The sequence below is a fragment of the Pituophis catenifer genome, unplaced genomic scaffold (genome assembly GCF_029215685.1).
Source record: "Pituophis catenifer annectens isolate HBS135680 unplaced genomic scaffold, rPitCat1.0.hap2 SCAF_1, whole genome shotgun sequence".
Lineage (NCBI taxonomy): Eukaryota > Metazoa > Chordata > Lepidosauria > Squamata > Colubridae > Pituophis > Pituophis catenifer.
In genome coordinates, this window is record NW_027256881.1 from 229,843,554 (window position 1) to 229,915,642 (window position 72,089).

Sequence of the window (72,089 nt, forward strand, 5' to 3'; positions counted from 1 at the left end):
AAGGGCTACCCCACTATTTAGAAATTCTAAATTTACCAGACTTGAACATTTTGACTCTACAAAAAACCACCTTACTCGGAACAGCTTACATCCTCCAACGATACCTTAATAGTTCCTAGGTCCTTGGTTAGGACTCGAGCTGCTGAGCTATTAACCAGCCTCAAAGGTTGTGAATCTCACTAAAGATTAACCAACAACAACAACAACAACAACAATAAGAACAATAACAACAACAACTTTATTGTCATTGTACGTGTATACACAGTATATCCATACAACAAAATTCACTTAATACCCAAAGACCAGGTCCAACACACAGAACAATCCCCAAACACACTCCCACCCACCACAATTTCCCCATCCCTAAACCACCCAAACATCCACACAACAGACCAAGTAATACTGTCCAACAGCTCACTGAGGGTGGCCCTTTAGTTCATTGTTGAGTGCAATTATAGCTCTGGGATAAAAACTATTCAGAAAACGTCAACCAGCTTGACTTAATGGTATATGTGTGCCAGGATTAGGATTGATTTGAGAAACCTTTCCACAATTCCTAAAGAAGGTTGGGTACATGAAGAAAGAGCTAGATTTACTCTGGCTCAATCATTTTTATTATAATAAAACATTTCTATAGACCATCTTGAGGGTTCAGTTAGTATTGAAAGGCTTTAAACAAAATCATAATCTCATTAGACTTTCCTTATTTTAAAGCAAAGCTAAACAAGGCTACTGCTATAATATTAGGATCTTGTTGCAGATCTTGTGATGATAAAGCTCTGCCTCTAGATAACTCAATGCCAAATGTTCTATGGTTGAACTACTACTGTTTTTTAGTCACAACCCATGTTAGATAAATTGCATATCCTGTCCTAATTGGAACATTTCCTAGTTTTATTGCTCTGAATGCCCCCTTAAATAGGTAACAACTAGTAGCCTTCCCATAATTTCCCCAGCACAATGGTCATGTTGTTTGGACAACTGTTTCACAATTTCTTTCATCTTTGTCTTTATCAATGCTTTTTATCTTCTGCTTATTCGCTTTGGTAGCCTGATTTTAAAAGCACTTATCTATACATGGATCTTCACAAAAGAAAACCATGTTCAATTTCATTATTATAATTTACCCTACCTCCCTACCTCCCCCAATTCCATTCAATTTCTGAAAGGCTGATTTTATCTGTATAGAACAATTTTTCCCAATCTGCTTCTTCTTTGCTTTAAAAATGGATAAAGCAGATACAATGCTCTTAGTTTTAAAATAACTATCCTAGTAATTGGAAGGAGAAGGATATATAAGACGTAAAATATGATACATGTCAAATCTTGATTAAAATAAAGCAACATATCACAGCTTAATGGGTTAATGTTAATATTTGATAATATAAATGTATAGAGTATACATTGCTCACAATTTTTTTCTTTCTCTCTTCATTTGCTTAATTATACAGGTAGTCCTCAGTTTAGGACTGCAATCGAGCCTAAAATTTCTGTTGTTAAGCAAGACAGTTGTTAAGTGAATTTCACCCATTTTACAACCTTTCTTGCCAGTTGTTAAATGAATCACTACATTTCTTAAATTAGTAACATGGTTGTTAAGTGAATCTGACATCCCTGTTGACTTTGCTTGTCAGAAAGTCACAAACGGAGATCACATGACCCTGGGATTCTGTGACCATTATAAATATGAGCTAAGAGTCCAAATTTTGATCATGTGACCATGGGGATGCTGTAACAGTGTGAAAAACAGTCATAAGCCATTGTAGCTGAATTATCATTAAATGAACTATTGTTCATTTAGTGGTCTCTAAAAATAAGAAAAACCACTTAGAATTACTTTAGTAATTGAAGCAACACGTTTAGTGGTTAAGATACCAAGCAAGTCCCTCCTTAACCATGAAAGCTGGGTGACCTTGGGCCAGTCACTCAACCTATCTCGCAGGGTGGAGGTTGTGGGGAAATAAGAGGAGAAAGTTGTGTTGGATATGTTCATTACCTTAAGTAAAAATATTAAAAGCAGGATACGAAAAATAAACAATATCTTTGTTTTTCAATGTGTATTTTATATCTTTATTGATACTAACTACATACTGCAGAACTGCTCCCCGAATAGCTAGCAAGATTTTTCTAGGACTGACAATGTGTATGTCTATCAGTGGTGGGATTCAAATTTTTTTTACTACCAGTTCTGTGGGCGTGGCTTGGTGGGTGTGGCATGGCTTGGTGGGTGTGGCTAGGTGAGCGTGGCAGGGGAAGGATACTGCAAAATCCCCATTTCCTCCCGATCAGCTGGGACTCAGGAGGCAGAGAATAGATGGGGGCGGGGCCAGTCAGAGGTGATATTTACTGGTTCTCCAAACTACTCTAAATTTCTGCAACCGATTCTCCAGAACTGGTCAGAACCTGCTGAATACCACCTCTGATGTCTGTGTTGTGACCTAGACTTCCTGAGTCATTAAAACACATGAGTAGTCCCAAAAACCTTTTTTATTACAACAGCTTTGAATTATGTTCATTCACAGCTGAGTCCCAATTCTCCCTTCGGGAGAAGTCCTTTGGGATAATCACCAACCTTTATCTTCTTTGACACTCTGCCAAAGACCTACTTGGCAAAGCCACACGGATTCCAGAATCGGAGATGCTGACTTGGAACAGAATTAACAACGTTGCTTTCCTGCAAAGTGCCCACATGCCTTTGCTCCTCTTTTAAGCCTTATGGGAGGGGCCAATCATCTCCAGGCCTTACTCCCGAGTTGTCCCTTTTGTTTTAACTGTTCATACCTTCTGGCAGCTCTGTGCATACGTACACTAGGAACAGGCTCCTCCTGTTCCTCTGCCTCTCTGCTATCCGACTTTGGAGGCTCTAGAGTCCGCACATTCACTCCCAAATGGCCCTGGCCCCATCTCTGCCTCCAATGCAGAGCCCTCGTCCGGGCCTTCCCCAGACTCCAAGACTGGCCCATGTTCCTCCACAGCCTCCTCACTGTCCGACTCCACTGCCAGCTCCGCAGGCTGCTGGCGGACCACAACACTATGCATGAAATAGCATATGACATATGCTATATGGTGCTAATGGTAGTCATATTTTTATTTAGCATTTGCTTATAAGTAAGAACAGTCCAAGAAAATAAAAACATGTAATATAAACCAATATCACAATAAGGCAATATAATAATTAATGTAAGGCATTTCATTTATGCAGAAAGTATAATTTTGTAGGAAGTTTCACAAAAAGAAATGTTTTAAAGGGCTTTTTAAATTTTGGGATATCGTACTTCAGGCATAACTCAAGGGGATATCAGTGGTAGAGAGGAAAACTGAATGGGAAAAGCCCTAACATTGAAAAAAAAAAAAAACCCTAATTAACCCTGATGACATGATTCAGCCAAGTATACTGGAACTTGGACTGTAATTAAATTATTCAAATAATTAGCTGTTCCTGTACACATAGCCAAGAATTTAATCTGATAACATTCTCAAACACCCAACCAATTAGGTGTTTGTTAACAATTAAGAAAAGACAGTGGTATCAAAGCTGTATAGTAACATCCCCTAATTTCAAACTTGTTCCTTCCAGGAAGTACGGTAATTGAAACTGATTAATATTTGCATATTCATTCTTAACTTTGTTCTCACAATGATTTCTTCCAGAACTTTATACTGATGGGGTTTTCCTGACCAAAATGACTGCATTTTGGCTTGCATTTAGACCTATTATGTCAATTACTGAATCCAAAGGTTCTATATAGCAGGAGTGGGGCAGTTCACAAAAAATAGAACATTTTGACAACTATCTGACTATCCCCAGAACAAAAATATCCGTTTCTGACTTTAACTTTTCCTTTTACAGAAAATAAACAGCAAAATAGGTGTGTTAAATCTTCATAAAGCTGAAAGTAATTATTTTGCCTTTTAATTCTAATTTCCAACTCCCAAAAGGGCCTTGCCCACATCATGATAACATTTGTACTAGCTGCATACACTTTGACCTTTGAAGACCAGAAGCAATTTTGGCAAGCTTCTCAGTTGCATAATACTCTACCAGCCCTTCCTGTACAGTACAGTGTCTCTAAACAGCTCCTCCCCCATCCCAAAACAGCTGAATTGCCATAGCCATCTTCCAAAGAGGGAACTTTATCAGACTCAATAGAACTTACTTTAAAAATGTAAATGCATTAAATTGCATCGCAATGCAATAGCAAGCCTGCTTTTGCTAGATTTGAAGAAACATAATACTCCTCAACAGATGGACTTTGCCTGTATGGCTGCCTTCATAGAAGCTTCCCCAGACAAATCAAATGCACAGTTAATTATTTTGTGTTATTCTTTTCTCTCTCTACCTCCCTACCAAGCATAGGATATAGACCCATTCTCCCTCCAACCTCTTCTCTTCACTTCATCACCCCCTTGAATATTTCTCCAGGTTTTCCTGTTTGTCAGATTTCTGGAATCAGGTTTACAAAATGTTTCCTTTCATAAGTTCCCTCTCAGATGAGTCCCGGTGGATCAGTTCTCTGAAATGTTCCGTTAACTTCCTGTCATGAAGTTCAACAAGTGATTTTGTAGATGAGAGTTTGATTCCCTTGGCTCAAACTGCCAAACCATTTTGAGTAGGAAAAACAAAATAAAAAAACCTAAACCAGGAAATAACTTTTCTAATTGCAGCACCATTTCCTTAAGGCGGCTGACCCTGGCACTGGACTCATAGCATTTTCTGGTTGTTACTTTGTTTTATTTTATTTTTTTCATTATCAATGAATAAATATAGAATTTCCTGCATTAGTGGAATTTTTATTTCAACTAAAATGAAGAGAGGATCTCCTTGTTCTATTGGACATTACTTACTTTATTTCTGGACGTGAATAAAATCAGTAGTTTTTGTAGAATAATTTCCTTTATCTTTGGTACTTGTAGAAGCAGCAGCTGAAAATCCTTCACTACTAAGATTTTAAACATTAAAAAAATAAATTTAGTAGAAAAATTGTAACATTAACCATGTTAGTTTGGAAGAATCTTGTAGTAGCTTAAGGACCGCATGGATAACAGATCCACATCCAAAACAATCCTATCTCTTTTAGAATGGGATGGGATGGGGTGGGGTGGGGTGGGGTAGAATGGAATGGAATAGGATAGGATAGAATAGAATAGAATAGAATAGAATAGAATAGAATAGAATAGAATAGAATAGAATAGAATAGAATAGAATGCAATGCAATGCAATGCAATGCAATGCAATGCAATGCAATACTTTATTGGCCAAGTATGACTGGACACATGACAAATTTATGTCCGGTGCATAAACTCTCAGGGTACACACAAACAACAAAGTAATATTATCGTAAGATACTAATAGGAGAAGATAGTAGAAGGTCTCTCTCGTTCACCAATTTTACCACTGTGCAAGTAAAATGATCAGCTCTCAAATCCTATTCTATAAATCTGATGCAATCCATAAAATCACAAATTGCACCTTTGCAAGGCTTCACAGCAAAATGTTACTGTGGTTGGAGCAACACTCATTGCTTGAAACAAGGATTTCTTGTTTGAAGGAATGCTCAGAAAGAGAAAGCCAGATCTTAGGCAAGCCCCACAAATATGGCATCCTTTGATTATGAGTGGTCCTATTGATTCTGCCAAAATATCTAAACCCAATCTGGAAGTACCCTTAGTCAACACAGTCAGTAAGGAGGGATGCTGGGCATTAGAGGACAGGTTTTCCATTCTAATTTATAATCCATTTGAATGATATTAGATAAGTCTAGATTGAAAGTTTTTCCTACTCTATAATGAAGCTATGTTGTGCACATGCTCAGTTTAACTCTGAAGTTTGTATGTTGCCCATGCAATCATCTTTGCTAAAGTGTTTCATGTTGCACAGGAAACAAGTGGATTCTACTATACATTTGGTATCTATTTGTTTGGTGAAATTGCATATTTTTAAGGATGATATTATTTCAATTTTTAAAAATGCCCGTTGTTCTAAAAAGAAATTACCAGGCTGCATTAGAGAAAATTAGATTAGAATAAATTTACAGCATAGTAAGAGACCAGTATTTTGTATCCAGAAAATCTGCTTATATTCTTCTCATATTCCATTGGAAGTTTCCAGCAATAAGTAAAAGAAAAAAAAAAATCTCAGTGTGACAATATGAAAAGCTCTTCTCAGACAGATTGAAGTAGACCAGCATTTCTTAATGTGGGATTTGAGGACTCTTGGGGGTCCCCAAGACCCTCTCAACAGTCCATGAAATCAAAATTATTTGCCAGGTATTAAATATATTTGCCAGAATTTAAAATAATTTCACTCTTTATTTATTTAAAAATAAAACACATTTATTTGTTAATAGTTAACAGGCTCAATACTGTTACTTTTATATGATTCAGCAATATTCTATGAATGGGTCAGTTTTAATTTTAATACAGTAAATATTAATAAAAATAACCCATACAAATAAAACCTCTTTTGGGGTCATATTGGAATATTGAGGTATATAATGCCAGTTGTCTGGTTTATTATATACTAGATTCATATGTTCAGTCATAGAAGGCTTGATTTTTGACCTCCATAAAATGATTTCTGGGAAGCTGGAAAACTAAAATATTGTGATAAACTAAAATATTGTGATGGTCCAACCTATGTAGGCACTTGGTTTGTGGGGTGCCACAAGGGTCGGTCCTCTCGCCTCTCCTGTTCAACATTTATGTGAAGCCGCTGGGCGAGATCATCCGTGGTTTTGGGGTGCAGTGCCATCTGTACGCTGATGACACCCAGCTGTACATCTCCACCCCAGACCACCCCAACGATGCCCTTGAAGTGATGTCCCGGTGCCTGGAGGCGGTGCGGGTCTGGATGGGGCGGAACAGGCTCCGACTCAATCCCTCCAAGACTGAGTGGCTGTGGCTGCCGGCGTCCCGATATAGTCAGCTGGTGCCATCGCTGACTATTGGGGGCGAGACATTGGCCCCCACGGAGAGGGTGCGTAACTTGGGTGTCCTCCTGGACGCACGGCTGTCCTTAGAAGAGCATTTGACGGCCGTGGCCAGGGGGGCTTTCTATCAGGTTCGCCTGATACGCCAGTTGCGCCCCTTTCTGGATCGGGACTCCCTATGCACGGTCACTCATGCCCTCGTTACTTCCCGCCTTGACTACTGTAATGCTCTCTACATGGGGCTCCCCTTGAGGAGCACTCGGAGGCTCCAACTGGTGCAGAATGCAGCCGCGCGGGTACTTATGGGGGCGGCATGGCGCTCCCACGTGACACCTCTCCTGCGCGAGCTGCATTGGCTTCCAGTGGTCTTCCGAGTGCGCTTCAAGGTGTTGGTTCTCATCTTCAAAGCGCTCCATGGCTTAGGACCCAGTTATTTACGAGACCACCTTCTGCCTCCGATAACCTCCCACCGGCCAACACGCTCCCACAGAGAGGGTCTCCTCAGGGTGCCGTCTGTCAGGCAATGTCGGCTGGCGACCCCCCGGGGAAGAGCCTTCTCTGTGGGGGCACCCGCCCTCTGGAATGAGCTGCCCCCAGGGATACGACTAATCCCGGATCTCCGGACCTTCCGCCGGGCCCTGAAGACTTTTCTGTTTCAGCAAGCCGGGCTGGGTTAAAATTTTTTTAATTGGTGAATTTTATGGGTAACGGGGTTTTAAAATTGGAGAAGCCTAAGATAATTTAATTCTGTTTTAATGCATTTTAATATTTGTATTGTGTGTTTTTAATCTTGGCTGTTCACCGCCCCGAGTCCTTCGGGAGAGGGGGCGGTATAAAAATTTAATAAATAAATAAATAAATAAAATAAATAGCATATGGCAAGACAGAGGAAATTTGGACTCTCTAAGTCCATTATCATGAATGCTACAAGAACCAACTTCACTGGAATAAGAATAAATTGGAATAAGAACCAACTTCACTGGAATGAGCAAAATCGCAGGAGCCTAAATTATGAACCAAGAGCTGCATTCTTGTGGCTGACAGAAAGAATGATTCCTAATGAATCTGGGAGGTTCATTTCTACTGTTTTAAGTGCAAAGAATGCTGTAAGCTTTTCCCCATAGTGTGAAGTAAACTTACTGTCCTCCAAGGGAATGTATGAAATGGCAGAATGAAAGCTATTGAATGTTACGTGTGGGTAACATGGCCTCACAGCTGGGAATTGTTTCCACGGTCTTAGGCAAGGAATGCAGATCGTACTGTCAAACTATTCTATAGCATATATTCCTCTTTCTTGGAAAAAAAATATTCATGGTGTCCCAGTAACAACTGTGCAACACAGCTGAGGGTACATAATTTGGACTGGAGAGAGTGCATCAAATGATCTTATTATGGAGAAGTTCCCCTCTTGGTAGCTTCTATATAATTCTATAAAAACAACTAGGTTGAACAAAAAGTGACCAACTTGTTTCAAGCAAGTCACCCCTTCATTTTGTTTTCCAATTGTAAGTCACTCTTCTATTTTGCTCAGTCAGCTTTAACATCTCTTTTCTTGGCTCATTTATCTTCTCATTACAAATATGCATGAAAAGAAAAGGATGAAAAGGCCATAATTTTTTTAAAAAATTAATTGTATGCCTTACTTAACAAAACCTAGCTTTTCAGTGAAGTTATTAATAGTCAGAGGAGCTTAAAAAGAGTGGACAATTAAGCATATAATTGTATGCAATTTTTTATGTAGCTTCCAAACAAAACTCTTGGTGGTAGAAGGTATATTCCAGAATAAAAAGAAAAGCAAGATTGTCACAAAGTTTTATCATTGACAGAGAATGAACATCCTTTAAACTGTGTAATATTATTCTCAATATCTTTTAAGTGTAAAATTCAAGAGATTAGCTACTGAGCAATTAACTGTTTTAGGGTTATAATGGCTCAGAGAAACATTTACATCCAGAGTGACGTACTTACTTACAGCAAACTCTGTAAACTGCCAATTAAAAGCCTGTTTTCAATTACAGCAACTAATACTGAAATACTGTGACACAACAATTGGGAAATTCCAAAAATAGAGGTCAATTAAAATAAAAGATTAACAGGGCAAATGGAATGCTTGGGAAAATGGATGCTTCTCTGCATTTTCCAGAAGGTGGTTAATAGAGAAATGAGATAGGACTCCCTTGAGGGGAGTTTCCAAGCCACCTCACAACTATCAAAAAGCCCCTCTTTCAAACTCCAGTTGGACACATTTCTAGAACTTACAGGGGAAAGCTTCCCATGCATGGGAGTGGCCCTATAATGGAAAGAGGAAGATGTGGGGAAATTTTATAAATATTAAGACTAATCTACATTATACAATTAAAGTGAGTTTTAATTTAAAAGCTGGGGAACTGCTAATTTGCAAAGATGCTGAAGGTCCTGTGAGGTATCTGTTTAAACCACCTTTTCCAGAACTCTTCTGAAAAAAATCATCACAGTTACCTCAGCTTTACACTTGTTTATGTTTGAACTGTATGTTTTTATTAGGTCTGAAGCCCAACTGTCAACAGACCTTATGGTCTGCAAAAATTGCTTTTAGGACCACCCCTATCAGAATTTGTAATGGTAAGCTGAAGACATTTCCAAGACAGCATGTGAAAACATGGCAGTATGGAAAGACTAATAGCAAAAAATGTTTGCAAATCTGGGATAGGTTGACCTGGTCTTCTGAAATGCCAGAGGGGATCAGAAAATAAATCCATAATAATTAGGGTACTGGACTTTGAAAAGTGACAAAGGGAATCCAGTAATGGTCCCCAGCAGGTAATAGTACTTTGACATCCACCAACCCATCCTGCATTTATATAAAATCATAGAACTTGTTGATTCTTGAAAATAACAGTCAAATTATCTGTATCTAGAAACCTCAATGTTTTAAAATACCATTGATAAAACTAGCATCTCCAGATTTCTCCATAAAGCTTCAGTTCCCCCCCCTTCTTTAAATTTATAGACTCTTCCTATTTGCCTTTAATTTGAATTACAAACTTTTCAGTATTCAGTTTTTATAGTGGGATGCACTATGCCAGAAAGAGAAATGCCAGATCTAAATATACTCTCTTCTAATATCCAATTTGACTCATTTCCTGCTATTCCTTTTGTTTCTAATTTCCTTCACTGTATTCATATTCTGATTCAAAAAAAAAAAAAAAACCATTTCCATGCATTTTCAGAGTGTGTGAAGACTGTTATTCTATGATAAATCTTTTGGAATCTGACATACTGTATGAACTCAGCAGTGAGGAAGGTACTTAACAGATCACTAAAAAGTCTGTACTGACGATTTATATCAGATTGCAGACTTTTTTTAAAAACAAACAAACAAATAATTTATCCCTTCTGACAATGCCTAATTTGAAAATGTAGCAGTATGAAAGGTGGTTATTACAGAAGAGTGGAGAAATCTATATTATACATATAAAAAGTGAACAATTATTGACCTAGATTCTGCTGAACTCTTGAAAATGTGCACAAGGCTAGGAAATTGCTATCTGTAATTTTTCCCTTATATTTCCTGTCTGGTATACAGATGATTATTATGATCATTACCACAGTAATGTTATAGTTTAAAATATATATATATATATATATTCCATATATATGGAAAATTTTTCAACCAATAAATGACAACCACCATAAGAGTGAAAAATAGGCTGTTAATTTCATTCCTGTCAATTCCTGTCACATGTCTCTAGTATCTTAAACCACTTACAATAACTTTCAGTGATGCATATTTTTACCCTCCAGCTTTTCCTGAACTGCTATATGTTTATGCAGAAAAAAGGCAGGCTAAACTGTTTATAATTCTACTTCTTCCTTCCTTCTGCTGCCGAACTAAATCCGCTGCTATATTTTTATAGTCTGCAGAGAAGTATAAATTCCATGGAATAAAATGTAACGGAGAACTATCCTAACTCCTCCAATATAGTTAATTGTAGGGATATTTTCTCCTATTGCCAAGGACTGGTTGTGGTATAACCAAACCTGTTTTGCATTTGTTGGAGACATGTGCATTCAGATATTATAGTCCACCAACTTTTGCACTCCCCAAGTGTTCAGATGCAAGTCCTGACAAAGGCTGCATTTTAAAAATATCATTACCATTTACTTTGATGAGAAAGAAATCAGGTTGCCACTCCAACAACTTGAAAAACATTCCCATAATAAGAATATCCAGCTTATCTTTGGAGGGACAGTGAATATATATTTACGTACTGCAAGAAGGCATTGTTATATAGTTGGACATTCAAGATTTACAATTAGTTGGAATTTAGGGAATCCATGGGGATCTCTTTTTTTCCCCCATCTTTTTGTCTACTTCTTGCAATCAACACAAAAATGCCAATAGAGAATTGGACAAAGATTGTCCAGTTCTGGCATCATTTTTCAAATTTACTGTGCAGGCCTATGAGGGATTATAAACACGTTGAAATTTTCTGCCTGTGCTTAGACACCCTTAATGATGATAATAAATCATTGCATTTGACTTTTAAGCGGTTCTTTCTCTGCTTATAACTTAGTGTGGAAAGCCAGAATAATCCTAGAGGTATAAAGGAAACACTTAACTCGAAGAACCTGCTGTACTGAAATCTGATTAGTCAAATGTTTTCTTTATGATATAACTCAAAGTTGAGCAGGCTTTTCAAGGCCCAAAGTCTCTGCTCTGGCCTCTAATCCCCCAGAATTTTTGAAACTATCAAACCTCAAAACTTTTGATAATTTCAGTCCAGGATCTTTTATGTTCTCAGGCATAAATCACTGAAAAATCATTATTTGGGACATATTAAAATTTTGAAATATGTTGAACTCTTGTTTTGATTTCTCTTGCTCCCCTGCCCGATTATACAGGTTGTCTTCGACTTACAACCATTCATTTAACGACCATTTAAAGTTACGATGGCACTGAAAAAAAGTGACTTATGACTGTTTTTCACATTTATGATTGTTGCCGCATCTCCATGGTCACATGATCAAAATTCAGGCACTTGGCAACTGCAATGTGTTTATGATGGTTGCCCTGTCGTGGGGGGTGGGGTCACATGATCACCATTTGTAACCTTTCCAGCCAGCTTTCAACAAGACAAACTCAGTTGAAGAATCTAGATTTGCATAACAACTGCATGGTTCACTTAACAACTGCAGTGATTCCCTTAATATTTGTGGTCAAAAAGGTTATAGAATGGGACAAAACTCCCTTAAAACCTTCCTTGCTTAATAACAGAAATTTTGGGCTCAGTTGTGGTCATAAGTCAAGGACTACCTGTACTTCTATCAACTACTCCAACTTTTAGCACTGTTCCAACATTTTCTTTGTTGTTAGTTGCGAAGTTGTGTCTGACCCATCACAACCCCATGGACAACATTCCTCCAGGCCTTCCTGTCTTCTACCATCCTCTGGAGTCCATTGAAGCTCACGGCTACTGCTTCACTGACTCCATCCAGCCACCTTGTTTCTGTTGTCCCCTTCTTCTTTTGCCCTCAGTCTTTCCCAGCATTAGGCTCTTCTCCAGTGAGTCCTTCCTTCTCATTAAGTGGCCAGAGTATTTGAGTTTCATCTTCAGGATTTGGCCTTCTAAACAGCAGTCAGGATTGACCAGTTTGTTTGCCTTGCAGTCCAAGAGACTCACAGGACATTTTCTTTAGCCAGAGGTAAATAGCAAGATGGAGCTGTTACTTTTTATGTACAGATGCCAACTATACGAAAAGATAGTCAATTAAGATTACTACATTGCTACATATTAGATCATTTAGAAAATCTGAGTTATATATACAGTTCTGCACTCCAGGAGTCATTGGAAATTTGTAGGGTGCAAACTGAATTAAATAAACGATCAATTAAGAATGCCTTAAAGGATGGAAAGTATTTGATGGGAAGTACTATGATTTGTTACAAAATCTCTGAACTGAGGTGATCATCACACTTTCCTTGATGCTAGCACCATTTTTACTCTTGTCTTGGATGTTGGAACATCTGCCTTTTCCATATTAGTTCTATCCAAATGGAATAGATTACAGTTCCCATTATTGCCAGCTAACATGACCTAATTTGTAGTACCACATTTCACTAAGGAACAGTGAACTACAAGGGGTAAAGAATGTCCTAACCAAAAATTTACAAAGATTATCTCTAATATCGGCACCTTTTGAAAAACCCTTCTCTCATATTTAAAAGTTTTTCTTCATTTTCAAATATAAATCAAGTTCAGGGAGTCCTCAGTTTACGATCATAATTAGGACTGGAACTTCCATCGCTAAGTGATGAAATAGTCAAGTAAGTCACACCTGATTTTTATGACCTTTTTTGCTGTGGTCATTAAGTAAATCAGTGAACTCATTAAGCAAATCTGGCTTCTCTCATTGACTTTACTTGCTGGAAACCTCCTTGGGAAGTCATGAATGGTGATCCTGTGACCTTGGGATACTGCAACTGTCATACATTCATGCTGGTTGCTAAGTGTCAAATTTTGATCATGTAACCATGGTGATGCTGGGAAAGTTGTAAGTGTGAGGACCTGTTGTAAGTCACTTTTTTCAGTACCATCATAACTTCAGCACTGTCATTAAAGGAATAGTTGTAAGTGAAAGACTACCTGTATATGTTTGTTTTAAATGCTGTAACAGATATCATGAAACATGAAATTCTTTTTTTTTCTGTTGCCAAGATATATACATACATACATACATACATACATACATACATACATACATACACACACACACACACACACACACATACATACATACATATATACATATATGTATGTATATATTCAGACTTGCAAGAGCAGATCATTTAATTTATCCTGGCAATTTATTATTTAAGTGTTATTTAATAAAATCTGGATCAAAAACATCATACTGCATTATAAGATTCATAAACTTACTAGAGTAAACTACAAATTATTTGAGAGAGTAATATATATATATTATATATAATATAATAATATAATATAATATAATATAATATAATATAATATAATATAATATAATATAATATAATAATATAATATAATATAATATAATATAATATAATATAATATAATATAATATAATATAATATAATATAATATAATATATATATTAAGACAGACAAACATTTAATACATCAATCCTCCCTCCCCTGTGACGCCTTGGTGTTATCTTCTAGGCTTCTTTTCCATCTTCCATGAGTTTCTTCTATCTTCATATTCATCCAAACTATTCTAACAGTTCATTTCGAGAGAGAAATATTTTTTAACAATTTAAAGCGACTGCAGAAAGTAAAAGCATTCTAAAATCATATACTAGATGATTTGGGAGAACACACATCAGATGTAGTGCATTACGTACTGACTTAGTTATATAAGAGTAAGTTCAGTCATATTTACTTCCAAGTAAATATGCACACTAAAGCAGATGAGTACTGCTTTATTGTCACAATATAATATAGAACTTCATGAAAATAACCATAAAATACTGAGTTATGATTTATTATTGGAACTTGTTCTACTTGATATTTCTTAATGAAAACACTCTAAAGAATATGTTAAGATAAAGATGAATTGTTAATCTATCAAGGAAAAGCCACATTGTCAGAAATATCTTTAGGGAGGAACTGTAAATCATAGAAAATATTTTGTATTAAGTAAATGAGATGACTTGATTATACCTCAAGAAGGATTTTCATATATAGTACTGTGGGGATGTGACTCTCCTTGTGGAAGTTAGCATGCAATGCAGTGTTTCTTAAAGAGGCCCTTTGTCTTAAAGTCTTGATGGGAGTTCTAATTTCCAGAAGAAAATGCACACACACAGAGCTCATGAGTACAAGCTTCTTCTGTTTATGGCATCTGCTAGTTGAGCTCTACAAAGTGGGAGTTGAGCTGTGATCCTTCACAAAGGAACTCTAAATGAGTGCTCTGCTTGAAGCATCAACTTTAGTACTATGTTAGGGAACTTCATCTGGTGTGTTTCCTTTTTTTTTTTTTAAGTGAATTCACCAGCAAAAATAATGATAAGAAAGAGAGAACTATATTTCATTAAAACCAAATTAAAACTAAATAAAAACATTTAAAGTTTTAATTAATTTTGATCATTTAGGGCAGGGGTGTCAAACTTAAGTTCATTGAGGGCCTATCAGGGTTGTGTTTGGGGGGGCATGGCCAGGGGGTCTGGCCAGCTTGATATCACTCGTGTCAGGTGTCTGTGGTGGCCTGAGTGCTCTGCCAGCGAAAATGGGCTCCCTAGCTCTGTTTTCAGCTGCGACAGCATCTTGCCACCCTTTGCCAATGAAAACGGAGCTTGGAGAGGATGTGCGTGGCCCCCTGAGCTCTGTTTTCACTGGCAGAGGGAGGTAGCGGGTTGTCGCAGCCAAAAATGAAGCCTGGGAGGACCGCATGTGGCCCTCCCGAGCTCCGTTTTTTTGCAGGGAGAGGCACTGTGGGCCAATCCTTTGCTGTTTCTAGGGTGACCCTGCAGGCCACATCTAAGCACCCCATGAGCTGGATCTGGCCAATGGGCCTTGAGTTTGACATCCCTGATTTAGGCTTTTACTTCAGAGATATATTTTGTTCAGAGATTCTCTCACTTTTTAGGATTTGATTCTAGCATGTACTGTTTCTTGAGGAGGCTCAAAAAACAGAATTTATTGTTATGTATTCATCTGGTACCTGCCCCCTTAAACGTGGAATGTAGAATAAGAAAAATATTAAAAAGATCATCTTATCAGCAAATTACAATCAATATTAGCAATAGCACTTAGACTTATATACCACTTTACAGTGCTTTACAGCCCTCTCTAAGCAGTTTACAGAGTCAGCATATTGCCCCAAACAATCTGGGTCCTCATTTTACCCACTTCGGAAGGATGAAAAGATGACTCAACCATGAGCCTGGTGAGATTTGAACTACCAAGTTGCAGGCAGCTGGTAGTCAGCAGGAGAAGCCTATTGTACTGCACTCTAACCACTGCACCACCACGCCTTAATTATCGTTAATTATCAACAATGGAAATTATCAATGATCAACAATGAAAAACAGTCTCTAGCACCAATACCTGTGGCCTGTGGGTAGTCCCTTTGTTTGGGATTTGGATGAAAAACACAAGCTATCCTTCAAAATCAACCTAGTTAAAAATAAGAAAAAGGACAATATAAAACTTCCTTTTGACTTTAAGAAAGTCATATTTAAAAATACCTCTTGGTAAAGAAGATAGGATTCAAAATAATGGATCGTTTGGATGGATCCTAGTACTGGCTTCTTAACTACCCTCCGCCGTGCAAGCTACCAATGGGTGACTTTGGGCCAGTGATTCTCTCTCAACCAAACCTGCTATGCAGAGTAGTTGTGGTAAAAATAGGAAGAGAAAGCTCTGTGTAGACCACCCTGAGATCCTGAATGAATAGCAGAATGTAAATTTAATAAACAGATACAGTTATCAACACACAGAACAGCTATAAAAAGGTATCTGGTCCCCAAAGAATCTCTTACACAGAAGTAAACAGGAAAATATAAGATCCTGGGCAGATCTTAAGATGATCAAGATTTGGAAGACATTTAATGAACTTTGCTCCATCAATTTCCCACATTGATCATCCTAAACTGGCAGAAAGACATTAGATTCCAGAGTCCATAAAACAAATTTCCAATGCATTAAAATATAACCTTAGTACAATGCTGACTTAGTACAATGCTGACTGGACTACCAATGTCTACTCAGGTTACAATTTCACGAAACATAAATTAGCAATTAAGATAAAGTATTGGTAGCCGTATTTGATTAATCTACCCCCCCCAAATACTCGCAATCATCAAACTGGTGATTATACTACCATATATTTGAAAATATTCATTGCAGTTTTCTGTACTGAAAGTTCAGATTTTTAAAAATGTTTTTAGTTTTGTTAATGTTTAAAAAAGATTTTAGTTATTTATTGTTTTAGTTTTGTTATATGCCATCCAGAGCACTGGTGGGTTTCAAAAAATTTTGCTACCAGTTCTGTGGGTGTGGCATGGTGGGCGTGGCATGGCGGGCGTGGCATGGCTTGGTGGGCGTGGCAGGGGAAGGTTACTGCAAAATTCCCATTTCCTCCCAATCAGCTGGGACTCGGGAGGCAGAGAATAGATGGGGGCATGGCCAGTCAGAATAATTACTACCGGTTCTCCAAACTACTCAAAATTTCCGCTACCGGTTCTCCAGAACTGATCAGAACTTGCTGAAACCCACCTCTGACCCAGAGTCTCTTGCATGTGAACTGGGCAGCTATATAAATTAAATAAATAAATAAAGTTTGATCAAAGAGAAACCTTAACCCTATTGTCAAAGTGGACACATTAGAATTTTATTATGCTCATTATGCTTTTTTTAAATCCACGATTACATGGATATTTACTTTTATTAATTTTTTTTCTATGAAATACATGCTTCTTAAAACAACCACTAAATTTGCAGAATGCCTGTCTATAGAAAGATTATGCTTGCTTAACCCCAACCTGATTTTGCAGTTTATTTTCAACGAAAATTTAAATGAATAATGATTATTTGAATGTAAAGGGTTTACCCTACAATAATAAAAAAAAACCCCAGACATTAAGATCATAATTGGAATGGTAATAAAATCAATAATCGTAATGGAAAGACTGTCTGGTTCACCTGGATTTACAAAGTATTTAAAATTCATCTGAAACCCAATCACTGGAGTTTAGAACAGATAGTCTCAGGTTTACATTATCAAGTTTTTATTGTACCAGTTTCCCTTTCCCTTTGATTTGGGTCTTCCCTTCAAGTTGTATAATTCCGTGGGTCACCAGATTTCATGAGCCACCAGCCCTTAGGAGCTAATTCTCATCACAGCAGAAGCAACCTCCAAGAGGCAAGGTCTCCCCAAACATCAAATAAATATGGAGCCACAGCACTAAGTCAGAATGTGGAGCTTGTCTGTTTGCTTTTGCAAACAAAAGACATTTGAACAGCTGCTGGATGGAGCCTATCTTGGCTTCTGTAAACACAGAGGGCCAGGGAAGAAAAAAATCTTTCTTTTCGACAGTAGGACAATTAGGCACAAAAAGAATTTCTGAAGGGTGCTAACCAGCAGAATAAATAATGAAAACTCCTCAGCCTATGTTTGAAAAACTGTAACCATTCCAAGGGCAACAATGTAGAATTTGAAAGCTCAACAATAAGTGTTAAAGTGAATCCATCTAAGTATACGTTTGCACAGAGCCAAACATAAGTCCCTGTGTATCACTGGCGTAACTACATGGTGAAGATAAAAGAAAGAGATAAATAACCGCCCTGAGTCCTTCGGGAGAAGGGCGGTATAAAAATTTAAATAATAAATAATAATAATAAATAAATAAGCATTCCTAAAATAAAATCAGATTAAACAGAATATTTAATAGCAGAATTAAAAGAAAGACTAAAGTGCAGAAACGTGGAGTTCCTGATCATGCAAAGCAATGCAAATGTATTTATCATGTTAGTTAAGAGCCGTGGTGGCGCAGTGGTTAGAATGCAGTATTGCAGGCTAATTCTGCTGATGGCTGATTGCCAGCAGTTTGGCAGTTCAATTCTCACCGGCTCAAGGTTGACTCAGCCTTCCATCCTTTTGAGGTCAGTAAAATGAGGACCCAGATTGCTGTGGGCAATATGCTGACTCTGTAAACCACTTAGAGAGGGCTGTAAAGCACTGTGAAGTAGTATATAAGTCTAAGTGCTATTGCTAGTTACAAGTTTGATATTGTGCTTCACTATGAATATAGGCTAATTGATAAATCTTTTCCTAGTCAGCATCCTAGAAAAAAATAGCCTGAATATGACCAGACCTCTTGGAACAAATAAAGGACCAGCTTAAAAAAAAAAAAAAGAAATCTGAAAGAAGTTCATAAACATAACTTTTCTTCCTCAGGATATTTTTTTTAATGTTTATAACATTGCTTTACAAAGTAAAAATCAAGAGAAATTTTTTTTTTAAATGTTATGAACATTCATATTCTTAAAAAATATATATAAAATCAAACAGACTATGTACATTTATTTTAAAAAGACAATTCAGTTTCCATATTTTTCACATGAATGTGAAAGACTGTGTGTTAAGTGATACCATCACCCCAAACAATGAGATGGGCAGATTATAAATTTGCAGCATCCAATTTGGGTTAGTCACCAGGACCAGAGGTTTAGTCTTCCATTCTGGTGAGAGAGAATTTAACAGACTGTAACAGAATAATGTTGGAAAACTCAATGTCAAATAATAATAATAATAATAATAATAATAATAATAATAATAATAATAATGATAATGATGACGATGACGATGACGATGACGATGACGATGACGATGATGATGATGATGATGGAAAACTCAACAGTTGCCACAGGATTGGAAAAGGTCAGTTTACATTCCAATTCCAAAGAAAGGCAATGCCAAAGAATGTCCAAACTATCACACCATTGCACTCATTTCACATGCAAGTAAAGTTATGCTTAAAATCCTACAAGCTAGGCTCCAGCTTGTGGATCGAGAACTACCAGAAGTACAGGCAGGATTTCGAAGAGGCAGAGGAACTAGAGATCAAATTGCCAACATACGCTGGATCATGGAGAAAGCTGAGGAGTTCCAGAAAAACATCTCCTTCTGCTTTATTGACTTTGCTAAAGCCTTTGATTGTGTGGATCACAACAAATTGTGGCAAGTTCTTAAAGAGATGGGAGTACCAGACCATCTTATTTGTCTCTTGGGAAACCTATACGTGGGTCAAGAAGCAACAATGAGAACTGGACACGGAACCACTGATTGGTTCAAAATTGGGAAAGGAGTCCGGCAAGGCTGTATACTGTCACCCTGCCTATTTAACTTATATGCAGAGCACATCATGAGAAAGGCAGGGCTAGATGAATCAAAAGTGGAAATTAAGATTGCCGGGAGAAATATCAACAACCTCAGATATGCAGATGATACCACTTTAATAGCAGAAAGTGAAGAGGAACTAAAGAGCCTCTTGATGCAGGTGAAGAAGGAGAGTCCAAAAGTTGGCTTGAAACTCAACATTAAGAAAACTAAGATCATGCCATCCGGCCCTCTCAATTCCTGGCAAATGGATGGGGAAGAAATGGAGGTAGTGACAGATTTTATTTTCCTGGGCTCCAAGATCCCCACAGATGCCAAGAAATTAAAAGACGCTTACTCCTGGGGAGGAAAGATATGGCAAATCTAGACAGCATACTAAGAAGCAGAGACATCACCCTGCCAACAAAAGTCCGTATAGTCAAGGCTATGGTTTTCCCAGTTGCAATGTATGGCTGTGAAAGTTGGACCACAAGAAAGGCTGAGTGCCAAAGAATTGAGACCTTTGAACTATGGTGCTGGAGAAGACTCCTGTGAGCCCCTTGGACTGCAAGGTGAGCAAACCGGTCAGTCCTAGAGGAGATCAACACTGACTGCTCTTTAGAAGGCCAGGTCCTGAAGATGAAACTCGAATATTTTGGGTTTCTAATGAGAAGGAAGGACTCACTGGAAAAGATCCTAATGCTGGGAAAGATTGAGGGCAAAAGAAGAACAGGATGATAGAGAATGAGGTGACTGGATGGAGTCACTGAAGCAATAGGCGTGAGCTTCAATGGACTCCAGAGGATGGTAGAGGACAGGAAGGCCTGGAGGAACATTGTCCATGGGGTCGCGATGGGTCGGACATGACTTCGCAACTAACAACAACAAATAGAAGAACAGAGTTAGATGGGACCATGGAGTTCTTCTATTCCAACCCTCTGGATAACCAGGAGACCCTATATACCATTTCACACAAATGGCTTTCCAGTCTCTTTTTAAAAGCCTCCAGTGATGGAGCACCCACAACTTCTGAAGGCAAACTGCTCCAACAATAATATACATATATATTATTGTTCTCACCATTAGGAAATTTCTCCTTAGCTTCAAGGTTACTTCCCTCCTTGTTTAGTTTCCATACATTGCTTCTTGTCTTTCCTTCTGGTGCTTTCAAATATAAGTTGACCCCCTCCTCTTTGTAGGAGCACCTCAGATATTGGAACATTGCTATCATGTCACCCTTAGTCGTTATTTTCACTAAACTAGAAAAACTCAATTCCTGCAGCCATTTGTATGTTTTAGCCTCCAGGCCCCAATCATCTTTTTGTCTCTTTAGTCTTCTCAAACTTACATGCCAAAATACTGTGGCAGCCTGAGTTCTCTGAGGATGGATGCATCTTCTGGTCCCAGTGATCAACCCAGATTGGATCTTGCAACATTATCCTGGGACATGTATATTTGCCTTCATTCAGTATTTAAATTTAATAATAAATAAATAAATGACAAAAGTGAGTTATGAAAAATAAATCTAAAGAACAGCTGTTGAACCAAAGGATTTTTTTTTTAATAATGAAGAATTTATGACCGTTGTACTCTAAAGACAAATTTAATGGACATTTTATTAAGAAAGCTATCTGTATGCCGTAATTAAAAGCTTGCATTTCTGCATTATTTTATCTATGCACTCACATTTGCGAATCAGTAGGAAAGGTAAGTGAATTCCACCTCTGAAAAGCACCTTATCTTAGGTTGGAATCTTGGCATCTGCAATGGCTTTTTTTGGTTATACTATGCACAGGTACAATATGGGTCATACCTGGCTCAACAATAGTAACCGTGAGAGGGATCTTGGTGTCCTAGTGTACAATCACTTAAGTATGAGCCAGCAGTGTGCTGCAGCTGCCAAAAACCCAACACAGTTCTAGGCTGCATTAATAGAGGGATAGAACCAAGATCATATGAAGTTTATAATGCCTTGGTAAGATCACACTTGGAATACTGCATCCAGTTTTGGTCGCCACGATGTAACAAAGATGTTGAGACTCTAGAAAGAGTGCAGAGAAGAGCAACAAAGATGATTAGGGGTCTGCAGGCTAAAACATGTAAAGAATGGTTGCTGGAATTGGGTATGTCTAGTTTAATGAAAAGAAGGACTAGGGGTGATATGATAGCAGTGTTCCAATATCTCAGGGGTTGCCACAAAAAAGAGGGAGTCAGGCTATTCTCCAAAGCACTTGAAGGCAGGACAAGGAGCAATGGATGGAAGCTAGTGAAGGAGAGAAGCAACGTAGAACTAAGGAGAAATTTCCCAACAGAACAATTAATCAGTGGAACAATTTGCCTCCAGAAGTTGTGAATGCTCCAACACTGGAAGTTTTTAAGAAGAGATTGGACAACCATTTGTCTGGAATGGTATAGGGTTTCCTGCCTGAGCAGGGAGTTGGACTAGAAGACCTCCAAGGTCCCTTCCTCTCTGTTATTCTGTTCTGTTCTGCGTAGGGAAGAAGCAGCCTGTTTACTGGAACTGATCTGCCCTTGGCCACCATCTCCTGGCTCATTCAGGAAACTGGTGGGAGAACTTGGGAAAGTGGGGAAATGGATGTTTTTCTTTTCTTTTTTTCTTGTTAGTATCCCCCGCCATCCCTATTTGTTATGGGGCTTTTGTTTTATATCAGACAACAGTAACTGACCTCGTTTCTCACTCCCATCTCCACCCCCAGTTCAGGCCTGCTGTGAGGGCTCGAGTGGTGGGGTGTCATCTTTCCCAGAAGCGTTGCCAAGATGATTCCAAGAAGTTGCTGGTGCAACTTTGTAACTGAATCTCCTGGGAATGGTTCTCATTAGATATTATCCTCTCCCATATCCTTGACCTATTCAGAATCTTCTTTTTTTTAACATGATCAAAACTTGTTTTCGGGGGGGGGGGCAGTCATAACAGGATTTGTAATTTTGTTGTTGGCAAACTCATCAGAGAGAAGAATTCAAACTCCTCCTGCTTATTTCTTTATCAGTGTGAGTTTTCCCCTACACGTTCCCATGCTTTGCAATGCCGCAGTGTCTAAAACAAAAATTTGCCACCTTCTTAACAAGTCATTGAACTTGAGATTCATGCATTGATATTCTAGACTCAGAGCTAGCTTGGCAGGCTCTGACCGGGGCTTTCTTTTCTCCATATGTGCTGAGGAAACTTATTTAGATTAGCTGCTGGCCTTTTTTCCTTGTATTCTTTTATGCTTAAGGCCTCCCGATTGCTTTTATATATTGTTTCACATCCGTAAATCTGTGGCCGTGTTTGCTTAATAGCAGCGACAGATTTTGGCCTGAATTAAAATGCCATTTTAGCTACTTCAGTTCTGGTATTTGAGCCATGTTGTAGTTCCCAGGGTTTCAAACTGCTTAGATTTGTAGCTATTCAGACAACATGTTTCTTTTATTTTGAGTACATCCATTTACCTCAGTCAATAGGTGTTCCAGACATCTTTATAAAAGACCTGCATTTATAAAAGACTATGCAACTTGCGTCCAACCAATCCAAATTTAGTTTATTAACCATCTATTGTGATGCATCAGTTGCTTGATGCTGCTTTCATTTCCATTGTCCCAGGGAGGCAGAAGAACGGAGAGATTGCCACAGTTATACAGAACTGAAAAGCTACATTCACTTTTGTGGGTTCCAATTTATGGAGGCCTGCTTTTGAGGAATACTACTTGATAATTCTTCCAGAAAAGGAACTTAGTTTGTCTCTGTGCAACTGCAGAGAAATTACCCCCCCCCCCCAGCATGAACGTCTTACACACAGATTCTGTGACATTCATGGAACTATTAAAAGCCATTTCCAAAGATGGACAACATTAAAGTTCCATTGGTCCCTCAGCCACCATCAGTAAAATATTGTGTTGTGTATTAAGACAGAATAAAAATCGATAGACAAATAACTTCCCCCTCAGGTGCTTCTCAACATGCTTTAAAAAAAAAGGCCCTATGTACAACATGTCTAGGTTTATCAAGTGTCTAGTATCTTAAAGCCTGAACCGAGAGACAGAGTTCAGAGGTATAAAAGGATTATCAGGAAAAGTAAATCCTCTAATTAAAGGAGAGTGGATTTTCCTCAATTTGCCTGTAATAATTTTTAAAAAATTTAAGTTGACAAATTAAAAAACCCTTTATGGCTTTTTTTCAAATGCTTTAAAATGACATTGTAACTCTACAACATTTGCTACATGATCAGTCTTTAGATAATCAGGACTACATTGTTTTTTTAAAAAAATATTAGACTTTTATCCCACCCTTATTATTTTTTATAAAAAACTCAAAGCAGTACACATACTTAATACTCTTTTCTCCTCATTCCCCCCCCTCCCCACAACAACAACCCTGTGAGATGGGTTGGAACTGAGAGAGAGTGACTGGCCCAAAATCACCCAGACAGTTTTTCATGCCTATGATGAGCTCACAGTTTCCTTGTTTCTAGCCTTGTGCCTTATCTACTGACATGCAGAATAGAGGTAGTCCTTGATTTACAACAGTTCATTTAGTGACCATTCAAAATTACAAAAACACTGAAAAAAGTGACTTATGATCATTTTTCAGAATTACAACCTTTGTAGCATCCCCATGATCTTGTGATCAAAATTCAGATGCTTGGCAACTGGTTCATACTTATGACCCTTGCTGTTTCCCAGGGTCATGTGATCACCTTTTGTGCTGAGCTTGTCAATCAGAAAGGTCGGCAGTTCAGCCGTTTGAATCCCTAGCGCTGTGTAATGGAGGGAGCTCGCGTTATTTGCCCCAGCTTCTGCCAACCTAACAGATCGAAAGCATGTAAAAAATGCAAGTAGAAAAATAGAGACCACCTTTGGTGGGAAGGTAATAGTGTTCTGTGCGCCTTCGGCATTTAGGCATGCCGGCCACATGACCATGGAATTGTCATCAGACAGTGCTGGCACTTTGGCTTAGAAATGGAGATGAGCACCACCCCCTAGAGTCGGGAACGACTAGCACACATGTGTGAGGGAAATCTTTACCTTTTACACAACCAAAGTCAATGGGGAAGCCAGATTCAACTAACAGCCGTATTGCTAAATTAACAACTACAGTGATTCACTTAACAACCATGGTAAGAAAGGTTGTAAAAGGGGGCAAAACTCACTTAACAAATATTTCACTTAACAATAGAAATTTTGGGCTCAATTGTGGTCGTAGGTCAAGGACTATCTGTAGTTACGTTATTATCCATGCATTTTTGTTATGGTAACTTTTATGCTTTGCTTCTTTGTCATAGACACACACAACGTGTTGAATATTAATCTGTAGAGGTGATATTAATTACTTGAAAGTTGCTTGATCAATGTCAGATGCTATCCTTCTTGAAATGTTCTACATTGCTAGTCAATACATTAAAAAAGGAAGGCATACATATATCTACACACATACAAATGCAAGACAAGTTTTCCTTGGCTTCGTGGAAAACTCAGTGGATATTGGGATGAAGAATAAGATCTGACATTTTCATCTCTTGCTATTCAGCTCTCCAACCATGCCCTATAATAAAGTTGTATTGTATTTCTTCTAATGTTTGTTTTTTGGAGAATCAGCTTATAGTTCTTACTACTAACTCAGATCCCAAACCAATGCCATTCCCTGTAGCCCCTTCAAGTGCTTTTTGTCTTGGGAACTCACAAAGTTGTTTTGCAAAACCAGAGACCATTGCATGTCTTGTAAATATTTAAGTTCCATGATTTAGTTTCTTTTTTCTTATTTAGCTATCCTGAAAAAAATTAATGGGGCATCTAATTGCTCTATTTCACAATGTTGGGGAATTTAATTATCATTCTTTATTAGTCTGTTTTTCAGCAATTAAAAGATAAACCACAGGTTCCAAGTTAAGACATTGTGGTGGAAATGATTTGAATGGCGCCTCTGATCTACATTTTCTCAAGGGAAGAGACTCTTTAATTTGACATTTTGAACATCATCTCTGACTTTGAAAGGAAAATAATAACAATAGATTGGCATGGATCAGAGCTTTCAGCAAAACAGTGTTGGTAGAGAAATTGAGAGATGCTAACAAGCTTGTACAACCTGACTTGACTAGAATCGAAAGGGTAGCAAGACTCATTTGTGCACTTGAATAAATTGCAAAGGTAGCCATTTATAAATCTTGAAATAAAAAAAAAGGCTACTCTCTTGTTTCAAGCTAATAAGGTGAGAATTAAGGCACAGTAAAATTGTGGGGAAGGACATTAGATCATGTTCTCTAATTGACTTTATATTTTCTTTTCAGAACCATTGCTAAAACTAGAATTTGCATTTCTGTCATCTAAAGTTAGATCAGGATAAGTACTGTAAGAGTGGATAAGTACTGAGGAGAGTGGAATCTTCTCTGGTCTTACTTTTTTATAATCTATTTCTGAGCCCATGGGTTGCTAATCAGTTGAGAGAAGACATTGTCACATTATAATGTCTGCAAACTGGGCCTCAGAGAGAATGTGGTGCATGTGTAATGGCTATAAGTTTCTTTGGCAGGTTATCATTGAGGTTTTAACACAACATATTTAATTTATGGTCTAATTAACAGTCCTACATCCCATTTTTGATGAGTATTTGGTCTGTGGTATGCTGTAGTTCGTAAATCTTGGGGATGGGTCTGTAGAATCTCTAAATAATGGAAGAGGCAGAAAGTGTAGAAAGTAGGTGTCTCTAGAGTAGGGTTTACATGTACTTATTTACTTATTCCACTTGGTCCTTAGAGGAGCATAACAAGAGTTGTACTGATTCATGTCCCTGGGACAATTCTTTAGCTCCCTTTGAAGATTTGAAAGATCTGAATCTAGCCTTCAGTATCCTGGGGTCAGTATGATTCACTGGCACAACATTAACACAATTATTAGGAAGACATAATGTCCTGGTTTGACCTCTCTCACACACACTTCTCCCTGCAGGGAGACCAGCCAGGACAATGTCAAGTCATAAACTCTGTAAGCACAACTTGCTTCATGCCTGTGGCTGTGTAGCATTGTAAAAGGATCCAGTTACCAAGCAACCAGGGTCAGAATGTCACTGGGTCAAATGTAAACGAAACCTTAGGATCTTGTCTAGGTCTATTAATGTATTGTCAGCCAACAGTGCTGGGGTGACCATTTCAGGTACAAGAGTAATTAGGCAAGCAAGTATGGGTGACTACCCACTCAGAACACAATCTTGCCCATTTTTTTCTTTTTCTTTTTCTTTTTTTTTTTTACAATGGTAGCATTGTAAAAGAATCTGGTTACCAAGCAACCAGGGTCAGAATGTCATTGGGTCAAATGTAAATGAAATGTTAGGATCTTGGCTAGGTCTGTTAGTACATGGTTATCCACCTGTGCTGGGTAGCTCTTTTGGGCATGCCTTCTGATTCAGAAAAATGACTTGCCCATTTTGGGGAGCACTTGGTTGGTAGAGGTCCTTTTGCTTGCCTCAAATGCTGACTTGAACTTAAGAATGGCTTAGTACAGGGGTATCAAACTCGTGGCCCACGGGCTGAATTCGTCATGTGCTGGCCACGTCCACCCCCATTTTAGCAAAGGGGAAAAAAGTTGTGATACATCACATCACTGGTGGGATTAAAAATTTTTTACTAGTGGTTCTGTGAGCATCGCTTGATGGGCATGGTGTGGCTTGGTGGGCGTGGCAGGGGAAGGATACTGTAAAATCTCCATTCCCTCCCCACTCCAGGGGAAAGTTACTGCAAAATCCCCATTTCCTCCCAATCAGCTGGGACTCAGGAGGCAGAGAATAGATGGGGGTGGGGCCAGTCAGAGGTGGTATTTACCAGTTCTCTGAACTACTCAAAATTTCCACTACCAGTTCTCCAGAGCTGGTCAGAACTTGCTGAATACCACCTCTGTGTCACGTGATGACAACATGTCATCATGAGTTTGACACCCCTGGCTTAGTATCGTAGGATTGAGTAACTATTTTTAAAAAATCTTTTTCATCCTATCTTGATTATTTTTATAATAACTCCAGTAAGTGAACATACTTAATACTCCTCATCAACTATTTTCCCCACAACAGCAATCCTGTGAAGTAAGTTGGGCTGAGAGAAAATGACTGGCCAAAAGTCACCCAGCTGACTTTCATGCCTAATATGGGATTAGAACTCACAGACTCCTGGTTTCTAGCCTGGTGCCTTAACCATAAGACCAAACTGCCTCTGGTTTGGTATGACAAACGCCACAGTAAGGTCATGTTTTGTGAAGATACTGCTTGGTATACTTTGCCTCTATTTTAAGTAGTCAGGATGGATTTCTTGAGGGATTACAAGCTTTCTAACAAAAGCATTAGTTTAGTTTAGTTTAGTTTATTTGATTTGTATACCGCCCTACTCCCGAAGGACTCAGGGCGGTGAACAGCCAAACAATAAAATACATAAATACAAAAAATTTAAAAACCAGATAAAATCAAATTAAATCATTTTGGCCCGGACAAATTAAAACACCCCAATAATTTAAAAACAGATTAAAATTTACATATTAAAAGAGGGAGGAGATTAGGCCAAGCCCGCTTGATGGAATAAAAAGGTCTTCACAGCGCGGCGGAAGGTGCGCAGATCCGGGATCCTCCATATCTCTGGGGGGAGCTCATTCCAGACGGTAGGTGCCCCCACAGAGAAGGCTCTCCCCCTAGGGGTCGCCAGCCGACACTGTTTGGCTGATGGCACCCGGAGGAGTCCGTCTCTATGAGAGCGTACTGGCCGGTGGGAGGCTATTGGTGGTAGTAGGCGGTCCCGTTGATAACCAGGTCCTAAGCCATGGAGCGCTTTAAAGGTGGTAACCAAAACCTTGAAGCGCACCCGGAAGACCACTGGGAGCCAGTGCAGCTCGCGGAGGAGAGGTGTCACATGGGAGCGCCATGACGCTCCCATTACCACCCGCGCGGCCGCACTCTGCGCCAGTTGGAGCCTCCGGGTGCTCCTCAAGGGGAGCCCCATGTAGAGAGCATTACAATAGTCCAGGCGGGAGGTGACGAGGGCATGAGTGACCGTGCGTAATGAGTCCCGATCCAGAAAGGGATGCAACTGGCGAATCAGGCGAACCTGATAAAAAATCTTCCCGGTCACGGCTGTCAAGTGCTCTTCTAAAGACAGCTGTGAATCCAGGAGGACGCCCAAGTTGCGAGCCCTCTCCGTGGGGGCCAATGATTCGCCCCCAATAGTCAGTGATGGCGTCAACTGACTATATCGGGACATCTGAAACCACAGCCACTCGGTCTTGGATGGGTTGAGCCTGAGCCTGTTCCTCCCCATCCAGATCTGTACGGCCTCCAGGCACCGGGACATCACTGCAAGGGCATCGTTGGGGTGATCCGGGGTGGAGATATACAGCTGGGTGTCGTCAGCGTACTGATGGTACTCCACCCCGAAACCACGGATGATCTTGCCCAGCGGCTTCACATAAATGTTGAACAGGAGAGGCGAGAGGACCGACCCTTGCGGCACCCCACATATGAGGGGCCTCGGGGTCGACCTCTGTCCCCCTGTCAACACAGACTGCGACCGGTCAGAGAGAAAGGAGGCAACACAGTGCCTCCCACCCCTAACTCTTCCAACCAGTGCAGCATGATACCATGGTCGATGGTATCAAAAGCCGCTGAGAGATCTAATAGGACCAGGACAGAGGAGCACCCCCTGTCCCGAGCCCTCCAGAGATCATCAACCAACGCGACCAATGCCATTTCCGTGCTGTACCCGGGCCTGAAGCCCGACTGGAACGGATCCAGATACGTTGTTTCATCCAGGTGCTGGGGGAGCTGTTGTGCGACCACACTCTCAACAACCTTCACCACAAAACGAAGGTTGGAGACCGGACGATAATTTACCAACATTGCCGGGTCCAGGGAAGGCTTCTTGAGGAGAGGCCTCACCACCGCCTCTTTCAAGGTGGCAGGAAAGACACCCTCACCCAACGAAGCATTTATAATCCCCTGGAACCAGCCTCGTGTCACCTCCCGAGAAGCCAGCACTAACCAGGAGGGACATGGGTCCAATAAACAAGTGGTCGTGTTCAGTCTACCCAGAATCCTGTCCATGTCCTCAGGGGTCACAGGATCAAACTCATCCCAGATAACATTCTCAAGACCTGCCCCAGTCCCTCCCCCTGAGACTACCCAGTCGGAGTCCAGATCTTCCCGAATCTGAGTGATTTTGTCATACAGATATTGAACAAAATCCTCGGCTCTACCCTCCATGGGGTCCTCCCGCGCTTCCTGGTGGAGCAGGGAGCGGTCACCCTAAACAGGGTGGCCGGGCGATTATCTGATGACGCAATAAGAGCAGCAAAGTAGCTACATTTCACTGCTTTTATCGCCACTAGGTAATTCCTAATATGAGATCTTACCAGTGTCCAGTCAGATTCAGAACGACTGGCCCTCCAACTACTCTCTAGGCATCTTTTCAAGTGCTTCAACTCCCTCAGCTCCTCAGTGAACCAAGGAGCTAAATGAGATTGGCGCCGGGTCAGAGGCCGCAAAGGCACGATCCGGTCCAGAGCTCCAGTGGCCGCCCTATCCCAGGCGGCCACTAGGTCTCCAGTCGAGGCGTGTGCCAGAGCCTCAGGGAATGGCCCAAGCTCCATCTGGAACCTGTCAGGTTCCATCAGGCACCTGGGGTGGAACCATCTTACTGGCTCCACCTCCCTGCGGTGGGGTGTAGCGGTTCGAAGGTCGAGACGAAGGAGAGAGTGATCAGACCATGACAAAGGCTCAGTGACTATATCCCCTATCTCGAGATCACTCAACCACTGTCCAGAGACAAAAACCAGATCCAGTGTGTTTCCCCCCGTGTGGGTAGGGCCATGAATTAACTGGGTCAGGTCCATTAAGTTCATAATCCTATAAGTATAGGACATAAGCAGAGGTGGTATTCAGCAGGTTCTGAGCAGTTCTGGAGAACCGGTAGCAGAAATTTTGAGTAGTTTGGAGAACCAGTATATACCACCTCTGACTGGCCCCGCCCCCATCTATTCTCTGCCTCCTGAGACCCAGCTGATCGGGAGGAAATGGGGATTTTGCAGTAACCTTCCCCTGGATTGGGGAGGGAATGGAGATTTTACAGTATCCTTCCCCTGCCATGCCCACCAAGCCACGCCCACAGAACCAGTAGTAAAATTTTTTGAATCCCACCACTGGACATAAGACCCATTGAGAACATCAGATATTATGGCCCCCGAGTTTAAGGTGGGGGGGTACTCCAAGTAAGATTGAGATCAGGGGTGTATCTCTGAAAGGATCAAATCACTCTCCCAGAAGCTACTATGGGTTGTCAGTTGGGAGTCAAGGAGTCAATATGATACAGTGGAAAGAAATATCTCAATTTCTGCATAGGAAGTACTATCACAAATCAAGATTGTAGGAAACATCTTCTTTTTCTGGCTGTTGTACAAAGTTTCTTCAAGTACCAAGGGACAGACACATTTATTAGTTTCACTTCTTCCCACATGTGTTCTTTTTTTCCAGATCCCAAATTCTTTCAGTTCCAGAAGCAATCTGGTAATTTCTCATTCTCCCAATTTGATTTTTTCCCTCAAATTCTTTCCAACTTATTTATGAAGACATTTGCAAATTTAATAAGTTCCATTAGAAAAAAACGAACCTAATTCTCACACGTTTCTTCCTTTAGTTTTTCCTTATTTGCTCCAGTTAAATTTCCAAGGTAGGGTGTTCTGGGAGCTTTTTGTTTCTTGTCTTTTTTTTTCTTTTCAGTTGCTTGCATGACAGTTTTGGAGACAGGAGTTGCTTTGAAACAGATGTTTTCTGACTGCAGAAACAGTGGGGATGTATCCATATTTAATTCAGTATGAAATCCTGATCATGGCAATGTTTGATTCTCAGGAGACCCAGCTTGTGCCAAAACCAGGGCTGCATCTTTGTTTAGTAACTACCTTTTTCCAGATGTTCACAAATCTGTGGAAGAATACATTGGGAGTAAAACTTCCAAGAAACATCTCTGTCTCCTTAACCATGTTCATTGAGTTCTTCTACGTGGCTAGGTAAGCCATGTAGCTTTTTCCTATATTCACAAGTTATGGAGTTCAAGCTTTTATTAAAGCAATGTGCTCTTATGCATCAGAGGATTAATTTCTCCTGATTCCCCCCCCCCCAAAGCTTTTCATCAACATTTTCATTTTCTGTCATTTTTAGGTCATTAGGTTTGATGCAGGAATTCATTCATTCATTCATTCATTCATTCATTCATTCATTCATTCATTCATTCATTTATTCCTGCCTTTATTATTTTTACAAATCACTCAAGGCAATGAAAAGTATTCAGCACACCTTCCTCCTCCTATTTTCTCTGCAATCACAACTCTGCAAGGTGTTTCGGGCTGAGAGAGAGTGACTGGCCCCAGGTCAATCAGTTTATGGCATGTACAGTTTATGGAAAGTCATTAAGATGGCTGCAGCATGAATATCTGTGAGACTGTCATTCCAGAGAGCAGGGATCACCACCTGGTTGCAGTTGCTTATTGTTTTGTCATGTAGCTTTTTTTCTATATTTTTTATATATGTACTGCATAAAAATATAAAAATCCTATTTGGGGAGAGAGGCATACATTTTATTAGTATTAGAGCACGGATGTCAAACTCGCAGCATCATGTTGCCATCACGTGATGTTTTGCGATGTTTTTCCCTTTTGCAGAGCTGGGGTGGTGTCCTGCATGTGATGCATCTGGCCCGCGGGCCGCCACTTTGAAAACCCCTGATTTAGAGAATCCTATTGACCAGTAGAACTTCAATTTTATGCAATCCTAAGCATACTTACGTAAGTAGAAATCTTGCTGAAATTAGCATTATTTCTAAGAGAACATCTACTTAGAACTGGGTTGTCAGCATGAAATACAGTCTGATGGAACTCAAAGTACAAGGCACAATTCACTTTCTTAGAATATAATTCAGTCCTTCTCACTCCCAATATTTTCCTTAAGTGTTGCCACTGGTATTAGCCTTGACAGGCTACCTAAGATTCATTATATCTAAGGATTGATTTATTGCACCAAATCATTTCGTTTTGTTTTGTTTTTGCACACTGTTACAATGGCTGGCACCTAAATCTATCTCTTTAACTAACAGTTAAAGGGTCTGGGTTCAGGGGTGAAATCCAGCAGGTTCTGACAGGTTCTGGAGAAGTGGTAGCGGAAATTTTGAGTAGTTCGGAGAACCAGCAAATACCACCTCTGGCTGGCCCCAGAGTAGGGTGGGAATGGAGTTTTTGCAGTATCCTTCCCCTGGAATGGGGTGGGAATGGAAATTTTGCAGTATCCTTCCTCTGCCAAGCTCACCAAGCCACACCACATCCACCAAACCACACCCACAGAACCGGTAGTAAAAAAAATTGGATTTCACCACTGTCTGGGTTGATGTGAGGCATTCAAGAATTATATCCCCATTTCTAAAAAGCAGCAGAAGAAGGGGATTTTAAAAATCAAGTTGCTACCACTCATGTTTTTGTTTTGTTTTGTTTTTTAAAAAAGTTTGGGAGTGTGATTTTTTAAATATAATGTAATTTAATTATTTTTTTCTAACTGAGCTATATACATGTGTTTTCAGATAGTCTAGTGGCACGGGCAATTGTAAAAGAAAAACTTCATCAGAAATCCTTGTTTCTTGTTGTTATGTCTTGTGGTTCTTCATTTTGATATTGACATAACTTTTGATCTCCAGCTACATTTTAAAGTAGCATTGCTTATCCATCTATGAAATCCTAGCATTGCTTTCTTTAAGTTGATATAAGGAATTATTCTTATTTTCAAATTTCAAGTCACTTTTTCTCTTTGAATAAATAGTTCATTTATTCCAGATTATATATATTATTTTGCCTTAAAGAAGGGCTTAGAAAGTGCACTATATGTAAATGCAATGCAGAGAAGAAAAGGCATTACTAGTTACTGGACACCATTTTTTATAAAAATACCAGCAAAAAAATAGTTAAAGATTTCTCACAGAGCCTGTTCTCTTAAAGAAGCCAAGAAGATTAGTCCTGTGTATGCTCCATTATTTGGAATTTTTATCTCCTTCTGGCTCTGCTTTCCAAGTAATTTTGAAGGCCAGCATTTTTTCAGTTTGGGGTCTATCTGCAGAATTTTGACTCCTAGAATAACTACATAGCCGTGTAGACAATTCTGAGATATATCCTTGAAAGATATAAAAATTTTCAATGTCTTCTTGGCAACAGTAAGAAAGTAATTTGCCATGTGCTTTTTCTGGGGTGTTTTTTTCAAATTCCTCACCAGTTCTGGGGTATCCTGATGACTTTTTATGCAAGTATTGATTTGTGCAAAACCAGACCTGATTTAACTTAGTTTCTCTAAAGAGGAGTAATTTGTATGCTCAAGTTTTTCTAATAACCTTGTATGTAGTGGTGTAAGTTTCAAGCCCATGATCGAAAATCAACCAAGATAATCAAAGAAGGCATTCTAATGCTATTTCTCAGGATAATGTGTTTGAAAATATGAGCCGGTTATTTAATTTTATTTCTGCCTTAGACATTTGATCTAAGGAACTCAGAACTCTTAAAAAATATTTCTTAAAAAAGGATTTCTCTCCAATAACCTATGTATTATTTCTTCAGTTTGCCAGCCCAGTCATATATTCTAGCTGGCTTACAATATTATCATCACAAAATCATAAACATATCTAAAACTTGTTTAAAACATAATATATGAAAGCACACATAAAAAGCCTGCATTAAAAAAGCCTTCATATAAAATCATCACCATCTTTCAAAGGCCCAGAAAAGAGGTTCGCCTTAAACCTTTTTTTTTTTGAAAAGGTAATGGGGTGGAGGCTATTCCATATGACAAGGGTAGGCATTGGGAAGGTTGGCTTCCAGATCCCCAGTCCAGAGGTGGTATTCAGCAGGTTCTGACTAGTTCTGGAGAACTGGTAGCGGAAATTTTGAGTAGTTCAGAGAACCGGTAAATATCACCTCTGACTGGCCCCGCCCCCATCTATTCTCTGCCTCCCGAGTCCCAGCTGATCGGGAGGAAATGGGGATTTTGCAGTAACCTTCCCCTGGAGTGGGGTGGGAATGGAGATTTTACAGTATCCTTCCCCTGCCACGCCCACCAAGCCATGCCACGCCCACCAAGCCATGCCATGCCATGCCACGCCCACCAAGCCACGCCCACAGAACCGGTAGTAAAAATTTATTTATTTATTTTATTTTATATTGGATTTCTATACCGCCCTTCTCCCTGAGGACTCAGGGCGGTGTACAGCCAGATTAAAAAACATGCAGAACAAATATTAAAAACAATTAAAAGATATATAAATTTGGCCCAATTAAAACTCATTTACCAATTAAAAACGTTTAAAACATTTAAAAAACAGTTAAAAATTTCATCTTAAGCCAGCCCGGCTTGTTTAAATAAATGGGTTTTAAGGGCGCGACGGAAGGCACTGAGGTCTTGGATTCTCCTTATCTCTGGGGGGAGCTGATTCCAGAGGGTAGGTGCCCCCACAGAGAAGGCTCTCCTCTCCAAATGTTTGAATCCCATCACTGCCCCAGTCCTATAACTTCCCAAGAAGATGAAATTAAAAACATGAGCTCCTGGGTTTAATGCAAATAGCAAATAAAGCTTGTACAGTAACTGCTTCTTCTTTTATTAGCCACAACTGAAATAATATTGAAGCAAAGTACATTTGCATAAGGAATTCCTCAGCATCACTTCTACATTCATTTTAGATGAAATTCACAAACTGCCATTAATTCTCTCTTTTATGCATCCTTACTTGTGTTGCTTCTATGGTTGTGTTTTTAATCAGCACGCTAAGTTTTATGGGCTGCAAAGTGTGCCAAAATCTGAAACTCTGCTCTAGAGAGAAAAATTAGTCAGGCACTGAAAGGCGCCTGCTATTATCTTGCTCCAGTTTTATCTATCCCTCTGATTCCATTGCCCCCTTTATTTACTTTGGTGTAATCTTTCTTAATTTGTCCAAGAGTAAAAGCCACAGTATGACAGTTGCAATTATACTTATTATTTTGGCCACCAGAAGTCTATAATTCTTCTCCAAGCTTAATTAAAAAATGATGGTATTGAGGACAATTTTGGGAGACTATTGTTTGCTATCATTTTTGTGCTCCCAAAATCTCAAAAACAATTTCTAGATGACCCATGGTTGTCCTCTTTGCCCCCAAACTCTGAACATGGAGCAAAGACCATTAAGCAATCTCAGGTCTTTTGCACTTGATGCTGCAGGTTCTAGAGTTGAAAAAGAAGAGGAGAGAACATAAAATAAATTGGTAGCACCATTTCCTTATTCCCCTCTCCGATGTCTTCTGTCTTGTGATACAGTTGCTACTGAAATATTCTTATGGCCGTAGTGGCCAATCACATCTTTAAAGACAACCTGAGCATCTAGCAAAGGGATAAGCATACAGTGTCAATTAAATAATGAATCCAAAGTGATTTAATGCTTTATTGCTGGGCTGCAATAAATTCAAAGCAATTCATTACTTTGATCAATGTGCAATCCTAGAAAAGGGAATTCTTGCACACATTGGATATTTTCACTTGTTATTGTTATTATTAAAATTCTATTCCTTGCAGTGGTCAGGATCATGCAGTGGCCATGGTCTTTATGATGTTGAGGAAGACTTTCTCTCTTTAATCATTTTGATGAAATGTTTCAGGCTTTCTTTGGTTTCTGAGAGGAGAATTGTGTGATCAGCTTAACAAAGTTCATTAACGTTCCTTTCTCCAAACTTTACTCCAATTTTTGATTTTTCAAATTCCAGTTTCCTCATGCTTCGGCATACAGATTGAATAAGAAAAGTGAAATAATGCAATCTTGTCACACTCCTCTTTCCATATGGTGTTTGTATAGTGGCTTCTTGATTTGTATATAGCACCAACAAGACCAGATGTCAAGTTGGTGTAGATCTTTGTGGGATCTCCACAATTATCAACACAATTGAAGGCTTTATTGTAGTCAATAAACAGATGTAGACATTTTGATATTCTTGGGACCTTTCCATGATTCAGCATTGATCTGCTATGTGGTTGTGAATACTACGACCCCTTCAGAAGTCAACTTGAACATCTGGTAACTTGCCTTTGAGGGTCAGCACCAGATGTTGTATGATCTTAAGGAGAATCTTGCTAGTGTGAGGGTTGAGGGCAATACTGCGGTAATTGGAGCAATCCTTTTTTGGCAATGGAATGAACCCTCACCATTTACAATCCCATGGCCTTGTGTTTGTTCCCCAAACTTTCTGGCAAAAGGCTGTGATGGTTGTGGGTGGTACAGGCCTTAGCAACTCTGTGGGGATGGTATTAGCACCTGGGGCCTTGTTGTTTGGCAGTCGGCTCATTGCCCATATGACGTCTTCCTGAAGGATGGCTGGTTCTATTTCTGCTTCCCTTTCCAGATCTTCCTTGGGAGCCTGGGCCTCTTTATTATGGGCAAAACAGCTGTTCTGTAAATTCTTGCCATCTGTTCTTGATACCTTGTTGGTCAGACACTTCTTTCCCTTGCTTATTTTGATGATGCTTTCATGAGCAATAAGTGTTATTCGAATCATTTTGACTTGCACAAGTGCATTCCTGGTGTGGCCTTTCCTGCAGTCCTCCTCTGGCTGCTTACAATGCTACTTCCAGTAAATTGTCTTCCATTGTTGCTCTTTGAAAGTCCTTGGTTCCTCTCACTTACCACTGCTTTGGCTCTTTTTCTTCACTTGGCTGTTCTGATGGTTTCATCTGAGTCACTTGGATTTTTCCTCTGGCTTCTTGTATGGTATGTGTTCGACTGCTATTTCAATGATGGTCAATTGAATTTCTTGCCACAGTTCACTGGAAATCTTCTCAACAGCATCCAGCAATTCAAACCTATTTTTCACCTTAGCTGCATATGTGGAAGGGCTTTTGGTGACGTTAAATTTCTTTGTCAGCGTTGCCTTTTTGATCCTGCATAATTTGGCTCTGATCTTAGCCACCAACAATTTATGATCTGAATTACGATTTCAATATGTCTTTGTACATACACACAAACAAATACTGTAGTGCTTGTCATCTGAGTTCAAGAACTTTGGATGCAAAGATCTACAGCTGAAAGCCTCAATGACAGCATGAAATCAATGTGCAAATTGTGGTCCTTGATGCTCTCTGAGCTTGGTTGTTTTCTTGCAGATGTTTCATTACCAAACTGGGTAACATCATCCGTGCGAGAAGGGAGTGCTTATACTCTCTATTTATATATTAATGGCTTGCCTCTGTCAGTGTTGGTATGTTGGGTGCTGTATTTTATTGATTTGACAATGGCCTGGCAGTGATGATGAAAAGCAAAGATGTTAAAAATAAAGCAGAAAACTTTGAATTCTTTCTACATTGTTGTCAGTAGTTTGAAATATATCCCATTGGCCATAATATTAGTACTTAAGATTTGTGTTTGTACAGAGGAAAATGCTTTGCTGAAAATTTCCCTGAAAGTTCTTAAACGTTTTAATACTCTGCAAAAGACACGTTTTAAATATATAGACCATATTATCAGAATACTTCAGAATTTCTTTTAGATTTAACATGGCATTGTTTGCGGGTTGACTGTAAAGTTCAAGATGGTAGATGATTCTATGACTGATGTTTTTTTCTCCCCTTTATTGCACATCTTTCCATAACTCTGCAGGTTACCTATTTCTACCACACTTCTGAATCTGAAAAGTCCAGTGGAAGGGTTTCTCTGGTTGGACTGCTTACTCACTGATTGATTTCAAATGCATTTATGCTTTTGTCCTCTCTTGAGATTTAATTGGATCATGGGAAAGCAGGAGACTATTTGTGGATAGAGAAACAATTTTACATTGTAAGGAGATTCACCCAAACCTTTAGGGTTTAAGGCAGTGTTTCCTAAAATGTGGTCCTAGTATGCCTGGGACTCCCCAAACACACCCAGTGATCTACAAAATCAAAATTATTTGCCATTGCAATGTTGAAAAACAATACAATATTAAAACTCCATCAAATAATTGTGAAAAGCTGTAGCGGCAGAAGATGTGTCGATTTTAATTTTTAATATGGTAAATATTGCTAAACAACTCACACAAACAAAAGCTCTTTTGTGGGGTCCTCCATGTAAAAGTGGGAAGGGGTCCTGAGAGAAAATAAAGTTGAAGAAACATTGGCTGAAGGCTATCAGATGGGGGTTGCAGAATGCAGAGCACTACTTGGTGGTTGTGATTAGAGTTCTTATGTTTTTGCTGTCCTGTCCTCTAGTAATTGCCTGGATTGTTGCAGTGCAGATCTTGTAGCCCTATTCTGGCTACCTTTGTTGTTGTTGTTCTTAGTTGCGAAGTCGTGTCTGACCCATCACAATCCCATGGACAATGATCCTCCAGGCCTTCCTGTTCTCTACCATCCTCTGGAGTCCATTTAAACTCACACCTACTGCTTCAGTGACTCAATCCAGCCACCTCATTCTCTGTCGTCCCCTTCTTCTTTTCCCCTCAATGTTTCCCAGCATTAGGCTCTTATCCAGTGAGTCCTTCCTCCTCATTAGGTGGCTTAATTAAGTATTTGAATTTCATCTTCAGGATCTGGCCTTCTAAAGGGCAGTCAGGGTTGATCTCCTCTAGGACTGACCGGTTTGATCGCCTTGCAGTCCAAGGGACTCACAGGAGTCTTCTCCAGCACCATAGTTCAAAGGCCTCAATTCTTTGGCACTCAGCCTTCCTTATGGTCCGACTTTCACAACCATACATTGCAACTGGGAAAACCATAGCCTTGACTATATGCACTTTTGTTGATCCATGAAGGGATCTGGCCACCTAGTAACATGTAAAAGAAATCATACACTCACACTCTTCTGTTAAGAATTTCATTGAAAACAAATGAAAGAAAATATTTCAAATGAATGAAAGCTGATAGGAAAGTACAGTGACTTAGATGCATGTTTTATTTAAAATGAAGATAGCGGACATTGAATGAATATATGTGAAGTGACACAAGGAAGGAAAGATGCGGCACCAGGTTTAATTCTTAGAAATCCCAGAGGAAGTCACTTCACATGTATTCCTGCACTGTCTGCTATCTGCATGTCAAATCTAGTATAGTTTCCCTAATCCATCAGCTTCAAAATGGAATGGTTCTTGAAGGCCTATAGAACTAACTGAGCATCTCTGTTTTAGCTCCACTGATAGAAGACATTTTATCCATGAAAGTAGAATGCTGAATTCCAGCACTGAATGTGTGCAACAGCTAAACCACAAAGAAGATAGATATCAAAATTTGAATTCAATACAGATAAAGCAAGAGGAATTGTAGCACATTTAAATAGTTTCAGCCCATTGTTGTCCTGATTCAGGTAGGTGTATTTTTAAAGTTCAGCTATGCCCCTCCCCAATTTCTAAAATTTAAATTTCCAACAATTGCATTTGAGAGAATAGAATAGAATAGAATAGAATAGAATAGAATAGAATAGAATAGAATAGAATAGAATAGAATAGAATAGAATAGAGCTATTCTATTGGAGGGTTCTTGGAGGGTTCTAGTCCAGCCTCTTGCTCAAGCAGGAGAACCTATACTATTTCAGATAAATGACTGTCTAGTCTCTTCTTAAAAACCTCCAGTGATAGAGCGCCCACAATTTCTGAATAGATGTATAGAATAGATATTTACGAGACTGCCTTCTGCCTCCGATAGCTTCCCACCAACCAGTACGCTCCCACAGAGAGGGTCTCCTCAGGGTGCTGTTGGTTAGACAGTGTCGACTGGTGACCCCCAGGGGGAGAGCCTTCTCTGTGGGAGCACCTGCCCTCTGGAACGAGCTGCCCCGGAGATTCGTCGGATTTCCGACCTCCGTACCTTCCGCCGCGCCCTTAAAACACTATTATTCCATCAAGCAGAGCTGGCCTAAAATATTATTTTAATGGGTTATTGTGTTTTAGATGATTGGCCAAACTATCTAATAATTTTAAATTGTTTTTAACTTTTATATTATTGGTTTTTATCTTGGCTGTACACCCCCCTGAGTCTCTTTGGGAGAAGGGTGGTATAAAAATCTGATAAATAAATAAAAGTGGGTTAGATACCATATTTGATCTTTGGGTAATATGCCAGCAGCCAGGTTCAAAGCAATGCTAGAATCAAGACAAAAATGACATTTGAGCTCAGTTATATTTAAAGTGATTTACAATTAAATATAGCTAATGGGATTATTGTTCTTCAGTCTTGTATTTAATAACTTTTCATTCTGTCACATTAAAAATTATAATTTGATAACAACTTTGAGAAGTTTCTGGAGGCGGTATTCAAGGGCCATAAAGCATCTGTGGGGTTTCAGATTGTGCCTCTGATGAATTATGAGGCATTGTCAGGTGTGTTCATTTTATTTCGCTGGAACTGTTATGCACTGATTGATCTGAAATATAGATCATTGTGAGGGAGTAGAGAGAGAACTTGGAAAGAAAGAAAGAGAACATTAGAAAGAGCCAAGATTGAGCAGTGGAATTAAAGGGAGTAAAAGGATGCTGGGAGTTAATATTCCAGAACCATTTATAGATGAATAATAGCTGCCTTTCTGTCAGGCTTGTTTAAGGCATATAGAATGGAAGCAAAAACAGTTATATTTCTTAACTTTGGACTAAATTAGAGTGACTCCAAAACCATATTACTTTTGAATTAACAGGTGCACTTGGAGCCTGGGAACACTCAATGCGACTCTTGGCGCTTCTGAATTGTCCTGTTAGAAAAGTTGTGTGGGTTTTCTTGGTTCTTGAATGCATTTGTGATTATAGTTCAGCTAATATAAAGGATGGAAAGGGAGAGAAGGTAATGGGACTTTCTGCCCTCTTCCCCTTGAACTATCTACAAAGAAGGAACTTTAGTTCATGTGGGCATTTGTGTGGCTGACACTCTAGAATGAAGGGTAAGTTTGTTTTCCATGACTGCTCAACTGTGGCTTATAATTTCATTATGGTATAAAGGTCTTTGATGCAAGAATACACACAATTTAGCGACCACATTTCTCTTTATGTAGAACATCCACTTACAAGGTTTATTGCTTATTACTTTGTCTTCCAGAAAGTCATGTTTCTGGTAGTTGTGGTGCCTCAGTTATGGCTTGCTGTTCAAGCTTATGACCTGGTCAAGGCCATATTATGCAGGCAGTCGGATTCTTCTCACTTTTTGAAGAGAACAGAGATTGTGACTAGACACATAAAGGTAATTCTTTAAAATCTATTTCAGAAATGTTTAATACCCTGGATTTTACTAATGCTTGATGGAAGCACTTTGGAACTAGAAAATATACATTCACCAAAGAGGAAACTTCTGAATTTATCTAAAGAGCTTTTGAGTAATAATTTTTATTCTACTGTTCTGCTTCTATCTTTTACATTCACTTAACCAAATGTTTCCAATTTCCAAGAAAATAAAAGTTTTCCCTAAAGAGAAAACTTTCTGATGTGTGAAACAAAAGAATACAACCTAAGGACCTAAGGTTAGATGTAACCCCTTAGAGCTCCTCCAAAAATTCCAAGAAAACAATTATTTTTGGTTTAAAATACATGGTAGAAAGGGGGAAATACCAAGTACATGAAAGGTAACCATAGCACTTAATTTAGTAATGTCATTTAAATTAAATCAAATCAAGAACCACTTATATACTGAATACTATTTGGGGTGTATACCACCAGAATCATAGTCAGTACAAATTAAAACATCTACAATAAAACATCATATTAATCTGAGCCCTGATAACAAATGACTTAATCAAATGAGTCCAACTGCCCACTGGAAAAGTTTGTTTTAAACTTGTTTCCAGATACTGAACCAAAGTGGGGATTAACTGAATCCCAGATCAGAGATTATTCCACAAACTTGGCACTAACACAAGCACTGGTACAAGTACAAATCTTTATTATGGTCCTGGACCAGTACAAATAAGACTATAAAAGCAATAACAATAAATACAATGGAATTCATTTGCCTATCAAGTCAAAGTTAAAATGCACTAAAAATGCCAGATCTGTATATATAACTGTGGGATAAAATGCAAGTAATAATAAGAGTTCTTGATCTTTTGGCTGAGATAAAATGTATCATCTGCTCTTATCAGGCACTACCAGTGAGAAGTAGTGCCTGTAATTTTCCATTCCTTTCAGCTTCTATCTGTTTTGCTTTCTTGTATAATTGGGAGAACACCAGCAGTTTCTTCTGCAATGGTCTTGTTGGGTGAGTTTATTCTGGTTAGAAAAGAGGATTCTGTAAATATCTAAGATATACAGGATTTGCTAATCCCAAACCATCACTTTGAATTACACTCAGAATCCCATAGACAGCCGAATGCAAGGCCCACAGCACAGATGTAACACAGTCATGGCAATAAATACCAGATGACATGCAGACTGTTGCACTTTCCACTCACTGTAGGTTCCAAATAGTCTTTGAAGATGGTCCTATGTCGAACAGAATAATGTGTGTCCAAATCAGAGGTGGTATTCAGCAGATTCTGACCAGTTCTGGAGAACCAGTAAATACCACCTCTGACTGGCCCCATTTATTCTCTGCCTCCCGAGTCCCAGCTGATTGGGAGGAAATGGGGATTTTGCAGTAACCTTCCCCTGGAGTGGGGTGGGAATGGAGATTTTACAATATCCTTCCCCTGCCATGCTCACCAAGCCACGCCCACCAAGCCATGCCACAACCACCAAGCCATGCCCACAGAACCAGTAGTAAAAAAATTTGAATCCCACCACTGAGCTTTCTCTGTGGGGGCACCTACGATCTGGAACGAGCTCCCCCCGGAGATACGGAGGATCCCGGATCTGCGCACCTTCCGTCGTGCGCTCAAGATTTTCTTATTTCATCAAGCTGGCTTGGCCTAAATCTTTTCCCCTTTAAATGTAAATTTTAATTTGTTTTTAAATTATTGGGTATTTTAAATTTGTCTCAGCCAAATTATTTAATTCATTTTTATTCTATTTTAAATTCTTGTATTTATGTGTTTTATTCTGTGGCTGTTCACTGCCCTGAGTCCTTCGGGAGAAGGGCGGTATATAAATCCAATAAAAACAAAAAACAAAAAACCAAAAACTGGTCCAAATGAGTAGGGATGAGGATGGGAATCCCAGGAGATCCCCCTGTTCCAAATAGGGCTGTAACTGGCATGATGGCTAGAGCTGTGCAAAGAGCTATAACTATGGGTAGCTATGATTCCAGGAGGATACTTGAGCGCAGCAGCAAGGACCTTTAGGGAAAATCCTTCCTCCGTGAGAAACACTATTGGGGCTGACCATGAGAAACAAATATCAACTCCTTCCTTGGGTTCAGTTTCTATCTGTTTTGCTCTATCAAAGATCTAAGAGCCTCCAGAAATCAAGGCAAGATGATATACGGCATCCCTGGCTTGGGCTGGAGTAACAATGCACAGTTAGATACTGTTCATGTATTTCTTAAACTGGGCATTAAATCAATGGATGACCTGCCCTGGTGGCTTCATATAGATGTTGAAAAAGCAGAGGGGAGAGGAAGGAACTCTGTAATACCCCAGATTAGAATGGCTACTAGGAAATTTGTCCTTTCCCAGTGGAATTGTTAACTGAGGAAGGAATGGAACTCCTGTAGAACAGGCGGTCCAGAAGGATAGCATAGTATTAGTCCTGACTCTTTGCATATAGTCAGTAGAATAAAAAGGCATAAAGAGGTCTACTACAGCCAGGAAATATGCACTACTCCTATATAGATCCCCAACAAAGGTAATCACTCAGCATGACCAGGCTGAGGCTTGAATGAGGCTTGAATCCTTTTATGGTTTTTATTGTTTTACGACTGGGGTTTTTAAGCTGCCTAGAGAGATGTGCATTGTGTCAGTATACAAATAATGGAAATAAATAATTAAACTAAAACCAATATAATTTCCTTTTAAAACTACTTTTGGAGTGCTCTTAGCCTGGCAACTTTAGGCACTACCCTACAGATCATGTTCCAGTTCAAACTCCGTCAGGAATTGCATCTAATCTTCTAAACTTCTAGAAAAGCAATATCGCAGTTTTCTGATTCTGCATCCAACTATAGACAAGTCACAACTGGCATGACTTCAGGAATGGGGGGAGATGAATGACTGTGCACTGATAGCGTAGGTGGAGCCTGTTTATTTTAAAATAGATTTTTAAAGCTTGTTTAAATATATCCCATAGATAATATCTGAAAAGTATAATCTCTAGTGCAAATTAAAGGATTGGTTTTATACAATCATGCAACTGTTGCTCGGAGAAGCATGGTAGTAAGAACAGTCATCTAAAATGTCCTTGTACACTTTGAAACCACACTGTTTCCAGAATCAACCTAGAATTTCTTCTTCCCTCTGCTTTTTCAACATCTATATGAAGCCACCAGGGAAGGTCATCCATTGATTTAATGCCCAGTTTAAGAAATACATGAACAGTATCTAATTGAATAAAAGTTTTCAATTCCTCTCCCTTTCCTACCCCGTTCTCCCCCGTCCAATTTTCTGAAGATGTAAAAGAATAATGGGAAAAACATGGAACAGTGTTGCATCTATAGAACCTTTACAAAATGCAAACTCTTGGAATGAACCGTTTCCTCACCTGTGTCATTCCAGATGTTCTGGTCTATATGTACAATCATGATGGGAAGCCATCTGCAAGGCAGCAACTTGGGGGAACAAGTCAAAACATCATTTCCCCAATCTTTCGTTATGAATATAATGGTTTGCTTCTGTTTAGGGCTTACCATTCAATTTATTCTGCTGACCTAAAAATTAATTCATGTCACATAATTAATGCCAACTGTGATTGGCCTGGCAGCCTCACACCTCAAATCCCACCTCTATTGTATTTTTGTATTAGTACAGAATAATTTCTAAGACATCAAAAGATGGTCCTCTCATTATCTTACCCTATATAAGAGTAAGATATATGAACATTTGGAAGTATGAACATTTGGAACAATGTTCATATAATATACAGAGCAGAGGCTTAAATTTTATCTCTTTGCCTTCAGTAAAAAATATTAAAGTTAGTCATTTTAGGGGTTTTATCAAGAGATGGATATAATCCAAATACAAAGTTCAGTGGATCTATAACCTGTGATCTGGATATAATGCTTTGCTTAAGATAGCCTAATATTGCATTGGCCATTTTATCCGCTGCATCATACTATTTGCCTATGTTGAGCTGATGTCTGTAGATCTTTGTCAGAAGCACTCCACTCAAATCAGTAATCTCCAACTATTGGCTTGTTGCTTAAGAAATAAATACAGATTTAGATGCAAAACTATTATATGAGCGTCATCTTGTTAAATTTGACCACAACAGAACATATGAGGATTTTTTTCAAATGTTTGAATTTTCTTAATTTCTAACCCTTTTTAAAAATGACTAACATCAGTCATGTATCTTCTAAATATGTGGAAGGTCATTTGGCCCATTGTGGTGCTAACACTGCCTGAATAGTCACCTTAAACAAATAAAATGACATTGGCTCTAGGATTACATATTTGTTTATTTATTGTAAAAGGAAAGTGGTCAGACAGCATGTGGCATAAAGAAGAGGTTAAGGAAAGAATTTCCCCAATCATATTAAAACCTGTAATCATTGTTAGCAAATGAGGAGAAGACTTGATTTCTCCATTTGTCCCAAACCAGAACTTAATTGTAAGCATTTTTCTAAGTGATAATTTTAGTTATAGGCATACAATTACATTGCAATCCAGGACATGGTGACTCAGGAGTCTCTCCCCCAAATAAAGAGAACATAACTTTCAGTAGGAAAAGATTGGGCTGTAGTGCAAGAATAGAACAAATAGAATAATATCTACTAATTGAATTAAAACATGGAAATGATGAGGCAAAAAACTAATAACTCATCATATATTTACTCGTCTTCACTCTTTAGAATGTATTTGATGCAACTTGTTTCATTTTCAAAAATATGTCAATAGTTCCACCTGCCAGTTAAAACAGTCCTTCTAAAGCCTATTTGTGTGTGTTTTGCGTGCCTGTGTGTATGCATCTTCAAGTTAGTTTTTGACTCCTGGCAACTACTAGACCATACCCTGCAGTTTTCTTGGAAAGGGTTTTCAGAAGAGGTTTGCCATTGCCTCCTTCCTAGGACTGAGAAAGAAGGACTGGTCCAAGGTCACCCAACTGGCTTTCATGTCTAAGGAAGGATTACAACTCATGGTCTTTAAGGTTTCTAGTCTGATGCCTTAATCACAAGACCAGGCTGGCTCTCAAGGCCGTATTTTAATTTAGTTTGTTGGTTTATACCCAAAATATTTTACATGCTACAGAGGAAGAGCAGCAATGAAAGCTTTTTATTATTATTTTTGTTTTGCAGCTTTAGTCAGCACAAACGCCATTTATATATTTATTTAGTATAAATAATATAACAAGGAACAAATAGTTAACTCATGTATTGACTTTATATTCTGTCATAGTCTCATGAGTCTTGATATACAAAATATGAAAAGAAAAAAAAATTAAAATCTCCACAGTAAGATTATAAATTAAATACCTTCAAGAGAAATATATTTTAAAAACTGACTACCATGCATACTACAAAGTAAAAATAAAATATGACACAGTAGGTGAAAACCACTGGAAAAGAGTTTTCAATAATTTTCAGTGATTTTCTAGATTTTCCACAGAACTTGTGACACCAGAGGTCTTCTTATCTAACATGGCTATCTCTGTTCTCCTCCCTGAACATGTGAGGCCATGAGGAGTTTCTTTCTTGCTGTTGTAATACGTCAGGCCCATTGAAGTTAGTGGTGACACTCCTGCTGGTATCCATTTGATATCTATTCAGAAATATGTTTCACTGTGTTCAGTGTGGTTTATTACTAAGCAAGTAAACATTGCATTACAGTTTACATTAGACTGTACCCCACTGCATATTTCCCTCACATAGATGCAGTTCCGTTAAGAACTACACATTGAGTGCAGTTGTTTGATCAGCCAGTTATGAATCCATTTGGTGATGATGCTATCTATCCCACATTTTTCTATCTTATCAAATAGTAGGTTGTGGTTTACTTTAAAGGAGTACGAAAAAGGAAGAGCCAAAAGAACAAATGATTACAGGTAGTCCTTGATTTATGACCACAATTGGGACTGGAACTTCTGCCACTAAGCAATGTGATTGTTAAGTGTGTTATAGCCAATTCTCCCTTTTTTTCTGTGGTCATTAACCTAATCACATGGTCATTAAACAAATCTGGCTTCCTGCATTGATTTTGTTTTTCAGAAGCCCCTGGGAAGACTGCAAATGGTGATCACATGACCCCAGGATGCTTCAATCATCATAAATACATGTCAGTAGCCTAGCAACCAAATTTTGATCACATGACTGTGGGGACGCTGAAGTGATCATATGTGTAAACACCTGTCATTTTTTAGTAGCACTGTGACATTAAATGGTCTTTAAACAAATGGTCATAATCTGAGGACTACCTATAGATTTTCCATTCATTTCATTAATCTTTTTACCAAAATTGCTGGAATGGGGCTCTATGCTACCTATTGAAAGGATGGAGAATCTAAATATTTATAGATTATTGGTTGGTGATAAATAAAGCTCAAACCTCTTGGACCAAAGAGATAAACAGTAAGGTAGGCCTGCCATTCAGATACCTCTCATTTTTTCCCAAATGTTTTGATAAAAAAATTTCAGCCTCTTCTGATATTATATATGCTTGTTGTCTGGTGTAATTCTGAACTTTTCCTTCTTTGCTGTCCACCCAATTCCCTACACCACAGCAAATTTTTATTTGCATCCTTAAAGCGATTCAGGCTTTATTTTTCTAAAGTCACATTGCAAAATATTTTCTGACTATGACATAGGATTTCTGGAAATGATGGGGAGGGGGGGAAACTGTACAGAAGACTATAGGTTTATGGGATAAGAAATGATGTTATGTAAGTTATTTGGCTCCAGACGTCCTTTCCATTTGTGGATCCATAACAAACAAATGTATTTGTTTAACTTGCTCACTAAGATAGGAAGTTGTGGATATGAATTGCTAAACTCAGACATCAGCAGAAGTAGGCAGCCTTGTGTTGGAGACAATCTAACAACCAGTCTCTCAAAAAGAGGATGGTGTGGAAGCATGATCAGCCTTTTTCAGAATCTGGAGACTAAGTTTGGCCTCCAGCAAGCATTTTCATTAAAGATTATATTCGCTCTATCTGTGGAATAAACATTTGCAAAGGGTAATATTTTTTTTGGGGGGGGAGCATATTCTTAATGTTAGCAGGCCCTCTTGCATTTGAAAGATACGGTTATACAAACTTTGCATTATGTCCTTGGTTATCAAGTGACTACAGTCTGGTTAGAGACTATCTGTATGATTATAGCTAGAGTACAGTTATGTCTAAATGCATAATAGCGATATGGTTTAAAAAGGATTTGAACTTTGCAATATAGCCAGAATCTACTCAAAATCTTTCAAGCATCAAGTACTTTTTAATTACAATATCATCATCATCATCATCAACATCATCATCATCATCATCATCACACAACAACAAAATATATAATGGAGGTATATGTCTAATATTTCTCCTCTCTCTCTCTCCCTCCCTCCCTCCCTCCCTCCCTCCCTCCCTCTCTCTCTCTCTCTCTCTCTCTCTCTCTCGTCAGGTATCCAGAAGATATCATAATAAATTCTCTGTTTCTTCATGCCCCACAACTCCTGCAACAAACCCCTCAGCATTTTTAAAGGCAAATATTTTCATTAGAAATTTCCTATTACAAACTACTGAGAAACTAAATTTAGGAAACTTTCTTTGCATGATCATAAGCAGTTTTTGGTCCCTATTTTCACTAAAGCTAATACCTATTTGCAACTAAAAAATGATGCTGATGAGGAGTGGTGGATATTTATTGCCCGTATTAAAATAGTACAAAATGTCTCCTGTACTTTCAAATGGTTTCCGATAGCTATAAGGCTGATAACACTTGACAAGTTTTATATATATAAACCTGGTTAGTTATCTCTTTAATATCCCCCAATGTATAAATAGCAGTATAGGTATAGATATAGGTATATAGAGTAGAATAATAAAGTTGGAAGGAACCTTGGAGGTCTTTTAGTCCAACCCCCTGCTCAGGGAGGAAACTTATACCATTTCAGACAAATAGTTGTCCAATCTCTTCTTAAAAACTTCCAGTGTTGGAGCATTCATAACTTCTGGAGGCAAGTTGTTCCACTGATTAATTATTCTAACTGTGAAATTTGTTCTAACTGTTCTAATTGTACTAACTGGAAATTTCTCCTTCATTCTAGGTTGGTTCTCTCCTTGATTAGTTTCCACCCATTGCTTCTTGTCCTGTTCTCAGGTGCTTTGTAGAATACCTTGACTCCCTCTTTATGGCAACCCCTGAGATATTGGAACCCCTAGTCACTTTTTTCATTAAACTAGACATATCCAATTCCAGCAATCGTTGTTTATATGTTTTAGCCTCCAGTCCTCTAATCATCTTTGTAGCTCTTCTCTGCACTCTTTCTAGCGTGTGTGTGTGTGTGTGTGTGTGTGTATGTATGAATATATGTATGTATGTAGGAGAGAAGATCTGTTTGTCTGTGTCTGTCTGTCTATCTGTCTATCTATTCTGCAACCCAACAAGACAGACACAGACTTCAGAGGATAATTAGAACTGCAGAAAAAACAATTGCTACCAACCTGCCTTCCATTGAGGACCTGTATACTGCACGAGTCAAAAAGACCCCTCACATCCTGGACATAAACTGTTTGAACTCCTACCCTCAAAACGACGCTATAGAGCACTGCACACCAGAACTAGACACAAGAACAGTTTTTTCCCGAACGCCATCACTCTGCTAAACAAATAATTCCCTCAACATTGTCAAACTATTTATTAAGTCTGCACTACTATAAATCTTCTCATTGTTCCCGCCACCCATCTCCTTCCACTTATGACTGTATGACTGTAACTTTGTTGCTTGTATCCTTACAATTTATATTGATATTATTCCTGATTGCTTATTTGTACCCTATGACTATTATTAAGTGTTGTACCTTATGATTTTTGATGAACATATCTTTTCTTTTATGTACACTGAGAGCATATGCACCAAGACAAATTCCTTGTGTGTCCAATCACACTTGGCCAATAAAAAAATATTCTATTCTATTCTATTCTATTCTATTCTATTCTATTCTATTCTATTCTATTCTATTCTATTCTATTCTATTCTATTATCTATCTATCTATCTATCTATCTATCTATCTATCTATCTATCTATCATATATCATCTATATTATCTGCAAAAATCCTTCATATCCTTGAGCTCCATACTTCTTCTTTTACTAGAAATCGAGACCAATAATTATGATGACCCAATCAGCAAAAAAGAGGGGCAAACAAACGCCACTGAGCTGTGCCTGGCTTAATTATTATTTGAAGAGTGATTTCTGGCTCTTAGAGGCTGCTGATCATTGGAAAGAGAGTAATCTCCCTTGCTCCAAAGAGAAGATGCGAATTTCAGTATGCCAGTGGAATTTGATTTCTTACCGAGCGTGACATGGTTATATTTATCTTTTGACACATGTGGAAGGACACATATTGGCTTTAGAGATACTCTCATCCTTGGAGAAAAATCTTGGTTGTTTGGCCAGCAATCAGCACTAGTAATTTTTCTGTTATGTTGGACAAGGGCTGTGTGCACAGAATACTCTGCATTCAGTGCGCAGGAAACGGATGACAGCTTTGCAGAGGGAGTTGCACTGGCCAAGGAACTCAGTGTCAGCCTTGAGAAATCAATATTACCAAAGGGAAGATGATTTTAGTCTCTCTGGGTTATGTATATTTTAATCTGTGGACAAAGGTAGTTAATTTCAATAGCACATTTAGCCTTTAAATTATTCTTTCTTACATTTTTTTTTAAATAAAAACATATATGCAGACTAAACATAATCCATATGGCTTAGACAGATTTAAACATTTCTCCCTGCTGTGAAAACAACCTATTTAAATAATTGATGATGGCCACTCTGGCCATCTTTGGAGGACTGACATTGTAAAACTTTCTCTGCCGGTCTTGGTGACATAAGCAAGGACAGCAACTGGGAAAGAGACTAGTTTCCTCCCAGAGATATAGAATTTCCATGCTCAGGCTGGAAGACCTGGTGTGCTTGAAAGCTTGTATCGGATAGTAAGATCAAGGCAGATAGCCTCCACTTACAACAATTCATTTAGTGGCTGTTTGAAGTTACAACGGCCCTGAAAAGAGTGACTTATGACAGGGGTGGGCAACTGTGGCTCTTTTACAACCTGTGGACTTCAACTCCCAGAATTCCTGAGCCAACTTTCTGGGAGTTGAAGTCCACAGGTTGTAAAAGGACCACAGTTGCCCACCCCTGACTTATGACCATTTTTCACACCTACGACCATTCCAGCAACGCCATGGTCACCTGAGCAAAATTCAAAGACTTGGCAACCAGTTCACATTTGTGACGTTTCCACTGTCCCGAGGTCATGTAATCCCCTTGTGCAACCTTCTGACAACCAAAGTCAATAGGGAAGCCAGATTCACCTAACAACTATGTTACTAACTGAACACTTAACTGCAGTGATTCCCTTAACAACTGCGGCAAGAAAAGTCGTAAAATGGGGCAAGACTCACCTAGCAAATTTCTCGCTTAGCAAACAGAAATTTCGGGCTCAATTTGGTCGTACGTCAAAGATTATGTGTAATGGCTCGGGACAGAGGTTGCTCCTCTGTTCTGGTCCTATTAGACCTCTCAGCGGCTTTTGATACCATCGACCATGGTATCATGCTGCGCCGGTTGGAAGGGTTGGGAGTGGGAGGCACTGTTTTACGGTGGTTCTCCTCCTATCTCTCCGACCGGTCGCAGTCTGTGTTGGCTGGAGGGCAGAGGTCGACCTCAAGGCACTTGGTTTGTGGGGTGCCACAAAGGTCGGTCCTCTCGCCTCTCCTGTTCAACATTTATGTGAAGCCGCTGGGCGAGATCATCTGTGGTTTTGGGGTGCAGTGCCATCTGTACGCTGATGACACCCAGCTGTACATCTCCACCCCAGACCACCCCAACGATGCCCTTGAAGTGATGTCCCGGTGCCTGGAGGCCGTACGGGTCTGGATGGGGAGGAACAGGCTCTGACTCAATGCACTGTTTGGCTGATGGCACCCCGAGGAGGCCCTCTCTGTGGGAGCGCACAGGTCGATGGGAGATCGTCGGTAGCAGCAGGTGGTCTCGAAGATAGCTGGGCCCTATGCCATGGAGCGCTTTAAAGGTGATAACCAACACCTTGAAGCGCACCCGGAAGACCACTGGGAGCCAGTGCAGCTCGCGCAGGAGCGGTGTTACATGGGAGCGCCAGGCTGCTCCCGTCACTACCCGTGCTGCTGCATTCTGGACCAGTTGGAGCCTCCGGGTGCTCCTCAAGGGGAGCCCCATGTAGAGAGCGTTGCAGTAGTCAAGGCGAGAGGTGACTAGGGCATGAGTGACTGTGCACAGGGAATCCCGATCAAGAAAGGGCCGCAACTGGCGGATCAGGCGAACCTGACAAAAGGTCCCCCTGGTTACAGCCGTCAGATGTTCCTCCAAGGACAGCTGCCTATCCAGGAGGACTCCCAGATTGCGAGCCCTCTCTGTGGGGGCCAACGACTGGGGAATTTTACGGGTAAGGGGTTTTAAATTAGAGAAGCCAAAGATAATTTAATTTCATTTTAATGTATTTTAATATTTGTATTGTGTGTTTTTAATTCTGGCTGTTCACCGCCCCAAGTCCTTCGGGAGAGGGGGCAGTATAAAAATTTAATAAATAAATAAATAAATAAATAAATAAATAAATAAATAAATAAATAAATAAATAAATAAAATGGCATGCAAGCCTCCTGGGAAAATAGCTGGTGTGCCGTCACCACACTCTTGAACTGTATGTTGAATTGGATATATTTTAGAACAAATTGGAGGCATCAGAAACCTGTGAAACGCTGCATAGGTAAGCATGACTTCTAGATAGGCTTCAGAAGGCTTGTAGCACAGAAGAAAGAGTAATAAAGACTACCCTTGTATCTGAGTGGCATGCTGAGGTTATGCTTTGATGAACAGGTAAGACCAGGACAAAGAAGTGAAGGGACCAGAGGAAAAAACATATTAATTTTAGTGAAAAGTAATTAAATATAGTTACTACGGTTATTTTCCACTTATTTTATCATCTTCCCTTTATGTTTCCCAGAAAGCCTGTAGGAAAAGTTTCCTGGGTCTAGTAAAGTTCAAAATGGCTAGTACCAATAGAGAAATGAATGAACTGAAAATCTGGTGATTGCAAACAGCTGAATTAAGCTGTGGAGTATAAACTTGCTATATGTGCATGCGTGCAGATGTTTCTACAAACAAATCGCTGTCACATCTGAAAATGTCCCTTTCATGATATGTGGATTTCAAGGATAGTTTTATAATATCCTGACACTAAAATGAATAAAGCATCCTCATTTTCCATAGCTGAGCAAAGATATGTGACTGTGCTTGATTTGACACCTTTTGGACAGTGGTTGTTAGGAAAATCCATCATCCACAATGGGCTTTTTTTGGAGGTGGGTGGGTCAGGAACTAGACATAAATGCCAATTTCCTGCAAAGAACATCACAGTTGCTTGATTGTGGGAAATTGCAAATAGTTGTAAAGCGTGGGCCAGTTACTGAGTGCCCCGAATGCAGTCAGGCCAGGTTGGGGAGCCATTGGAAGTTTGAATCTGGGTTGTACGGTACTATATGTGGCTCTGGGGAAGTCCATCTTAATTTCAGTTGAGGATTACCTGAGCTGATACTGCTCTGGAAAATCTTCTAATTAAACTGTTTGATGAAGCTTTAAAACAGCGTGACCTGACAACGTGAATTTTGTAACCTCTGTAGTCTAATAGAGCTCATTGAAATGAATCATATCTACCTCATACGCCTCTCTGAAGTGTTGCATGTTTCTAAATCAGAATTATTTGCTGTATATCTCTTCCAGCTATTAAAAAGTGTTCAATTTGGAACCAGTGGTGGAATACTCTGTGCTTTTTCAAGAAGCAATTGGACTTTCTGGCAATTGATTTTTTGTTTTGAAGACATTTCACTTCTCATCCAAGCAGCTTCTTCAGCTCTGAAGTAGTCTGCAATTTTTCTGGAAATCCGTTCATACTCCCGCACCATTCAAAGGGTGTTCATCCCAAAGTGCATAGCTAAATACTGTATCTATGGAGGTTTTCAGTCATCCAGGTCATGGTTGTCCCAAAGATGCTTTTTCAAGAGGCAACTGGGCTTTCTTTGTTTTTCCTCTAAGACGTTTCACTTCTCATCCAAGAAGAAGAGCTGAAGAAGGTTTTTGGATGAGAAGCGAAACATCTTCAAACGAAAACCAGAAAGTGAGTGAGTGAGTGAGTGAGAATCTCCATAGACATTCTGTGCTGATTTTAAGGCTGTTGTAGATGCCATGCTGGCTTGAGCCAAGGGTCTTGCAACTAGAAGATCCCTTTCTGACATGTCTCCTTTGGGCCTTTCTAATATCAGGATTTCCAATTTTAAGGGGGGAAATTACTTGGGAGGATTTTCCAAAATGGGAATTTTCTCTCTAACTTCAGAGAGCAATAAAATCTAAAATATCTATGGTCTCTTGGACATCCTCCTAAGAATCATTGAAGAAGTCTAAATATATGATATATTTGCCTAGCTTAGATGACATGTCTTTAATATTTGCTTACAAGGGGGACAAATATTGTTCTTCCCCTTTTATAGCTTAGAGTCTCTGATGCCATGCTGTTTCTTCTTAATCTCCAAGACAAGAATAGAAGAAGAGCCATGCTGTGTCATAACAAAATGTAGTGCCAGTGTAGCGTTTGGTTATTATAGTGATCAATCAGCCCTCAGTGGAAAATTAACAGGTGGTAGGACATAAGTACAATACCACCATCAACATATCTTCCCCCAAAATTGGTTTAGGGCAGACTACAACTACAATTACTGGAGATTGTATGTGGACTTAATGAATAGCCATCAATAACTCTGGAATTTATCTAACATGCCTTTTAAAGCTGTCCAAATAAATTGCTATCAGCAGTATTTCTTGTGATAGCAAATGTAGTAGGTTAACAGTGTGATGTATTGTTATTTCTTTTGTCTATCCCGAATCTCCCATTTAGTGTAATGCTTATTTGCAATCTTTTGCAAGGCTATAGTACTTTAAAATATATGTTTGCAAAATTCAGTAGTTCATGTATATATATATTTTTCCTCGGGGAGAGCTTTCAATCCATCATTTGTGGTAGGGATGGTGGGGGATGTGAAGAGCCTGTAGTACAGTGGACTAAACACTGTTATTAACATCTGCAGCTTGCAATTACTGCAAATTCAAATCTCACCAGGCTCAAGGATGACTCAGCCTTCCATCCTTTCAAAGGTAGGTGAAATGAGGACCCAGATTGTGGGGGCAATAAGCTGACTTTGTATAAATATACAAAAGTATGAAGGCTATTGCTTAACGCATTGTAAGCCGCCCTGAGTCTCCGGAGAAGAGCAGCATATAAATTAAAGCAAAAAAAAAAATCAGAGCAATATTGGAAGTATATCAACATAAATAAGTAATAAATATAAACAAATATAAGTTTGTATATCTAAACATAGATGTAATGTTCCTGCCTTGAGCAGGGGGTTCGACTAGAAGACCTCCAAGGTCTCTTCTAGCCGTACAATTCTATAGGATTATGATTTTTTCCTCCAACCAGTCTAATTTTATTTCAGCACTTACTGTATTTTTCGCTCCATAAGAAGCACCTGACCATAAGACGCACCTAGGTTTAGAGGAGGAAAACAAGACAAAAAATATAAGGCGGAGCCTAAGAGGACCATAGATAGGTATCCTCTCATGTGCCAGCTCTGCCTATTGACTCCTGCACTGCGGAAAAGAGTCAGAAAAAGTGGGCAATGACAAAGACAGAAGAGACGGGGTTCACGACCCTGCCACTGCAGCCCGGCTACTATTTACCAAAGGACCAGCACCACTTTTTTGGGGGAAAAAGTGAATCTTATGGAACGAAAAATATGGTATATGTTAATTTTTATTCTCTTATTTTGCATTGTAATGTGGTTGAATAGGAAAAAAAGAAAGGCAGAAAGGTAACGTCATCAGATATGCAGGAAAACAAAATGGGGATTTATTTATTTTTTTTTTTGGTCTGTGCTATCTGGCATAAAAGATAGACAAATGAACCAGTTTGGTCTAGTGGTGAAGGCACCTGGTTAGAAGCCAGGAAATTGTGAGTTCTAGTCTCACCATAGGCCTGAAAGCCACCTGAGTAACTTTGGGTTATTCATTCTGTCTCAGCCCAGCTCACCTCACAGGGTTGTTGTTGTGAGGAAAATAGGGGGGGGGAAGGAGTATCACATATGTTCACCATCTTGAATTATTTATAAAACATAACAATAAAGACAAGATCTTAAATGAATAAAGCTAAATTATACCTTTGCAGAAAGAGTTCCTTGATCTAAAATGAATTTTTGAGAAACTGTCGTGGAAAGGTACAACAGGAACATCTTATCTCATGCTACGGCTGTCTTAGGTTTGGATCTGGGGATAAACAGATAATCCTCGATTTACAATAGTTCGTTTAATGACCATTCAGTGTTACAACAGCACTGAAAAAACTGACTTATGACGTTTTTCATACTTACATCCTTGCACCACCCCCATGGCCATGTGACCAAAATACAGAAGCTTGGCAACTGACTCACATTTATGACGGTTTCAGTGTACCAAGGTCATGTGATCCCTTTTGACAAGCAAAGTCAATAGGAAAGCCAGATTCACATAACAACCATGTCGCTAACTGAACAACTGCAGTGATTCACTTAAGAACTTTGGCAAGGAAGGCTGTAAAATGTGGCAAAATTCACTTAACAAATGTCTCACTTAGCAACAGAAATTTTGACCTCCATTGTGGTCATATGTTGAGGACTACCTGTATTTAGGATTTCTTTCTTTCTTTTTTTTTTTTTTGCATATATCCTGATTCGTTTTTCTCTGTCTGTCTTACTATGTTTTGAAATACCAAAATAATCTATACGGGGATTGCTTTTGTGTTCATACTCTCACTGTATGAGGCTAATAAACAAAACTCCTGGGCTATTTGGTGAGCTAAATGGAAAGGGGGGATGGGAGAGAAAGAGAGTTTTCATAAGTGAAATTCACATCAGAATAAAAGCCACATCTCAGAAATAAAATGTTATGTTGCTCGGTCTTAAATTCTTATGAACTCCTACTTTGAGACGTAGCATTTTGCTATTCCTGTCCTTGGCTTATTTTCTATCAGATTGACTGAGATACTCCTTAAAGTAGCCAACTGCAAAATCACTTAGGACTTTTCAGCTTAAAAACCCTTCAGTGTACTTTGCACCTGGATGCTAACAGCATATATTAGATTATATTGGTTGTTAAGTGCTGGCAATCTTCCTTGGAATCTCTGTCCTTTTGTCCTTTTAGAAGCACTTCAACCTCCCCCTTGCCCTCCCCTCTTCCCCCATCATTCCAGATGGTCATGAAAAAGCCATTAAGCAGAATAGGACGAGATGTATACAGCTGCAGGACTGCCCTTCAGATTCAGCAGCATTCTGAGAATGTTCAGTCAATTCTATCATTACAAATTGTTTCATGTAACACCCCCTTTCAGTGGAAATGCATCAAGAAACTTTTCTTTCTCTGGTTAATCCATCTAATTGGATAGAATCCTTAATGGATGACAATGTTACACTCTGTCAGATGACTTTGAGTGGTTTTTATTTTTAATATATCTGACCTTTTAAAATATACCAGTAGTTAGTGCCCAATATAAGTTGATGCTGCTATCATTTTAGTATCTAGTATTATAAACCAGACTCTTTTCTCATGAAGGTCTAATGGACTCATTCTGCTCCATGGCAATTGTATGTGCGTGGAGATAAGAAATGTGGGTGTGGTTTAATACTATCTAAAGAGGATTCATGGTTGTAACAGGTCAAATAATCAAATAATGAATACGTACACATTATACTGAGGATGCTTGAATGAGATTCAACATTTTTTTTTATTTTAAAAAAAGTGTGATTCCATTAATTTTTCTTTTATCACAGGATCTTTCTAAATAACAAAGTAAAGCATAGGCATTCAGTGGACTGTTGGCTGATTTCATGTTTTAAAAATTCTTATTATTTGTTTTTTCAAAAACAATCCAATCGCAATTCAGTGGTTTAATATATAGGCATTATATCGTGTAGTAATATATAGGCATATAATTTTTATTCATCTGGATGAAAAATTAGACAAGAGATATTGCACGATCTGTCACAGTTATAACTTTGTCTATCTATTCTTTATGTAATTTAGTGTAATCATGTTGTTGTCTGAAGTTTTTGGTTCTGTTTTGTTTCTGGTCATAATAATAATAATAAAATTTCATCTAGATGATGCTTAGATATATATTTTTTAACATAATAAGATCAGTTCATTCCTTGGGCTTTTAAATTGGCAGTCTCAAGTCCATGCTGTCAAGTGGAACATATGAGCTTGGGAACAAGTTAAAGTTCCCAGGACCTGGGTTGGCAAAGTCTGTGCGTGTCACTGAGAAGTTGCTTTCAGACTGACAAGAGGAAAGAGATAGTTGGGCAACTTCTTGGGCTTGGGAGATGCATGGCATCTTCTTAGCATGAACTCCCTGAGGACTAATTTGTCTGTTCTCTCTGTCAAGAAGATAGCGTGAGAGGATGACTCCATGAAGGAAGGAGGGCAGAGAAATGGGACAGCAGAGAACTCACTGGAGATGTCAAAACATTGTGCCAGATGGTGAGAGAGAAAAAACATACAGCTTTTGGAGTAACTCTTTCCATTCCGCTTCTGTACCAGATCTCCAATAATTCTGGATATTTTCAACTTTTGTTGTCAAGTGAATCAACTAAAGCAGATAAGAATGAAAAAAAAAATAGATTTCACACCCATTGGGTCAGCTTCATCAGCCCCTTGCTACATAGAACTTCTCCTTCCTTATCTTTCAGCTTTAATTTTGAAATGATATTTTTAAAATGGTGCCAAATCATGTTAGTTAACTTTTTGTGCACTTAAAGGAAGGAATTGCAAATCGGCGATTTCTGCATTTTTATTTATGTAAATATATATGCTTGCCCATCACTCACAGTCTCTTTAAAAAGAGCAGTTCCTCCACCCCTTCTTTGATATCTTTCTGGGTGCAAATGAGATGACCAACTGTAAATTTAACCTAAACAACATAACAGCCCGATATATAATTAGTAAGCAAGATAAAATTATAAACAAATATCAAAATCCAACGTCAACATAACTATCTCACAAGCTTTGCATGTATTCTGACCCTATGCTTGGGGTCATAGCTATGTCTTCAAAGTATTATGAAAGTCTGATTTTCATGGGGATGATATTCCAAAAAGCAGGTACCATGACAAAAATGCTTCCTTTCTGTGCCTTGCCAGATGGCACTAATGGATGGAACCTATAATTTGCCCTACCTTGCCAGATCTGATGAGATGGGCCAACACAACTGGGGACAAGTGTTCTCTCAAATAAACCAGTCCCATGCCAAAAGGGCCTTTCTAGGAATCTGCCAGAATTTTGAATTGAAACCAGAAGCATATTGGCAATTAATGCAGCTCACAGAGCAGAGATATAACATAAATTGAACAAGGAGTGTCCATAGCTGTTATTCTATATTCAATGGAACAGAAGTTGCCTTCGGAAGTTGTGGGAGCTTCATCACTGGAAGCTTTCAAGGAGAGACTGGATTGCCATCTGTCAGAAATGGTGCAGGGTCTCCTGTTTGGGCAGGGGGGTTGGACTAGATGACTTACAAGGTCCCTTCCAACTCTGTTAATCTGTTAAAATAACTGCCTTTGCTGCTGCGTTTTGAATCAGCTGCAGCTTCTGGATGCTTTTCAAGAGCAATCCCATGTAACACTCATTGCAGTTGTCCATTTAGATTACTAATCAAGAATGATTATAAGCACAATCTCCCAAGCAAAGAATGGGTGCAATTGGTGTCTTATATGAAACTATGCAATCAACCAGAGCTGACCATTCCTTGTTCAGGAACCTAGAGTCCAGAATGATCTCCAAATTGCAAACTAGGTCTATTTGGGATAATGCAGCCCCATGTAGAATTAAAGATGGAATTTCCCTGAACCTGGAGACCCTAGATGCCAGTACTATTCAATCTCTCTAGGTTGAGATGAACCTATTCTTCCCCCATCCAATCCCCCATAGCATAGAACTTCCACTTGGGTGGCCAAGGGTGGAGATACAGTATAAAGCTGGGCATTATACTGCATACTAATGATGCCTCACCTTGTGCTATCAGATGACCTCACCCACTCATGTATATGTTAAATAGAAATGGAGAGACTGCCAAGCCCTATAATACCCTGTGAAGCAAAGACCATGGACTAGGTGTCTCCTCCTCCTTCTCAGCACTGGATACAGTTGGCCTGGAAGCCAGACAACCAGTGCAATATTACTCTGCCCTCTCCCAGCCCCCAAAGCTAGTCCGGCAGGATACCGCAGTCAAAGGTACTAAAGTCACTGAAAAGTCAAGAAGAACAAGAATGAACTCATGACCTCACCCCACATCAGCCAGAGATCATCTACAAGTGTAATCTCTGCCCAGGTCTGAATACCAACTAAATGCCAAGCTCTGAATGCCAACTGAAAGAGGTCCAGATAATTTGCAAGCTCCAGGGTTTTCTAGCGCTGCCAAACAGCCACCTTCTCTACAATCTTCGTGGACATAAATTGGATCTAGCGATGGTTTCTTAGTCATAAATCTCGAGCCATGAATTTTGAGCCAGGTGAATTACTGTCTCTTGGTTGAATGACCCACTCTCTCAAGGAACAATTCACCAGAGCCAGAAATGAAGAACCCAGGCCACACATCACTTCCTGGGAGTTCTTAGCCAATAAGAAGGGACTGGATCTAATAGACATATGTCTGATCAGGTAGTCGCAAGAATGCTGTCTCTTTTATTGGGACCAGCAGTATGAAACTATTCCTACACTGAAATTGAAATCCCCCAGACTGAGCTTTAATCACCTTCATCAGAACTGCTTGAAGGCTGGAGCCCAATCTGGAGTGAATTTGAGCAACTGTTTCTAGGACAGATACCTCATAGCAACCTTGCAAGTAAACCACTGACCAGCATTTTCCAGGAGAGCCAGGGATACATAAGAGCAGAAAAATACTAATGTTTTTCTGCCCTTACTGCCATCAGGTAGGCCTTAATAGTGACTCGAACTCATGCTTAGTTGATTTCACTCCTTGTCGCCCTCCAGTGGCACTCTAGGCATCTCTTTATATGTTCCTCATGTAAACAGAATAAAGAAGTCCTTAAATATGCGTGCACACACACAGACATTTAAGTTGTATATGAAACATACTTTTTTTGGGTGTGGGGGGGAGAGGTATAAATCTGTGGGGGGGGGGGTTCTCCCACTGCTGCTTGAGTGTTATTGTCAAACTGCATTATTTTCATGATGTGATCCCATTCAATTAGCATAGGAATTGCAACATGACAGAAAGTAGAATGATAGGTAATAATGTAGGCCCAAGACTTTCTCAACTATGTATTTTGGACATCTGATTTTGGTGGATGTGCCATATCCAACACAATACTTGCTACATGTGATGGACTACAACTTCCCTTATTACTTGTCAGTTTCATTGGTTTTGGGGTTTAATGAAAGGAAGGCTGGCAAAGCACCAGGTTGAAACTGTTTTAGGGCCCAGTGGGTAGAAAGCAAGGATGTTCTTTATGGAGTGGGTCATTATCCTGAGGCTAGGGTTGGAGGCTGCAAGGGATACAGCTGCTGTTTTTCATCTGTTTGTTTTAACCACATTTGTGGATGGTGAGTCAAAATTTGCCCCTGAAGATTTATGTGGTACGGTGATGAGAAATAGTATTATTGAATTCAGGTCACAATTTCTATGTTTTTCTGTGGCGACCAGCAAAAGGTATAGGATGAGTTTAGAAGTCATCCAAGCTTCCAAGGACATTCATTCTCCCACAACTTATGAAACTATGGAAAATATCCCATAGCAATTGCTCCTAGTTTTTCCTTGCTAAGGAAGCCACTGGATACATTCCATATAATTCCAGCTTCATTTCTTTTTGGTACCATCATCCCAGTCATTAAGCACATGGCTGAGCTATTGGATTTCCTCCAGGCATAGGAATGCTTTTGCATGGCTCACTGAAAGTCAACATTAAAACCCATTGGTTATACTTGGGATAACCCACATCTTCCTTTCCAAACTTAATTTGGTTTCTTTCTGAAATATCAGACCCAATGTCCTGTGGCATTCCTTCAGAACATCTAGTTCTAAGGAAAAGGGTTTGGAGACTTTCCTTTCCATCTTGCTGAGCTGCTCTTCTAAGGTCAGATGTTTGTAGACAAATGGTGGCCTAATATATAAATTAAAACAAATCCCAGAAGTGCTGTGTTTTGGCACCCAATCAAACCAATGTCCACTTAACTCTTGCTAGTTGTTGTAAGTCATTTTTTGGCAGCAAAAGGTCTTTATTCTCTTTATCAAAACTGCAAATACAATTCAGTCTCAGGCTGCTTGGAATAGCTGAAGCCTGAGGAGAAGCTTTCTTGAAAGCTGGTATCATTGATACTGATCCATTTGTTCTTAATAATAAGTGCACTTCAAAAGAAATACCGAAGTCCAAAACAGAGGGCTTAGTTTCTAAATAATGCAAATAAAGCCAATTCTTTGATATATGGTTGGTGGGGATTCCAGAGCATAAGGTGACAAAGAACCAGATGTAAAGCAGTTTGACATTTCTTCTTGTGGCTTCAGCAATAATGCTAAGATTTGCAGAATTCCGTCTGCTTGACTTACTAATTATTCTTTGGTGTTTTCAAGCAGACGTATCTCTTGCTGTGTCTGTCTCTCAATCTTCTCTCCCACCCTTTTATAGCTGCTCTGTTGGCATGCAATATATTTGAGACTTTTCCCCTACTCTAGAAAAAGCTTGTCTCCAAATTAAGAAACAAAAACAAAACAAACACACCATCTTGTTCTCGGCAAACATACCCTGAGATTATTTTGCTTAAATGCAGCTGTTCTACTACTGCTCAAATCAAATAATATTTTGTGGTAGTCATTTACCGGCTAAAGTCTAACAATAGGCCTAAAGACGAGGTTAAAAGGCATGTCAGTCTTGACCAATAATCTAATCTATGTTCTGGCCTTCATTCCTGCCATTCCTACCTGCATGAAAAAGTTGTATTAGAGATAGAGCAAAGGAAAAGGGGGGGGGGGAGCTAAGAATATTGCTCCACAAAATTCTGCACAAATTCCAGTAGTGAAAAGATGGAAGATGGTCCCAGTCATGCAGTATAATAAATATTATTATTTGAAGCCAAGCTTCAAATAATTTAATACCTGCAGGTATATGTTACCTTCTTCCTCTTTAGGCTGATAGAATCTTAAGACAAATGAAAGCAACTGCCTCTCATTAAAAAAGTGTCACACACTTTTTGTGTGACACTGCTACCATATGCTGTTTTATTGCCATTAGCCTAAAAGGCTACTATAGATTGTAGCCTTTTAGATTGTAGCCTATCAGATTGTATGATACAAAAAAGAGCAACCAGAGTGGTGGCTTTTAACAGAACTTTCTTTACTGAGCTTACAATTGTCTGGTAGTAGTAGTAGTAGTAGTAGTAGTAGTAGTAGTAGTAGTAGAGAAGGAGGAGGAGGAGGAGGGGGAGGAGGGGGAGGAAGAGGAAGAGGAGGAGGAAGAAGAAGTCTCCCAAGTTCAGAGAAATGAAGGGGAATGATTCTACTTGGGAACAAGAAGCATTATCAGCAAGACTAGCTGATCTATAAGATGTTAAATGGATAAGCAGAAAAAGCAGAAAGAATGAGAAGAAGAACACAAAACAGGCACGAGAAGATGTCTGAGAAGGAAAGCTGGAGAGGAGGAGGAAGAAGAGAAGAGTTTTTTTCTAATCTGATGCTATCCAAATTGGAGAAAACGAACATGCTCAAAAGATAAAAATGGATTTACAAGAAAAATCCATCCAAATTTCATGGATCGTTATCCTTAGTTCCTTTGATAAATCTCAAGAAGGAAGTGCTTTGATATCTTTTGGGGAACCCAGCATCAGTAATTCATTAATTTAATTGATAAAGATAAATACATCTTTTCATTATTGAATATGTATAGGCTTTATATTTATGTCTTGGTGCGCCATTGTTATTTCTGGAAGGTTCACAAATCGATGGGCTTCTAAGTAAATCTAGGTAAGAGCTTCAAATGATGAGTAAAATTTATTCCTGTTCAGATTCATTTAAATCTATTCCATCACTACATCTTCAAAAGGATATAAATGTTCTTCATTGTGCCCTACAACCTTGAAGCGGCAACAGCCAGCTTTCATTTGAAATGGTTAATAATGGAACTGGCATTTGAACTGGCAGCCACCCAAGAAGTTAGAACACACTGCCTATTCTGCAGGTTTCATAAAATAACATGAAACAAATGGGCTAATCCATTCAGAAAGAAAGTTACACCTGGTTCTCATAGAATACTGAAAGCTGGGACTCACCAATTAAAAGCAGTGACGTGCTGCCTGGCTTAGAAATATCTATTCATCTTCAAGCTTCATACATTTTTTTGCAAAGGCTTAAAAAAGTTTGTGCTACAAGTCCAACTGTTTCCCACCTGCAAAATGACATACTGATTGTCAGCTTTATCATGACTGATCTCTTTTCAGTGGGCAAAGTAGATTAACTCTTCTGATTACATTTATCTGGTTAGCAGACTTCTCAAGTTAATTAAATGAGCAGCATATCTTCCATTAGCAGAGGAATTTAGAAATCCCAGAGAAATTATAGAAGTCTTGAACAGATCTGGGAATAAGTGAAGATGAATGCTAGTCCAGGTGTAACATGGGTTATTTAAGTTGACCAAATAAAGTGGAAGTATAAATTTGGTCCTAGATGGCATTCCACTCCTAAAGAATCAAATTAGTAACTTGAGAAATTTCTGAGATTCATAGTTTAGCTGGAGTGGTATAATTATTTGGTAGTCATGGCTGCTTTTTAACAAGTCTGGTGATTAAGGTATTGCTCTTCTTGACTTTTATTCTGCACTATTCATGGGGCTGCCTTTGAAAATAACTAGAAAAGTTCAATTGGTACATATATGCTTGGCTTTAGCTATCAGTAGGAACCAGTAAGTCTGATAACCGACTATCATGTTTGTAACAGAAGAATTGGGTAACAATGCATCTCTAAACCCAATTTGAAGTGTTATTATTAAACTTCAGGAATGCAAGTGGTTTGGGGATAAATTATCACAACTGTCCTCATCTGCATTATTTCTATCTGCCTGTGTAACTACCTCAAAGAAGGTACATGGCCTTTTTAATAGTGGCACCACAATTATGGAATTCCTTTCCAGCCAAATCTCACAGTGATATCAATACAAGCCTTTCAATTAATCTTAAAATCCTTTCCATTCTGCACTGCCTGGCTCAGAACATTATGATTTCTTTTTGCATTTCCTCCTCTCATTGCAAACTCTATTTCTGAAGTAAAAGCCAATCAGATTCTCTCTCTCTCTCTCTCTCCCTCCCTCCCTCTCTCTCCCCCTCCCTCCCTCCTTGTTTATTTAGGGAAAAATAGTGTGTGTGTTTGTGTGTGTGATCATCTTGACTTTCATGTATATATACATCAGACATCCCCTGATAATAAGCCCAATTGGGCTTTTGAGCAGATGGCAATAAGAACAAACACTTATTTCAGGGTTCAAAAAATATAAGACAGGGTCTTATTTTCGGGGAAGCACGACACACACACACACACACACACACACACACACACACACAGTATATATACATACATACATACATACGTAAAAAATTAAAATCTTGGGTGTTTTCCCGCGTCATTGTAAATAAGTTAGTTAAAATGTTTAAAATTCTGGTTAAAATCCCAGCTTAAAATCTTCTAAAAATCCTTACAGATCCTTACATTTTAACTAACTTATTTACAATGACACGGGAAAACACCCAAGATTTTAATTTTTTGCATATGCACACCCGCATATACATACATACATACATACATACATACATACATACATACATACCAGAGTGAAATTCTGCAGGTTCTGACAGGTTCTCGAGAACCGGTAGCGGGAATTTTGAGCAGTTCAGAGAACTGGCAAATACCACCGCAAATACCTTCCTGCCCCAGAGTGGGGTGGGAATGGAGATTTTGCAATATCCTTCCCACAGGAATGGGGAGGGAATGGGGATTTTGCAGCATCCTTCCCCTGCCACGAAGCCACACCATGCCCACAAAGCCACACACATATATATTTCTATGTATCTTTTGGAAGAACTGAGCAAAGGCAGAAGATTTGCACACTGTCCCCAAATAGCACAATCAGCTACTCCAGTTTGGACAACTGTTAGCCAAAGGTAGTAGTTAACTTATCTAGTTTAGAAATACTGTTATGAATTTCTAGGTTCACTCAGCCAGATTTTCAGTGGGCTGGCAGTTTCATTGTTTGGAAGCCTTGATGCTTCTGGCCTGCATTGGCAACCAAACCTCCTCTGTGTTTGTTTCCTAGAAGCCCCTCCCCTTCCCTCATCTCCTATTATTCTTAGAACAGGATAAATTTATGTTTCAAAACAAACATGTCAGTGGCTTTCCTTCCTAGAATAAAAGCCATGGTTATCATCTACCTACTTGGCAAGCCTACGGTAAAGAAGCATGTGCATTTCCCAGTCTGTTTTTCTCACTGTATAGTTTGCTTCAGTCCATTCTTATTTCTCCTGCCCACTAATCATGGAGGGAATTAAGGCTTTCTGTGACCCATTTTCTTATTTTGCATTATTTCTGCCAAGACTCAAGTAAAAAGAGCCAGTTGCATTATTTCATTGTATGGTTGCAAGGTATGATTCACATATGTTTGGAGAGGGAAGAAAGTTGTTCAGATGCACTTTTAATGTTTCCACAGATGTGTGCTTAAAAATTGACAAAGAGGGCAGCAGCCTGGGTTTCATTGTCTCTCTTCTCATAGAAGATGTGCCAGCTCCCCCCAAACAAACGAAACCTCACAAATCCCCCCTTATAGTTTTTCTTATCAACTTTCCTTTAGTGTATGAAAGATTTTTTTTTTTTAAATTAAAACAAAACAGAATTTGGGTGAAATTCTCATGGAAAGAATGGGTGATGGTGTACTTGTTTATTTAGGGGAAAATAGTGTTTTTGTGTATGTGTCTGTGTGTTTGTGTGTGTGATCATCTTGACTTTCATGCAGTGGTGAAATTCAATTTTTTTTTACTACCGGTTCTGTGGGCGTGGCTTGGTGGGCGTGGCAGGGGAAGGATACTGCAAAATCTCCATTCTCACCCCACTCCAGGGGAAGGATGCTGCAAAATCCCCATTCCCTCCCCATTCCTGTGGGAAGGATATTGCAAAATCTCCATTCCCACCCACTCTGGGGCCAGCCAGAGGTGGTATTTGCCAGTTCTCCGAACTTCTCAAAATTTCCGCTACCGGTTCTCTAGAACCTGTCAGAACCTGCTGAATTTCACCCCTGCTTTCATGGCATAATTATCTTCTCAACTAACTGCATTTTCATTAGCTGTATTCCCACTTTGCCATTAAGGCACACCTGGGTGTCAACCCTGAAGCTGATCTGGCCAAAGCCATCTTGAAGCAATTGATCTATTACTTGGAACAAGTAATTCAGCAGGTTCTGACAGGTTCTAGAGAATTTTGCAATATCCTTACCCTGGAGTAGGGTGAAATGAAGATTTTGCCCTTCCCCTGCCACGCCCACCAAGCCACACCACACCCACCAAGCCACGCCCACAGAACCGTAGTTAAAAAATTTGAATTCCACCACTGCTTGGAACCCTGACACTGGGGACGTCTGGGCACCCAGACATTACTTCAAAATTGTGGAAATGTAAGTTACAAATGCATAGCCAGCCATAGCCCTTTCTATCAAGTCTACTGGCAAATATGCCTAGAAACTTATTTCTAGACATATTTACTTAGAACCCCCAAAATTCAACACCATTCTCCTGAAAATGAGGTAGAAAAACAGCATCCTTTTGCAAGGAAAAGAAACATGAAAAAGTGACAAGGGAAATTTTATCACAGCAGTAATTGTTTCACGGAGGCAGAAAAATGTCATCTGTGCTGCAGGGAAGGAATGAGAAGTTAGTAAATTAATAGTTGTTGCTGCTTTTGATCTTTCTTACTTTTTCTTACATTGCTGTGACTGACAGGATTAACAAACAGATGTTTGTTTGTGATTTGTGACATTGTCTGCCGAGTCTAGGTTTCTCTTTATTTCTAAGGTCTTAGAAATGGGAATTGTAAGTAGCCACTTTTCCAAATATCTACTTTTCCAATGTTTTTTCAATATTGACTTGAAATTATATTCTCTCTTCCACGCTCACTCTCTCACTCTCTCCCACTCCCTCTCCCTCTTTCTCTCTCTCTACATTCACACCCACACCGACTAGAGTACAATAGTGGAAATAGAAAGGTCCATTCATGCTGCTGAGCTTCTTGAAACATTTCTTTAGCCCTGATATGACACCAAATTAGGTGGACTTTTGGCTTGATCAAATTGGACTATCTTGTGCTCTTCTTATGGTGGCAGTCACCCATAAGGATAAAAAATAAGAGATTTATCCTTGGCTGATTTCTAAGTTGCTTTGAAGTTTGCCAGGGAAAAAAAAAAATAAGCAAACATCTTCTACTCTTTATGATCCAGAACCAAAAACTGTTCATACCTGAAATCAAAATTTATGGTCCCCAATTTCAGGTAAGATTTTGGCAAGATGAAACAGAAACTAAACAAATTAAACAACTAGCAGTGGTGCTCCTTTAATCTGCTGCCTGAGGCAGCCTTCTTATCCTGTCTAATGGTAGGGCTGGCCCTGCTTGTCAGTCCCAATTTTCTTAGCTCAGGTTTAGTAATTCACTGAGTCATTGTCCAAGCAGAACCAACAGCCATTGTGAAATTAAAGAACAGCCTCTGTTTCAGAAAAGAGAAGGGAAGGGAAAGGAAGGGAAGGGAAGGGAAGGGAAGGGGAGGAGATATTTTGTAAATGGCACCCTTAACATTGAGAGCTGGTTTATTTATTTATTTATTTGTTCAACTTGTATGCTGCCTTTCTCTGAAGACTCAAGGCGGCTTACAATGCATTTAAAAATCATATATAAAAACTTTAAAAATTAAAACATTAAAAACAATTAAAACCCATTCACACCATTCATCACCGGATCTCGCCAGATCCCAACAGCGAGATCAACGGCCCCAGGCCTGCCGAAAAAGCCAGGTCTTCACCGCTTTTCGGAAGGCCAATAGGGTGGGGATGGTCTGGATCTCAGGAGGTAACTGGTTCCAGAGAGCTGGGGCAGCCACAGAGAAGGGCCTCCCCCATAGGTCCACCAGCCGGCACTGTTTAGCTGACGGGACCCGGAGGAGACCAACTCTGTGGGAACTTACCGGTCACTGGGAGCTATGTGGTAGAAGGCGGTCTCGAAGATAACCTGGCCCTGAGCCATGTAGGGCTTTAAAGGTAATAACTAACACCTTGAATTGTGACCGGAGACCAATAGGGAGCCAGTGCAGCTTGCGGAGAATTGGTGTAATGTGGGTGTACCTAGGTGCACCCATGACAGCTCGTGCGGCTACGTTCTGGACCAACTGTAGTCTCCGAACACTTTTCAAGGGTAGCCCCATGTAGAGCATGTTGCAATAATCTAACCGTGAGGTGACAAGTTTTGTGTAGTAGTTAAGGCAGCAGGCTAGAACCTGGGAGACGATGAGATCTAATTCTGCCATGTGCACAAAGCCATCTGACTGACTTTGGGCCTGTCCCTGACATTCAGCCAGGGGCGGGTTTCAAAACCCGTCGCTACCGGTTTGCTCATGGGTGCTTGCGCACTCTTGACGCCGGGCGGGTGGGCGGAGCCTCCTGCCACCGCCGCTACCGGTTTGCCCGATCTGGGGCAAACCAGTAGCAACCCACCACTGCTCTCAGCCCTAGAAAGGAGGCAATGGCAAGCCACTTCTGAAATGTTGCCAAGAAAACTGCAGAGGCTAGTCCAGGCAGTTGCCTGGAATCAAAAAAGTGACTTGAAGGTGCAACACACCTTTAATATTAATTCTGGCCCCTGCATATAGTTCGTTTGTTTTTGAGTTGTTTATTATGTCAGAATCAGAATTCATTGTTTTTGAAATTTAAAATCCAATTTGTAAATGTGGAATTAAGAAAATCTTAAAGCCTATGCTGTATTTGCAGTAGCCTTGCTTAGAAAGAGATTAACAAGAAAGAAGTAATCTTTCTTCCTGGATAAACTGACATTCATTTAAATTGAAGGCTTTGAATTGCTTGCACGTTTAGGTTCCTCATTTTCTTTTTGTGGTCTGCAGTGATAAGCAAAATGATTGTATAACAACTTCATAATCATAGGCTAACTTATGAAAGAAAAAATAAAACCTTGCAAGGACTCTAGAATTGGGATTAGCTTGGTAAATTATGTTTCCTTACAAGAGAACTTTAACAGTTGAAAACGTGCAGTAATTAATGGATGGAATTTGCAATAACAGGAGCAATTAACTGAAGGGCAGCAGTTAATGGCTCAAAACTTTCCATCGGTCAATCATAAGGAAGTATATTTCTAACACAAATCAGTGACAAATGGTTGTTGAGAGGGAAGCCAACCGAATGGCTCTACTTCAACATCAGCAGTTAATAGTGTCGACATAAACAGACACTTTGGTTGTGTTTATTTAATATATTTCACTGAGAGAAATTCCTGTGTTGAAATAGCAAGTTTCCAGCTTTAGCCAGAGACAATGTTAAATAAACAGCCACGTTTCAAGGGGAAATCTCTCCAAAAGAAAGTAATAAGTTTCAAAAGTGAAAGGTTAGATCTGTTTAATTTTTCTTTTGTTGCATGGAACTTTTTCAGTGAACATCTGGACCGAAGTGGCATATTTATGTGCAAATGACATCAGAGCATTCCCCATCTGACAGCAAGGAAGCAGTGGGCACTCGTAAGTGAAATTTGTAGGGATACTACAGAGCCAGGATTTGTTGTTCCTATAAGACTTTCAACTCTGTTTATACTGGCTGATCATCTGTGCATATAAAACATAAAATTTGAGTTAATTTCAGAGAGGACCAAGGCGTTGTGTTATAGTTGTATGGCAAATGAAGTATTTTGTGTTCGGTTATTGTACATGAACATTA